Here is a 60,948-nt window from a genome sequence, read left to right as displayed (position 1 = left end):
TCAGTGTAAAAAAAGTGAAAGCCATGCCATGTGCAAGAGAAGTGGAAGTTCACTGATGTACAGCAGTTGGACCTAGTGTACCATGAGCCGTTTCCTGTTGCTTTCCTGTCTTGTGTTTCCTTTGTTTCAACACGTTTGTGCAGTAGCAGTGCAAGAATGACTGCCAAGCCTCCTCCCTCCTATAAAACTCACAATTACTTGTTCTTGCCTTCGCTTGGTGAGTACCGTTCATTATAGTAAACTGCCTTATTTTAAATTGTGGTCAGCATTTTTTAACATAAAATTTATTACTGAATGTTACTCTACCGGATATAAGGAAAATACAATTAGTTTTGAAAACATACTGCCAAGAAAAATACCTATTACTGACAAAGTGTTTTATAATGAAATGTATTGTGCTAAAATTATGGGTTGAGTGTAACCACTGGAGGATGCTAGCATTCTGGGATAACACAACATTGTGCAATCTGCAGTTGTAGTTTCCCAAACTTTGAATAATCGCATACTCCTTTTTGGGCAAATGTAGTCTGGGGTAGTGACGGTACTTGTTTATCTATACTACAGTAAATGCAGTATTTATTTCTTAATATATTGTTATACATGGGTACCATATTAGAAATTTACACAAGTTGCTCAGAAATATTGCATTTGTTTATCATTTTTTAATTACTTGCAATCTCTAACCGGAATGTAAAGGACTGAACATGAAGAAAGCATCAAGGTTCTCTAAACAGGTGTCGGGTCTCTACCAAACAGTATCAGATGCTCGGAGGCTGATCATGCACTCGTGATGGGGTTCAGGGTTTGCCGGGGGGTCCATTGGGCCGGTTGCCATTTGGGTTCCTTCCATTGTGGCCTGGGCTTGGAGTGGAACCATTACGCACATGACCATGTCTACCGCCTTGCTGGACCAAGTTCTGGACTTGCCTAAGGGTGAAGAGGGGAAACATCAGAGCTGTTTCAGTACAGACCTTCACCATGTACACCTTGAAGGGATCCAGTCAAATGAGCAATGGCTGGTGCCCCAGGTAACTTGCTTAAGAAAACTGACCTTCCTGATGGTGGATTGCTGTTATGCCAGTTATGGATACACTAACACATAATAAAATTCCTAAACATGTTTTATGAATAAAATATTTCACCATTTTCAGTTTTTTTGGTTTGATAGGAACATGTGGATAGATGGATGTATAGATTCAATGGTACAGCTCCTGGTCTTTATCAGGTACAGTCTGCCTGTGCTAAATCGCTTAGTTAAAACTGGGGGTGGCTTATAGCATTATGGTTGAAGCATCTGCCTTTGGACCCAGAGGTTGCAGGTTTAGATCCCACCTCCAACTGTAGTAGGCTTTGAGCAAGGTACTCACCTTAACTTGCTCTAGCAAAGTTACTCAGTGGCATAAATGGCTAAATAGTGACAAGTTGCTTTGGGAAAAAATGTCATCTAAATGAATAAATGTAAAATTCCAAATTGCTCTTTTGAAATGAGCCTGATGGACACTTGAAATGGATTCAAAAGAGGCAGGGCAGCACTGTTACCATGGAGATGCAGTAAGAGCTGACTTACCTTACAACCCTAGGGTTCCCTCCACCTCCATGGCCCCTGTGGACAGCACCTTGGGCGGACCCGTCTACATTTTTCCCATGGTCCTCTCCATCTGATGAGGCACGCCACATGTGAAAAGCACATAAATTAATGACACGGGGTTTGGATAACCATCACACCTCATAGATTGCCGCAAGAGCCACATTATTATCTTCACTTCAGGGCTAAATCACATATTTGGCTCTTTGCTCTCATTTGTTTGCTGAGCAAACAGGGCTGATCTAATTATAGATTAAATAGTCATTTTCAGTCAAGAAACTGTATTAGAAATGCAGTCTCAAATTACATTAAGTAGGATGCCATTAGATGAGGTGCATTAAACTACATTTAGCTGATGCTTTTCTTTAAACGACTTATAATGTCAGTGAACCTACAATTGTTTACCTGTTTATACAGCTGGGTTATTTTACTGGAGCAATTTTAGGTTAAGTACCTTGCTCAAGGGTATTACAGCTAAAGGTAGGATTCAAACCTGCAACCTTTTGGTCCAAAGGTTCTAGCAGCTCTAACCACTACGCTACCTACCAGCTGTCACGGTAATAAAGCAAAGTGGAAATAAATATGATTCTCACGCTGATGGTCATTTCTAGGTGGATGAGCCTGGATTCCCAGAACCAGAACCAGAAGCAGTCCAGCCAGCAGCAGCTTCATGTCTTCGAGCTTCGAGAGTGACGGGGGGAGACTAGCAGAGGGGTTAAAAAAAAAATCATGAGCTCTTTATCAACTTAGCAATATTGACCCCCAAGAGTCAGGAAACCCGGATCTAATCAATGTGCCAGGCCTTATTCCCCTTGGCTTTAGATATTAGGTATTTCAAACACCCCCTTCAGTACATATGTTCCCTTCCCAGTATCAGTACTCACCAGATGGATGCAGGGTTTTTCTCCCAGATCACTGCAGTGGATGTGTCTGGAGTGAAAGCTGCACTTCTCTCTTATACCTGTGGTTTCGCCACATCGGGGAGTGGCCAGCTGAGGTTGACAATGGCCAGAACCTGGCCAACTGGAGCGCGCCAGGGTACGAACCTGTCCGGGTTTAGGTTGGACAGTCCTGCACGGCGCAACACCGGAGAGCCAGTCTCAGCGCTATCGATTACAAGGTGGAAACCTGGACATGGACAGCATACCCAGCCACCCAGATCATGTGCAGATCACACACACACCCAGATTGCACGCTTCATTTGCCATTAGGTATGTGGGCTTGTGCAGATGGTGAGGTGGGCAAAAGGAGGGAAGTGAAAATCCTATACAAAATAGGCAAAACGTTAGAGTTTGTTGTGCTATGTGTTTCATAATTCAAACGAGGAAATGGACGACTGGTAAGATCATAAGAATATGTATATTCGGCATTTTACTCTTTAATGGGGGTGGCACAGCGAGTAGCGCTGCTGTCTCACTGCACCTGGGTGGTGCGAGAGGATATAAGTTCGATCCCTGCTCAGTCTATGTGGAGTTTGCATGTTCTCTCTGTGCCTGAGTGGATTTTCTCTGGGTGCTCTGGTTTCCTCCCACAGTCCAAAGACATGCTGTTCAGGTTCCCTCACAGTGTGTGAGTGACAGAGAGAGAGAGAGTGTGTGTGTTCCACTGATGTATGGATGAGTGACCCAGTGTAAGTAGTGTATCTAGCAGTGTAAGTCACCACAGTGAATAAGATGTGTGAGCTGATAACCCTACATAGAGTTCATTGGAAGTCGCTTTGGACAAAAGTGTCTGACAGACATCATCTGAAACCGCTTGTCCAATATGGGGTCACGGGGAGCCAGAGCCTAATGCGGCAACACAACACGTAAGGCTGGAGGGGGAGGGGACACACCTAGGACGGGACACCAGTCCATCGCAAGGGACCCCAAGCGGGACATGAACCTCAGACCTACCGGAGAACAAGACCTGGTTGAACCCACTGTGTCTGATAAATAAATAAATGTAATATTGTGCATACAGTAAATTCCACAGTTTTATTTCTAACCTGAAACTTGAACTCGAGCTGCTCTTGAACCTCTTGCACACAATCACAATATCGCAGCAATAATTTGAAAGACGTCGTTAACATGAACAAAACGCAACGAAAACGCTCGACTGCGAAACCGAATCGCCAACGGGTTCCGCTTTCTGAAAAACTTTCCCGGACGCCATCCCATCTTAGCGATCGAAACAGGAATTCCACGTCATGGTTGTCGCCTCTCGAAGAAACACGTTCCGAGGTGCGTTTTGTTGTAAATAAAATGAACGCAGGGACGTTGTTAAACTACCCACGAAAGAACCTGGATCAGTAATTCAGACAGTTAATCTGATTTAGGACTGAACGGTGCAATAATTAGAATATATTATCTTTTAATGGTATTATTATGCAGTCAAACACCAGGCGCTGCAAATATGCTGATCATCGTGCCCCTCGTAACCAGAGCCTGTATATTAACTTCAATTAACACATTATTTGTAACACAATGGGGCCATTTAACGCGGTACAGCAGCGGTGGGCAACCGGCTCTTAAAAATGAGAGGCCAATTCCATTTAGCTGAACTGACTTATTCTTACAAATATTTCATAAGGTGTTTACATTTCTTCAAAGCAGCATATATGACAAGACCTTTGTTATTTTTATTTATCTATCTCAAAAATGTTCTTGTAGTTTTACTGCTGGGTCTGGGGTTCGAGTCCCGCTTGGGGTGCCTTGCGACGGACAAGCGGTTCAGACAATATGTGTGTGTGTGTTTTACTGCATCAGATCTTGTTCCGGTGCGTTTCCAGCAAAGACCGTGCGCTCAGAGTTCAACACTGGATGCGACTTCACCTGGGACAGGGACCATGAGCCTCGGTGTTGGAGTCGATCTTTTGCTTGCTCCGGGGGCATCGGTCGGGCCACGGTGATGGAAGACAAGAAAGATGACATTTACACATTCTAACGCATTACACACATTGGCTGAAACCGCTTGTCCCAAGCGGGGTTGCGGCGAATCGGAGCCTAACCCGGCAACACGGGGCGTGGTGGGATACCAGCATGGTGTGTAGCAGCTCTGGCCTCCTTGCATTACCTTCCACGAGCGCTAAGAGGCCCAGAGGGCTGGAAGGTAGAGGTGACCCCCGCTGGAGCCCCAAAACCCTGTACCAGGAGGCATGCAAGATCCACAGGGCCATCCGCTGTTACCATCACCATCACCTCCTCTCTCTCCACCTCTGGTCTTTTACAACAATTGTTACACTGTTTGTTTTGCGCAATGATTCTCACTATCTCAAGGAATTCGTCTTCTCCTTTATATTTCCTTGATCTCTCGTTTTGACTGCTGATTATTCACAGGAGCACACACACGCACACTGGCCGAAGCCGCTTGTCCCGAACGAGGTCGCAGGGAGCCGGAGCCTTAAGGCCGGAGGGGGAGGGGACACACCCAGGACGGGACGCCGGTCCATCACAAGGTACCCCAAGCGGGACTCGAACCCCAGACCCACCACATAGCAGAACCCGGCCAAACCCGCTGTGCCACCCTACCCCTCTCTAACACATTAATCAGGTGTAAATGAGCGTGCCTGTCTCTGTGTCTCCGGGGGATCGTGTCTCTCTCTCTCTCTCTCTGTCTGTCTCACTTCCTGTATCTCGATGAGCCACAATGTTCCCGCGTCTCAGTGTCTGCTGCCTGTCCCATTCCCTCCATTTGCAGCATCTAGCGTGCTTCTCGCTCTCCATCCTATTTTCCGTGCCTCAATGGGCCATTGTGCTCTCCCGATGACCTCCGGTCACCTTCCGGCACAGTTCAAGCAGACGGGGCCCCAGAATGGGCCGATGTTCCGGCTGGACACCACCGTTGAACTGATCTGGGACGTCAAGTTATTAGCGCTCAGCTACAACGTCATCAATAGCGGTAAATTGACTTAAAGTTCTTTTTCAATCTAGAATCCCCAGGAGGGGAGGTGTTGGGCAGCCATTGACACTTGGACCCCCAGAGGTTTTTCTTTTTATCCCTTGATTTTCGGTTGGGAGGTTTTTGCTCCTTTCCTCTGTGGCCAGTAGGCACACTTATACCTTTAATAATTAATGTAGTTATTGTAATAATCTAATATATAGCCAACTATCTATTTGTCTTATGCCTTTGTTCAGCACTCTGTGTCACTGTCTCTATTAAAAAAAAAAAAATTTTGAATTGAACTGAATTTCTGAGATGGTCCACAGAGATACACAACGGATGAGTCCAGCTTCACCAGTACTGGGATCGAGATAAAGAGTCAAACCTGGTGATTCCCTATGAGTTTGTGCTCTTTCTACCTTTTACCTATTTGTTGTTGTTAATGGCTGTCGAACCCATTTCGCCACATGTACGGTATCTCCAGAATGTTCTGTCCCCCGCTTGTGTCCTGAAGCCTGAAAGGGTTCCTTCGTTGCAGCTGTAACTGAGTCCATCCATGTGGTTTCTGGACATGCTGTTCTTATTGCGTTTACCTTCTTACCGCTACAGGATTACACGCCTTTACCTGTGCGGTTAATTACTGGATTGAAGTGAGAGCAGATCCCTTTGTCCACCTGCTTTGTCACCTGTGTGCTTACTTTCTGCACACCTGTACTCCAGGTAAACTAATACTTTCTTTAGGATGTCTAGTGAACTCGTGAGAATATAGATTATGCTTCGTTCGAAAAGGAGGTCCATTGTACTGGGGCTAATTGACGTAATATTAGAGAACACAAGAAGAAGGAAGAGGGATGTTGTGCTGCTTAGCTGATGCTTTTATGCTTTTATCCAAAACAAGTTTTTACTTATTGGCTCAGGTTTGTATCCTTAACCACCACACTGCCTGCAGCCCCACGACTGAACTAACTCTGCTGAGTACGTCCCATAATGGGACATGAACCCCAATGTCCGGTACGCAGAGTAATCAGCTAGAACTGTGCAACTATGTACTGAGCCCAGACCCTAGAGCACAGTAACTGTGTAACGGCCATAGATCACAAAAAACGTTACTATGTTAACAGCCCTAAAGGAGGAACTGTGCAAATACTGAACGGAGAGAACAGGGAGACTTTATCATTCGCTCTCCTTCGTGTCTTAAATCCTACCCGGTGATCCCTGGGGTGCCATCCAGAGATGCCGGAAACTTTTCTGCTCCACCTCCAGCTGCCCAACCATGGCCCTCTGTTACTGTGATCACATGAATGAAATGACTCACTGAAATCATGGATACCAGCATGGTGTGTAGCAGCTCTGGCCACCTTGCATTACCTTCCACGAGCGCTAAGAGGCCCAGAGGGCTGGAAGGTAGAGGTGACCCCCGCTGGAGTCCCAAAACCCTGTACCAGGAGGCATGCAAGATCCACGGGGCCATCCACTGTTACCATCACCATCACCTCCTCTCTCTCCACCTCTGGTCTTTTACAACAATTGTTACACTGTTTGTTTTGCGCAATGATTCTCACTATCTCAAGGAATTCGTCTTCTCCTTTATATTTCCTTGATCTCTCGTTTTGACTGCTGATTATTCACAGGAGCACACACACGCACACTGGCCGAAGCCGCTTGTCCCCGAGCGAGGTCGCGGAGAGCCGGAGCATGACCCGGCAAGACAGGGCGCAAGGTTGGAGGGGGAGGGGACACACCCAGGATGGGACACCAGTCCATTGCAAGGCACCCCAAGCAGGGCTTGAACCCCAGACCGACCAGAGAGTAGACCCTGGCCAAATATGCTACGTTACCATGCCCCCTACTTTACAGGAAATGGTGCACAGAAATTACAAGGTGAAGCGTTTGCCTGAAAAAAAAAAAATTTTGCAGAAGCTGAGAAAGAGGTGTGTTCTTCATGTCAACACGGGACCACTAGCTGCCACGGATTCTCGGAGCTATACCCTACCGCCAACTCCTCCCACTGCAGTTTACTGAGGAAGTTTCAGGGTAATTTCATCTTCATGAAAATTTAGTACGAAATATTGTAATTTGGCAGCAGAGTTTTTCTGCCACCTTGTGGACAAAATTAAACACTGCAGTTATTTTTCTAATTTACAAACTGCAGTAACTGATATTGTCCACGAGGTGGCAGAAAACACTGCTGTCTTCTTAATCACACACACACATTTTCGGAACCGCTTGTCCCAACAAACAGAAAATTCAGATCTCCATTAATTACATAATGCATCAGTTGATCTTAACCTCAGCATGTGAACAATGGTTTTGACTAATGACTAATGCACTAAATATTGCCTACTGTTTTAATTCACAAACAACCTGAAGGTGCTTCATTGGCACAAATGTCATGTATAGAAACGCTGGAGGTTTTCCAGCCAGTGCACAGGTTTAAAGTGAGCACAGTACAGTGCATAGCATCAAAATTCCAGTGAAGGCCCAGTGATAGGAATAAACCCCCCCCCCCCCCCCAGTGTGCAGGCTTTAATGAGTTTAATTGATTAGCTCGCTTGGGTGCATGGGCAGAAAGGAAGTCTGTACCAGGGATTAGGGACCCCTACTCCACTAAACCGGCTGCCGCGGCTCTAAGCCCACTTACCAGGAGCGGCCGACTCTGATCCTTCGCTACAGCAGGATATGCGGGCTTTTTGTTTTCTATTGAGCTAATTATGCGAATTCCAAATCACCCTGCTTGGTGTTTCAGTGTCAACAAGGTCTTATTTAAAATGAATTTTCTACTACCCGCTGGATTTGTGAGCCGGACTTTCTTTGAATAAACTCTACACCCTGCTGATTAAAAGTGTGGTAACCCCTTGTGTCCCTTAGTTTTACCATGAAATGGTTATTTAATGAGAATCAGTTTCTCATGTGACATAATAGGTGTGTGATGATCAATTCCATGTTGCATTAGAGGAGAAACGTATCAGTTAAATGAATTAAATGAAGAAAATGAATGACTTTATGACTATAGAATAGAATAGAATATAGAGAAATGAGTAGCCAGTTAAATGAATAAATGTGAGAGTAAATAAACATAATAAAGCAGAGTAAACAGAGGAACTCCTGTGGAGTAGAAAAAAACACATAAGTAGCGCTGGTGCAAAAATAAGTGAAGCCCAGGTTACACTAGGTAAAGCAAGTAGGTAAGCAGAGTCAGGTGTGTAAATCATAGTCCTTTACTCATCTTCTAGATTTATTTTAAAATTTATTTAGATTTTTTCTTCATTTTAATATTTTATATAAAGACCATCTCCATGGGCTTCACATACTTTCAAGCCCCGCCGTATATTGTTTACACCTGGAGTTGTGTTAAAATTAATTTCGACCTCTAAACGAATTCAGGGAATTTCATCAATAAACACGAAGCATCCTGCGAGCTCCTCAGCGTGTGGTTCGCGCTCCCAAAATTCGGGTTCATAAAGGCACAACAAGAGCAGCTGAAGTTACTAAGTCACAGCGGATGCCTGGTAGTGCAGTGATTTCATCTGCTTCCTTTACGCTCAAAGGTCGCAGGTTTGAATCCCCCAACTGTGTAAATGGGTTAATAACTATAGGTACCTTAACATTGTAATTTGTGTTGGAAAAAAGCATTAAATACGTTTTTTTTTTTTTTTTTTTGAAAAAAAAATTGACTCCCATAATTCTGAGTCCTATATCAGCTTGAGGTGATCAGTTCATTTCCAATCAGTCGCCGTTATGGATGGGGAAGCTGTGCGCTGGGTTGCAACGTGAGCCAATCGGAACTTTCTAGAACGCAGCGGACGCTGCTGAAAACACCAGGTGCGTCGGCCTGTTGGAAGGTGTACCGCGTTTTTAACATGAGGATAGAAACAGCTCGGTCCTCACCATTGCTACTGCCCCCACTTACATGTATTTTTACATTAAGGAGACTGTGATTTATCCTGCACAGACTCCGGGGATCATGGAAAGGTACTTGACAGTGCAGAAATTTCCATCTACGTGTTCACGCTCACTTTTCATCAGTATGTTTGACTGGATATCAGTATTATGATGGAACACAATGTATGCAATTGTAACATATAGTGCGATCCAAAAGTGCTTATAAACTGCCCTGTGGCCTGAGATGACCTGTGGCTCACTGGACACTGGAGGTGAAGCCTTGAGAGAGCTGATAATGTTTCACCCCCCCATCGCAGTAAAGTAGCCATGGACTGGTTCACGCGCAGCTGGGTAATATTTACGAGGAGATGGGGAGCAACCAAAGAGATGAAACTAACTTCCGATTTCTGATCGTTTACCATTTATTCTTACTACATATCCTTCGAAATTCTAGTAGCTTCCACTTAATTTTTTTTTTATTGTATAAAAACATTTTTTTTTTAATAATTTTGTTGTGAACATGCATGTTCTTCACCACCCAGCTGAACATCCTACTGCATTTCCATTTGTACTCTTGGCTGATGATTTTCCTCAAAAGAAACTTCCAAGTATCACAAGCTTACAATTATTCACCCATTTATATAGCTGGGTAATTTCACGGTAAGTACCTTGCTCAAGGGTACTAGAGGCAGAGATCGAACCTATGACCCCGAGATCCAAAGGCAGCAGCTCGAACCACAACGTTACCAGCTGTCCCCATATCCTGATTTATTTCCTATTGGCAACTGGCCTGGAAATACAGATGTGGTCTATTTAAAAAAACAGGAAAAAACAAAAAGCCCACGTTACCGTGATGATCATGAAGGAACAATAATTATTATTTTCAGCTGAGGCTCAATAATCGATGTAATTGAATAAGGCTAAATTCCCATAACTAAGTTACCTTGTTTACCCAGGGGGAAAAGAGGAATTCCAGGAAAAAAGAAAAAAAAAAAAACCACTCAGTAATAAGTAATGTTCTGGAAGGAGGTGTTTACGTTTCACTGACTCGGCTATTAAAAGTTAACGGAACTCAAACCTTTACGTTTGGAAATGATCGCCAGGCCCCTGCAGGGGGTCACTAACCGTCTTGCCACCGTGCGTCACGTCGATCAACGTGCCAAAAGCCCCCGACATGGGCAGCCAGCCAAGCACGCAGCATGGACAGGTTCGAACCCAAAGGTCACAGGTTCAAATCCCACCTCAGCTGGAGTACTTTTGAGCAAAGTACTTACTCCAAATTGCTCCAGTAAAATTAGCCAGCTGTATAAATGGGTAAATAACTAAGTATTATAATATTATAAGTCGCTTTGGAGAGAAGTGTCAGAGAAATGTAAATGCGGTACCAGGCTACATGAACACACACCCACCCGACACACAGCTGGAGGACACCAGTCTGCAAAGTGTCAGACACTCGCACGTTTCCTGCTCATCTGTATGTCTCTGCACACTGGCACCCGGGTACGGTACACCTTCAGGTGTCCTCGTCTCCGCGTCTCTCGCATCCAGGATGGTCCGAGGCGTCACACGTCACGATGCGGCCGGTTGCTACGGTGACCACATTGCGACGGCCTCGCTCACACGGTCACGATACAGTCACGCGCTACAGAAGGTAGGCAGCGATTGGCTGGAAATAACCAATTATTTGTCTCAATTGACTGTTATATATATGTGCTGCACACATCTGGAGCTTGAACATCAGTACATCTGTGGTCTCGTCCATCGCCGACTGCCCACAATGTTACCGATCTTCAGTTTCCAGCTCTACAAAGGGTTCTCCGGGTCTTTAAAGAATATGTTGGAAACGGAACGGTGAAAAACCATGACCGGTGCCATGTGGTCCAACAAATCCTCCTTCCCTCCCGTTGCCAGTTCCAGTCCCAGATCCCTAGAATCACGTCTTACATTGACATTAATTTCCCCGACACTCTTCTCCCAAGTGACTTAGTGTTAAGCTACTTAAAATTATTTACCCGTTTATACAACTGGGTCATTTTACTGGAGAAATTTTAGGGTAAAGTACCTTACTCAAGGGGAGCGCGCTGGTGCGGCAGGTCTGGGGTTCGAGTCCTGCTGGGGGTGCCTTGCGATGGACTGGCGTCCCATCCTCCTCCAGCCTTGCACCCTGCGTTTCCGGGTTGGGCTCCGCAACCCCACCTTAGACCAAGGGCTTCAGACGATGTGTGCGTATGTGTATGTACCTAGTTCAAGGGTACTACAGCTGGTGGTAAGACTTGAACCTGTGACCTTTGGCTCCAACCAAAACACCTGCAGCTCTTTATTGTATAAGACTTGCCATTTTTTGGCTGGAACTTCATACATGCAGTGCATTAGAGCATCAACGTGACCACCCGGGGGGGCAGGGTCATGTCCCCTCACTGTTAGCGATGCCCTTTAATACACACACGGTCTGAAACCACTTGTCCCAAGCAGGGTTGCCGTGAACCAGAGCCTGGTCCAGAAACACTGGACTGGGCTGGAAGGGGAGAGCAGGACCCAGCCAGGCCTGCTGCACCACCATCCTTTAGTACAATGAAGACATTTACTCATTTTACTATTATTTATCCATTTTTACAGCTGGGTAATTTCACTGGAGCAACTTAGGGTAAGTACCTTGTGCAAGGATACTGCAGCTGGGATTCAAACCAACAACCTTTGGGTCCAATGGCAGCAGCTCTAACCACTACGCTACCGCTTTGCTTCTCGGCTCCTCGTACCCGGTAGACGCCAGTCCGCTCCAGTCCGACTCGCTCGCGAGCAAAACGCTCAACTTCAACGTGTTCGACGCATTCCTCTTACCTACATAGAGCTTCCTGTGCTTCATACTTGACGTAGTTGATGTTTCAGTCACTTTCCAGGATTTTTCCCCCCAACTTGGCAACATCAGCAGCTGGACGTCCGAGGGCCCCGAACCAACAACCACGCGTGTATTTGCTGTGATTTGCAGAGGCACCGACGGCTATCGCCGTAAGGACCCACTCTTTTAGTGAGAACTATAGCAACTGGGGGGGGGGGGGGTGCGGTGGCACAGTGGGCTGCTCTCCGGTGGGTCTGGGGTTCGAGTCCTGCTTGGGGTGCCTTGCGACGGACTGGCGTCCCGTCCTGGGTGTGTCCCCTCCCCCTCCGGCCTTACGCCCTGTGTTACCGGGTTGGCTCCAGTTCCCCGCGACCCCGTATGGGACAAGCGGTTCTGGAAGTGTGTGTGTGTGTGTGTGTGTGTGTGGCAACTGGTCACCGAGCAGGCATTAAATACAGACACTAGTCCCGCAGAACTATTTTCTTTGACATTCTGACACTTGTTGGTGTTATTCCTGGTGCAGGAATCTCACCCCTCATTTACCGCACCAGTCCTTTCCATTTACCATTAATGTACCGTTGCCATACAAACCCTTATTGTGTTCAGTTACATCATTTCCTGATTAATGTCACTAATCAATCACCATTCAGGTCCTCACTTGCTCTATATATATAAGGTATATATATCCACACATATATATTTACATACATACACATATATACTGTACGTAAATGTGTGTATATAGGTATACTATATTAACTGAGCAACAGGGGGTGCAGGGGTGTGGCGGTGCAGTGGGTTGGACCGGGTCCTGCTCTCCGGTGGGTTTGGGGTTCAAATCCCACTTGGGGTGCCTTGTAATGAACTGGTGTCCCGTCCTGGGTGTGTCCCCTCCACCCTTACGCCCTGTGCTTCCAGGTTGGGCTCCATGACCCCTGTATAGGACAAACAGTTCTCTCTGTGTGTGTGTGTGTGTGTATATATATATATAAACATATTTACATATGTACTCTATGTAAATGTGCATCTATGTATTTGTCTCAAATCACAACTCAAAACTGCAGTTCTAGCAAAAGTGCTTCGCTTTCCATCCGTTTTTAATTCCTTTGTTTACACATCGCACTCCTTTCCTTTATGGAATTATTATTTCCCCAAAGAAATTCCAGACGCTCCGGAGAACTTCGACGCTGCGGGTCGCGCGATGGTTTCGGCGTAAATCACCCACCCGCCGCTGAGGTATTGTTCTCGTTCCTCTACCCACCTGTTTATATTTCAGAGAGAACAAAGCGTCATGTCATATGAATACCGCGGTATTTTGCATGGCAGCGCGTGCGGCTTAAACGCGAGCGCTACGCTCTGGCGACGGGCAACGAGATGCTGTAGCAGAGTCGATATTGCGTACCTCGCCCCTAAGGTACTTTGGCCAGTTTCTACTCAAGAACTTAAAAAAAAAAAAAAAAATCCTCGTACAGCAAAGATCAGCGGGAAAAAAATAATCGCGGCGCACAAGTTCAAACGTCACATTCGAACCTTCGTAACTGCTGCTGCTCGGCAACAGGAGTCATAGGATATATAGAGAAACGAAAGGAACTTTCTAGCAACAGCTTCGGAACATAACCTAAAAAAAACTAACTAAAAATATATATAGATGGTTAATGGCAATCGCGTTTGGAGTGTGGCATTTAGGCCATTTTCAGAAGAGTGTGTCTGAGCGTGCACAAACACACACACACACACACACTGGATCTATGGGCTTCGAACACACTGACGAAGGGCTCCCAGCAGAGACCCCCCCCCCCCCCCCCCCCATTACCCCCGTGTCCCTGTACTGAGGTCCCTCCCCTTCACAGGTGTGGAGCAATTCCTACACCTGTCATACAAAACCCTTCTATCGTGTCGTAAGTGAGGTCTTTTGGAGTGCGGCAAAGCCCCCCCCCCCGCCGTTTACCCCGTTTTCCCAACCGACGTACGGTGCGCGACGACCAGCCAAGTCTTTACCCAACCTGTCGAACGCCGAACGCACGAGCGAATCGGTCGACTCCCATCTTCCCGACATTGGTCCGTGCTCTCCGGCCCTTTTCAACCGCCGGCGCGCCCCCGCCCCCCCGTGTCCCGCAGCACGACCGCCGTCCTCTAGTCCTCGTCGGCGGGGTAGAAGCCCAGCCTGGCCACGGCCATCTCTCTCCGCAGGCGCATCAGCTCCCAGAAGGTCTGCTCGGCTGGGGGGAGGAAAGAGCCGATCAGGGATCGGGGTGCTTGCCGGCAGGCGACCCCGCCCGGCCGACGCCGAGAGCACGTGCCGGAGACCGAAAGGGCGCTCCGCCGCCCACGACGAGCCTCACCTTCTTGCCTGATGAGTCCCTGCTGGATGTAGCGAACGTAGGTGAAGAAGTTACACGCGGCCGCGATCTACGGAGGACGACAAGCACGAGAGGAGAGTGGGATTTGACCCAAGCGCGTTCAACGCAGGAGGAGGAAAAGGTGGGCGAGGCACAGAGACGGGGGTCGGGGGGGGGGCGGTTACCCGCGTGCGGCTCGAGGGGGAGACGTAGTAGTAGTTTCCTTTGTCGCCCAGTTTGATTCGATGCCGACAGGGGAGGGAGATGCCGCTCAGCGCGCACTTCCTGGGGCGGGGAGACAAAAGCCGACTTAGAGCCCGAACGCGGCGCCGGCGAAGCGACGGGAAGGTGTCAGCGTGCAGGAAGGCGTCAGCGTGCAGGAAGGCGTCAGCGTGCAGGAAGCAGCACGAGTCAAAAGATAATCCAAGGGACTGTCGTGAGAGTCGAGTCGGGGGAGGGGCACCCACACACCCTCGTCCTCGAGGCTCCGACACATTGGAGGGCGAAGCTTTTCTCCAAAGCGACTTACGATGTTAATATACTTACTGTTATTTACCACCTGTTTACACAGCTGGGTAACGTACCTGGAGTAACGTAGGGTAGGTACCTTACTCAAGGGTACGACAGCTGGGGGTGGGATCTGAACCTGCAACCTTTGGGTGCAAAGGCAGCAGCTCTAATCATTATGCTACCAGCTGCCCAGGCAGCGCGACTAAAGTCCTCCGAGTCGTACCGCGGTATTGAGCCACAGTCACAGCATGCGGACTGCGTACGGAGGGGTGTCGGGGGGGGGGGTTAAATAAGGACAGGTCTGATTTGTTTGCAATTAAGAGACTGATCGCCAAGATCACTTACGTGTCGACCGTCGCCCTCCAGCCGCTGCCGCAGTTCAAATTAAGATATCGAGAGAAATCAGAAATTAAATCACTCGAAAAGTAAAAGGATGGAGCAGTGAAATTGCGTCGTTCAAACGTTAAAGAGAATCAATAAAATGACACACATTGACACACATGGCCTCCAAATTATTGGCACCCTTGATAAAGTGGAACAATAAATAAATGAATAAATAAATAAACAAAATGAACAATGCAAATAAATAAAAAATTTGGATCTACTGTATTGCTGGAAAATAAGATGAAAAACATGAAATTGAATTCGGACTGTACTTCTGACTCCTAAAGATCCCTTTTGAACTTCCTGTTTCCAGATGTGGGTAAAAAATAATTTTTTAAAAATTTCAGGTATTATCTAAAAAAAAGCTGTCAGCCACAATCCTGGGGAAAAGTAAAGAAGAGACCATTCAAGAGCCAAACACCTACCGATGTCCAAATGCCGGAATTTTCCAAACGCCACCGAACCTTTGAGCAGAACCAGGTGTTTCGTGTGCGCAAAGGGGTCCACGCACAGAAAATGTACGACAGCGAAACGTAAATGTCAATGTTTGATGACCCCTTCTTATATCTCTTTAAAAAAGGCAAAAGTACCGGACTCCTAGCAAACACACACACACACACACACACACAGTGGCTGAAAGCGCTTGTCCCACGTGGGGTTGCGGCAAACCGGAGTCTAACCCGGCAACACAGGGCGCAAGGCCGGAGGGGGAGGGGACGCACCCAGGACGGGACGCCAGTCCGTCACGAGGCACCCCAAGCGGGACTCGAACCCCAAACCCACCGGAGAGCAGGACCCAGCCAAACCCGCTGCGCCACCGCACCCCCCTCCTAGCAAACACCCGTGTGGTTTTCTCCGAAAGGGAGCTACACCCAGCTGTACCTCTTACCTTCGCACGTCTCTTGTACATGTGTTACAGGTGATGCTCCGTTATTTGCTTTATTGGTAACTGTGTGAACCGGCTCTGGAACGGTCTTCAGATGGGGGTTATAAAACAAACGATAAATCGTATTGTATGTTGCGGAGCTGCTCTACTGTTCTAGGGCCCTTGTGACACTCAGTAACAACACATTTACATTTATTTATTTATCTATCAGACACTTTTCTCCAAAGCGAGTTTCAATGAACTCTATGTAGTGTTATCAGCCCACACACCTTATTCACCGCGATGACTTACACTGCTAGATACACTACTTACATTGGGTCACTCATCCGTACATCAGTGGAATACACACACACTGTCTCTATCACTCACACAGTATGGGGGAACCTGAAGAGCATGTCTTTGGAGTGTGGGAGGAAACCAGAGCACCCAGCAGAAACCCACACAGACACGGCAAGAACATACAAACTTCACACAGACTGAGCGGGGACCGAACTTATATCCTCTCGCACCACCCAGGTGCTGTGAGACAGTCCACGAGGTATCATCATAAAGGCCCGACTGAAAATGTGTGAACCCTATAGGGACGGTCGTTATCCTTGTACAAAATATTTACAATAAATAAATAATAAAATCTACTAAAATGGGTAAATGACCGATTTACATCCCTGATCCTACTTGGTTTAATCAATGGAACTAGAGCTTCACTTATTTTTACACCTGCACTACTACACACACGATTTCCTCGAACCCACCATATGAACAGTGCGGTCCTAAGGTATGCGTGGACCTCCAGACATCCAGCATCTCAAGAGGTTCCGGCCAAGAACCCACCCGAATTATTCTCCGACCTTCTTAAAAATGAGAGGAAAAGCCTTTGCGCTGTTATGGGTGAGAGAGGAGGTCACACCACATGGAGGGAAATACCGTGGTAAAGTTGCGGTAACGCCAATTTGGATATAATGCGACCGGCTCCTGTGCTCCGGCCGTCCGGAGAGGATACCGACCTACGTGGAAAGGAAGTAAAGTGTAACAACGGAGGCTCACGTTCAGCTCTTGACCACTGGTTTGTTCAAACGATGTGTTAGTATTATATTTACCGTGGTGTTTTATTATGTTTGCCATGTGCAAGTTTTCTTTACGACAATCTGTGTATTTCACACACACACACACACACACACACAATGTCGTTGTAGACGGATTAGTACAAGGCCGAAAGGGGAGGGGACACACCCCGGACGGGACGCCAGTCCATCGCAAGGCACCCCGAGCAGGACTCGAACCTCAAACCCGACCTCCCCATCTAACGAATAAAATTAATTTTTTTCCCCTTTTTTACACAGCAACTACAAGGCTGACTGAAAAAAAAGAGACTTTTTCAATAATTTTACTCTATTGAATTTTTTTGGATCCCACTTACCACGGTCATGGCAGGGTATTACTCTACTAGGACCGCTTCTTGAAAAAAGTCTATCTGGATGAAGGCCTGAGGTTTCCTGGATTTTTTTTTCCCTTCTTGATGCCACAGAGCTGCACCGTTTCGTTTATAATGTTATTTTTTTATGGGTGCCAATAATTTGAGGCCACTCTATGTATTGTCCCCCCTTGAACGGGACACGTTTTGTCACCTATTGGCGCGTCTGCATGGTGCAGCACCGCGGTACGGAAGGGTCGCGCGACTCACTTGGGTCCGCTTCGCTCCGCGGCCGAACTTCTTGCCGCGGCAAACGCGGTCGAGGCCACCGGCTCGATAGTCAGGGTGTTGTTCTCCACAGCCAGCTGGACTGACTGGGACAACTGGAAGCGGGGGGGGGGGGTAAAAAGAGAAATTTAGAAAAATCAGCTTAACTTAAATGTGGGAAAGCTATAAGGACCTAAATAAATTTTAAAAGTAAATAAATAATAATAAAAAAATAAATTGATTAATTAATTAAATAAATAGATAAATGAACGGACGAACAAACAAACATTTTTTTAAAGCAACTACATGGACCAAAAATATTTTTTAAAGAAATCAATATAAAAAGTAAGTAAATAAATTAAATTAAATAAAGAAATAAATAAATTTTTGTTATTTCTTATTAAATTTTCTGGCTTGCAATGTTTCTCCCTTCTGGTTGGAACTGATTTTTGTTCAAATCAATAAAACTGATTTTTATCAGAAAGTTCTTTATTCCAAGAGAGGAAAAAAGAAAAAAAAAAAAAAACCTCTAAAAACAGGGCGGGAACATGGACTTGTAACCTGAAGCTTAAAAAGTACAAGTTGAATGTACAAACAATAAATCTAAAACAGTAACTAAATCAAAACAGTTCACTGGACACTTCCGCGCAATCGGGTGCTGCGATGAAGAGACCCAGGTCCTACAAATAACAGGGATAGAGCATATAATTTAAACATTCGACACGTCTCTCACACACACACACACACACACACACACACGGAGCGCAGACCTCGGAGCAGGTGAAGGAAAGGCAGGGCTCGACGTCCTCCCTGTAGACGCGGCTCAGGAAGGCCGACGTGCGGTCCAGGCTCGGCTCCTCCCTCCAAGCCAAGAACTCCGCGTAGAGAAGCGAGTCCAGCTAAAGGGACACGGGAACGGCGTTAACGAAACGCCCCGACGCTGCCAACCGCACGCGTTTAAAAGCGCGTTCGGACGCCACCGCCGAGAGCTTCCCGTCTTCGGGATTCGGAAGCTTCCTGTCCTTCGGGAAGGAAGGGACCCCCGGTCACCGTCACGGGGACGGGACGGAGAGAAGAGGCCACGAGGAAGCGTCTCGTGGGAATTTCAAACACTGACTCTAAACAAGGTCTTCGTTGTGAGATGGGATGGCCTGAGTTAGCGGCGCACACACGCACCCACACACACAACGCGTTTCTCTCGGATCATTTTAACGGAATTAGGCAAAAGGCACAGACTTCCAAAAAAACGCTGAGGCTCATCAGGATTCATGAATCATTTCATTCTTCCGGATTTAATTCCTGGCGAATTTATCGCACTTTTTTTTTCCCCCCCTCCAAAATATAATCTGAAGGCACTTGACCAAACGAACCAAGGAAAACTTCTCCTTCCTCTCAAATCGAACGTAAAACTTCAGCAGTCATGTACAAAATCCCAAACTAATTAATCATTAAATAATTATTCGGTAACGTTACGCAAAAAAAAGAACGCAATTCTCCTCGCACCTCGACAATAAGGGCGCAGATCCGTAGCGAGTGACAAATTATTTCGCCGTAATTAAACAGTACCCTGAAACAGAATGCTGTGTACTTCATCATCAGCTCAACCAAACCAGGTAAATCACAGCATCTCACTCACTATAATGACAGCAATGTGGGAACTCGGAGATACAAGATGAGCTCACCCCCCCCCCCGCCCCTCCCAGTACCGCATCACGAACGTGTTTACCTGGCGACAGCGAGCCTCCTGCTGACACACTGTTCCCAGATTTGAGTGACAGAGCAGCTCCACGGCGACAGGCGGAAAGGTAGCGGAGAACGAGCTGCTGGCGGAGGAACGGAGAGAGACGAAGAGGAACGGAAGGGGAACGAAGCCCAGAAAGAGAACCGGTGAGTCTGAAGGAGGGAAAGCGAAAGAAATTGGAGCGAAATTTTCGGGAGGAGTTAGTTAAGCCAGAGGACCGGAGGCCGAGCTCCTTCTTTCAAGAGTAACATTGTGCGGATTTGACGGCAAGCGTCGCTGCAAGTCAGCAGGGGGCGAAGCGGTCGGCGCTGCCGCCGTTGGACCCGACGGAGCGGATCCCTCGATCAAGGTTCGAACCCCACATCAAGGTTCTTACTTGAAATTTACATTTATTCAGGTAGCTGACGCTTTTCTCCAAAGCGTTACGATTAGTTCAAGTTTACTCGTTCTTCTAAAGCGTCAGCTGTAGCCACAGCATCTTGCAGCCGTTGGAAGATTCCAGAACATTCTAGAAAGTAGAAAAACATTCTACAAAGCATCAGATCCTAAAAGGTACTGGAATATTCGTTGCTCGGAACCCAGTGCCAGAATGGACCAAAATTTGCTAATTTCAGCAATGTGGAACACCGTTCTAAAAAGTAACACCTAGTATGAATTAACGCTAAATGTATGATTAATCTAACAAAACTGAATGGAAAATTTAAATAAAAAAAAAAAACATAAAACTTTTGTTACATAACTTACATTTTTTCCCCCCAGTTTGTGCTGTCATTGCGGAATTTCACTGAGCTTCTCTACGAAGCGACTTACAATTATTTACCCATTTATAGAGCCGGGTCATTTTACTGCAACAAATTAGGGTAAGCACCTTGCTCAAAGGTACCACGGCCGGGGGTGGGATTCGAACCGCCGACCATCGGGCGCAAAGGCAGCAACTCTAACCACTATGCTACCAGCTGTCCCCGGGAGGGACGGAGGGGCCGCCTCACCTCCCGGCCCTCCTTGTCCGCAGGCCGGGCGGGAACGGGACAGGGGTCCGAGTCGCCGACGCCGACGACCGAGGCGCCGCTGGCACTTTTGTTGCGGATGTGACCCAGGCCCGTGCGCGCACTCCCTCCCCGGGAGCCTGGGGACTGGAGCTGGGGGTGCAGCTGGCGGTTGGGGGAGGAGGGCGTCGAGGTCAGAACGAGCGTCTTCAGAGCCTCCACCTCGGCCTGGAGCACATCGATCTGGGGGGGGGGGAGGGGGCAGAGCGAAAGAGTAAGGAGCGAGACCGTGGACCGCAGAGTCGAGACCAACCGAGGAACGATACAAAAGTCTTCCCCCGACTTACGGAGGCGATTCGCTCCCAAAAAACCCTTCGTAAAATTAAATCTCAAATGGAAGATTAAATCGCCACGAAGTTTCGACGGGGAAAATTTTAACGCATTCCTGACCCCAAAACCGACATTATACTATAACATCACAGGTGGTCCCCGATTTACGACGGTTCGACTTCCGATTTTTTCGACTTTACGATGGCGAGCTGGCGATAGATATTCAGTAGAAACTGTGCTTCGAATTTTGAATTTTGATTCTTTTCCTGGGCAAGCGATACTGAGCAGCGACAACGATCCGCATTTCCCAGCGTGTCACGCAGAGGTGCGTATTAGGTGTATTAAATGCGTTTTCGACTTCCGATACTTTCGACTTCCGACGGATTTCGCGGAACGTAACCCCTTCGTCGGTCGGAGACCACCTGCAGTTATAACACGACATAAGACTGCTCCCCTTCGTTAATTACTCCATAAAACCATCACGGTAACTGCGCTCTTCCTGGGCTTTGGAACCGTCCGCTTGCAAACGAAACGCACGTCCATACGATACTCAGCCTTTAATACGAAAACACGGACCGGCAAAGCGGGGCAAAAAAAACGAAAGCGACGTAAATGGAGCAACCTTCACGGAACACGCCGGCACCGCCCGGACGAGCCCGAACGGGACCGCGCTTGCCGAGATCGCGAGAGGCGGAACTTGCCGACGAGGGCGAACGGACGTTGAGAACGGAACGCGACGCGAGCCAAACTAACCGCGGAGACCCCCGTTGGAGGCTCGACCGAAGCGGGCGGAATCCAAATTCGGGGCTCGGAAGCCAAAGCCGGGATAACGAACGAAACGCCAGGTAAAGCTGAACTCACGTGACCCGAAGGTGCGAACCTCGGGCTTTGACTCTAGCGCGCGAGACTCGGCCGGAAGATCCGATCGAGTTCACAGGAGATCAGCTACAGAATCGGATTCCTTGAACGTCCCACGCCGGATAACTGCATTCGTACAAACTCGGTACTGCTCATCCTCGCGAGCCCCACTACTTGTGCGATAAATGTCAATTTGTCCCTGCTGGACTGACAGAGGAAGGGAAAAGAGTGGAGGAGAATTTTAAATTAAATTTAAAAAAAATAAATCAATAAAAAATACGGACCTTGCCCTGAGCCTCCTTCAGCTGCTTCTCGGCTGCCGCCTGCTTGACGTTGGCCTCGTGCACCATCTTATGGGCCTCCTGGAGGAAGCACACACGCACACACCTTCAGCCCCTTCCGCGACCCATCCGCGCCTCGGTCAACGGCATCGGGACGAAGGCGACGGAACGAGCCGGTGCGGTTAAAGTGCAACCGGAGCGCGGCCGCAGCATCGCGAGAGCGTAGCGCGTGACGACTTCTCCAACCTCGAAGAGGCTGGCGGTTAGCTCCTCCAGCTCCTGCTCCAGCTGATCCCGAATCCGAGCCAGACGTTCGCACTCCTTGTCCTTCAGCTGCAGCTCCTACGGAGAGAAGCGGCGCCCGGCGTGAGGGCCCCTCGAAAACCGAGCGACCGAAACGAAGCCGACGCCGACGGAGCGTTTGTCGGCAGAATGTACCGGGAGCGCGGCCCGAAATGTGACACCGAGCGACCGCCGTCCGGTCACCGTGTAGCAGAAGGAGGCGAATACCCTCTGGGCGGAATCCAGCTGTTCCCTCAAGATCTCGGAGCCCTTCTCCTTGATCTCCAGCGAGGAGCTGCGCAGGCGAGAGAAACTGTAATGCTCTCTGGCATCCGCACCTCTCTCGTCGAGCGCCATCGGTCCGGCCCGGCCGGGACCCGCGCCGCTCGGCCCCGGCTCAGCATCCGTATCCGGCTCCAGGTCGATCAGCCTGGGAGGGCAGGTGGCGGGGGACACATTTTTGCTACTCGATGACACGCAACAGCTACCGAAGGCACATCTCATCTAGACAACCTTAACCTTGGTCTAATTTTCAGTGCAGTCAAGTTGCGGATCCTGTATGGATTCCAGACTGACATCAAACAGGAAAATCGCACCCATTACATTTATTTATTTGACACTTTTCTCCAAAGTGACTTCCAATGAACTCTGTGTAGCATTATCAGCCCACACACCTTATTCACTGTGGTGACTTACACTGGTAGATACACTACTTACACTGGGTCACTCATCCATACATCAGTGGAACACACACTCTCTCTGTCACTCACACAGTATGGGGGGGACCTGAACAGCATGTCTTTGGAGTGTGGGAGGAAACCAGAGCACCCAGAGGGGACCCACGCAGACAAGGGGAGAACATGCGAACTCCATACGGACTGAGCAGGGTCGAACCCACGTCTTCTTGCACCACCCAGGTGCTGTGAGACAGCAGCGCTACTCATGTGATGTACATTGGTTCGAACGGTTGAAAGTAGCAAATTAAGTGTATTCTAGAATCACGCATCTGCACCCAAAATCTCTCCTCCCGTTGATGTAATGAACTCATATTTTCTATGACATGTACACTGCTTTGGAGAAAAGGATCTGCTAACCGAATAAACGTAAATGTAAGTGTATAACCCTAACCTTTAACCTCTGATCATAAAGGTCCAAGGTTCAAATCCCTACTCCTGCTGTAGAACCCTTGATCGAGCCAAAGTATTTAACCTGAATTCCTCCAGAAAATAAGTAGCTTAATATATAACACTAACATTGTAAGACACCTTGGACAAAGCTACATAATGTTAAGTTAATTAAAAAGTTACCAACAAGTACAGTACGTTTTCAGGGGGAAATGCCAGACTGCCCACTTCACACTGGACTGGTACACACACGTCGTGCGGTGGGCTGTACAGTGTACACTGTGTGTTAGTGCGTGTGAAGTGTGTGGACCATCTCTGCCGTGGGGACGGATCCCTGCAAGCATAGCCCCCCACCACTACCACGATACCCAAATTCACCCTGAAAACCCAGCGTAACCTGTAAAATTCCACACAATTTCAATATATAATAGGGTGAGTGGGGGGGGGGTCAACACACACACACACACACACACACACACACACGTCTGAACCGCTTGCCCCACGGGGTCGTGGGGAGCCGGAGCCTAACCCGGCAACACAGGGCGTAAGGCTGGAGCCCGGGGGAGGGGACATGCCCAGGACGGGACGGGATGCCGGTCCGTCGCAGGGCACCCCAAGCGGGATTCGAACCCCAGACCTACCGGAGAGCAGGACCCGGTCCAACGGACCAACCCACTGCGCCCCGGGGGTCAAGACAATAATTAAAATCCAAGACTGACTGACCTGACAATAAACTAAACTCTTTCGGCAGCGTCTTGCGTTTTTTTGAAATTATTTGCCGTACAGGACTCAGGAGGAGACTCTTCCTCCAGCGAGGAGGAGCCGAGGCTGAAAATCCGGTCGAGCGGCTCCCGACAGCGGCGCGTCCCGCCCTTCCCGCGTCGGCGCCCCTCGGAGCGGCAGCGCGCTGCGCATCGGCGGCACCGCGCGCTCCACCGCGCGCTTCCAGCAGCTGCGACGTAACACGGGGTCCAAAACCCTCCGACAGGGTTCGATGGTTCCAATCAACGTACGGCTAAAAGCGGCGGTCCGCTACGCGCACATGATGTCGGAAAGGCGCGTCGCTCCGCGGGATCCGTCCAACACGCGACACACTCCCAAAAGACATCCGTCAAAGCGGTCCGCCGGTCACGTGACAGAACATCCCAAACATTCCGCCGTCCCGTTTGGGAAACACGTGACCGCACGTCCACGCCTTGTTCCCGCGGGCGTCGAAGGGCGTGGCCTGGGGCGTGGTCGGGGGCGTGGCTTCGCCGCGCTCGCGAAAACAGCTCTTTTTCCCGCCTCCTCAGCTGCAGCGCAGCGAACTTCTTTAGATTTTCCAGAGCGGACCCGTTGATGCGGCCTTGACTGCGGCTATACCTGTTTTTTTTTTTCGTCCTTTTTGCTTTTGTTTTTCCCTCCCCATGAGCCCATTGTGGTGAACGAGTGACTAAAGTGTGACTAGGTGTGACTAGGTGTGACTGAGCGCGCGCTGACGTGGGACACAGCGAGTCGAGTCTGTCACACACAGCAGGGAGTGTCGCTGCTGTCACTGTGTCCAAATCTCAAAAAATCATCATATTCTGTAACCTCAGAAATCTCTACGGTTTTGTCTTTGTTTTTTTTTTGTTTAAATAATTCGCATTTTGGAAGAAATGCTGTAACGCACTTCATTTCTGGCGGGAAAAATAAATCCAAAAACCTTCCAAAGTCCCTTTTAAAACGAATAAGTTACTTATTCTCTAATTCACAGCTAAAGACTACATTCCCTGAACGGAGCAGCACTTGAACCGGACAAAAACGTTGAAACGTTTTAAAGCAAAACCGACTTTTGATTTGTTTAAACGGAGCTATTATTTTCTCTTCTTTTCTGTGCTTAAAACATGACATGTTGACCAGTACTTGTCGTAACAGGTCGGTGAAAACCAGGTAAAGGGGTGGTAAATACATTCTGCTGCTAATACATTGGTTAGAGCAGCTCTCTTAGGACCTGAAGGTTGTAGGTTCAAGTCTCGCATCTAGCTGTAGCACCCTTGAGCAAGGTACTTACCCTAGACTGCTTATGTAAAAATTACCCAGCTGCATAAATGGATAAATAGCGATGTCACTTTGGAGAAAAGCATTGGCTAAATTAATAAATATTAATATATACACAGAGCGGGGCACCAATATGCCGGGTGCCCCAATCTGTGTATATATTACTAAGTGTATATATGACTAAGTCTCCATTGATGGTATTTCTAGGCTCTTCCAAGCAAACAGGTTGTTTTTTTGCGGAAGACAAAAACCTCCGGAAAACACAACAGATGTTCCAACTCTGCGAAGAATATCTGCTCGGATAAAGCAGGGTGGAGCTCTTGAGTATTTAGAAGACATTCAGAACTGGTTTTGGACGTGGATGCCATTGTGTTACTAAGTATAAGAGACTTTGCACAAGTGTATCAGTGACCGGTTACTCTTTGGACCTTTCGGACGTTCCTCCGTACCCTGACGTCATCTTCTAACGTTGATGGTGTATCCTCTAGGGCTCGCAGCGGTTGCTCGCCAACCCTAACCCTAGGGCTCTCCACTAACCCTAACCCTAATCGCATACTACATAACTCAGAGATGCATTGCTGATGGAGAACAACGTGACCTTCGCTGATTTCGCTCACAGAGAACCAGGTTATGGGACCACGATGTTCTCAGTCAACAGTTCCACAGCGCCCGTCGCTCCTGTCCTTACCTTCCCACCACACAGCCCTCTTCTTCAGCTTTCGCCGCTTGATGCTCGGAAGCATCCAGCTGGCCGAAGAAGGTAGGGGAGGAGTACACCGCTATGCCTGAGCTTCCGGTCATCACAACCTCGTACCCAGGGCCAGATGAAAGAGGGGGCTTGAGGGAGGGGGAGAGCTGCACGCAGTGGATCCCCTCAAAGGCATCCATCTCAGGCACAGAGTTTCCAACTTGACAGCGAGCTTCAGCCAAGGCCTTGGTGCAAAGTCACCCCCCCCCCACAGTATCTCTCCAGCGCACCCACACACACCCCCCAGGGCTCCACACCAGGCACACGCTGCCACTGCTATCCTTGCCAATGACCTACAAATGAAAAAAAAAATTCCGATATAGCGATCGCAACGTGTATATCTGTGCATTTATTAGTGTTTGTGACTATAATAAAGGACCACAATGGGTTTTTAACATAAGTGCTGTTATTTTCTCTCCTTCCCCATCGTCTGTACAGCTGCAGGAATAAACAGGGTAGACATCACCGTGCAGAGGCCTGAAACAGGGTGACTAGTAACCAAGAGCTTGTGCGAAATTCTTCATGAATTTGTCCAGTTTCAAAACGTTACAGCAGAGTACCATTGGAGGATTAATAAATGCTTATTGAAATACTTTTTTACTGCAATGATATTTCAGTGCTGCCTTGTTCTAATTCCTGTCATTTTCTCAAGGATTGATAACATTAATAAGCTGTTCTATCTAAAAGGGTGAACAAAAATCAAACATCACATAAATTTGTCTCTGCGGTGGTGTGTGTGTGTGTGTGTGTGTGTGTGTGTGTGTGTGTGTGTGTGTGTGTGTGTGTGTGTGTGTGTGGGGGGGGGGGAAGACGTGTGTAAACCCGACATTTATATTTGACTATATTGAAATGCAGGTGTTTTAACAATTCGGTATGAAACAACCAGGATTTTTTATTTTTTTAACGAGTAAATAAGTACAGAAACAACATTAAACTGCCCTCCTTCACCGAACGCACACGTTGTTGGAAATGTAACACCGACAATCGCTCTTGCATTCGGCCGAGCGAGAAACGAAAGCGCGACGAACATAAAAGCCTCGCGCAGCCCGACGCATAAAACGTGTCTCGCGCTCGCCACGGTTACATCACATGTATTAAAACCCCTCCTCTCCATTAACGTTGGACTTAAAAACATTAAACTTTCATACGTAGAAACACTAACGTAAAAGGTGACCGCGCCTGTGATTTAAATATATATAATATATACAGAGAGAGAGAGACCCCCCGCGGTGTAGTAGTCGCGCGCGGGACGGGCCGGAACTCACCGCACTCGGGTCCGCTTCGCAAAACTGTGCTCCTGAAGATTAATAATAATAATAATAATAATAATAATAATAATAATGAAAAAATTAAATGTGAGCGCTAACTCGTGTGCTGCTCCCGTCGTCCTTCCATTCCTTAAGACACGCGGCGCGGACACGCGCTCCTGTCCGGGGTTAATGATCACACGGCTCACCTTGGACCCGGCGCGGCGCGTGCCTGCCGCTTGAACCCGTGTCCGAGCAACAACACGGCGGGTCCCGAGCGGCCGAGCACGCGCACAGTGTAGAGCGCTCCCTCAAGCCGAGGACACACCCGCTGCGGGGAGGCACGTGCAACCCGCACTTTGTATTTGCACCGGGTTTTGCATCGCGAGGAATTCCTGCGATGGAGGGGCGTCCCGTCCCGGGTGTCCCCGAGTGTGCGCGCGCGGCTCAGTGACAGCGCGCGGCACCGCGGTGGAGGGTTGGGTCAGGTTTTCATGCGGAGGAGCCTTCAGAGTAAAAATATACAGTACTTTTGCAGGCCATGTTTTTGTAAGAAATGGAAACGTGTGTGTGTGTGTGTGTGTGTGTGATTTGTTCAGATTTGCTCAGATTAACAGGGACCCTCGCCTTACAATGCCGCTTTGTTGCTTAAACAGATTAACACATCAAGTGACTGGCACTGTGGGCGTCCGTCACTCTCCTGGCCCCCCTTTCCCCCACTCCTTCCAGAACTCTCCAGCTCCACTCGTTCCCCGTGTCTCTGCACCTCCACAAGGAACACACACCGAGCACACACTCCACAAGGCGCAGTGAGTACCATTTCACTTCAGCTATTCCGTTTCGCACGAGCCAGAGCCCAGAGAGATGTCCCACACATGGCTTCCCTCCCCCGTCGTGCGTCTCTCCCCTTCTATATTATTGTCTCCATCGATACACCAGAAAGTGTGTCATTCAATATGTGTGTCACTCAGAAAGCTCTGCGGCGAGCCGGCCTGCCAGTCAATGTGTGTGCGCAGGGCGTCCCGCCGCCGAGCGTGTGTCTCCCGGGGGGGTGTAGCGGCGAGGCCCGGCGTGGACCAGCGCGTGTCATCTCTTGTGTCTCTCCCCTGGACTTTTGCATCAGCCAGTGTCCACCTTCCGTCCTCCGTACCGAGTCCACCTGGCCACCAGGGGGCAGAGATGACAGTGACCTACTCGCGCAGGGTGGCGGACGCCCGCCTGGGCACCTTCTTCCAGCTGCTGCTCCGCTGGAGGGGCAGCATCTACAAGCTCCTGTACAGGGAGCTGCTCATCTTCACCGGGCTCTACGTGTCACTGAGCATCATCTACAGGTGAGCGTCCGCGCGCGCGCACACACACACACACACACACACACACACACACACACACACAGTGCGGGGGGTGCAGGGTCAGGCCCTCGGAGAGCGCAGCTGGGGCCCGGAACCTTTCAGTATTGCATGGGGTAAAAAACATGGTAATGTAAAGAATACTTGTAACAATGTTTTTCTACTTTCTATAGTGCATGACAGTACAGTTTTATTTACCTTTTGCTTTATTCACTCTGGCTCAGCTAGATTGTACATTGTACCGTAATATTACCATAGTAGGCCTTTGGATGAGGTGAAGCCAGGGCCGAATGTCCCCGTTGGCCCCACGTCTCGTAGCCTCTGTTGGGGGAGGGGGGTGCAGCAATTAGTTATATTTCTTTCGACTGAATTTATAAATTATGACAGTGATAAATGGAATCTAAGATAAGGTTAAAAAAAATTAAGATAAGGTAAAAAAAAAAGTTTAGTACTTCTTTTCCAGGGTTTGTCTTTGTAGCTTTTCTATTATTTTCTTAAAACACTTTTAAATTCATAAGGTTTTAAAGTCCCAAGTGTTTTTTTTCTTAACGTGGTTCTTCCCAGTTTCTGTTTTTAACCTGTGAAGCACTTTCTGTATTTAGAAAGTGAGTTGCTGTGATTGTTGTACAGATGAGGGATTCATCTGTCGGATGTGAGACCCGAGAAACGTTTTTAACGGTGGTATGAGGCGGATGTGTGTCGTCAGTCAAAGTGTTTTTTTATTTCCGCTGTCTTTTAACTTTATTGAATTTAACCTTCCGCCGAAGCGCCAGACTATCGATCCAAACTCTCTATCTAAAGAACTCACTGGTGTCTCATAGTGACTGGAGGCTGCCGCTGGATGTGGATTTGAGTCCCGCTCTGCCCGTGTGGTGTTTGCATGTTCTCCCTGTGTTTTGTGGGGGTTTCCCCCGGGTGCTCTGGTTTCCTCCCACAGTCCAAAGACATATTTTTCAGGTGAACTGGTGACTCTACATTTCCTGTAGTGTGTGTGTGTGTATGAGAGTGTGTAACACTGCTCTGCAACTGACTGTAGGGAGCTGAGTGCCATGTATCTAACACCTTAGATAAATACTAGTTAAAAACACTGACTGGCACTTTTAGCTAAAGTGTCTCTTCAGTGAATAACTGTAAACGGTTACATAACTGTGCAGTATTGTATTGCTGGGAAAATACTTTTTAAAAAATCATCTACCTTAAGCAGAGCGTTAAGGTGATGGGGGCAGCTGGTAGAATAATGGCTAGAGCTGCTGCCTTTGCACTCAAAGGTTACAGGTTTGAATCCCACCTCCCATGATAGGACTATTGAACAAGGCACTTACGTTTATTTCTTTAGCAGACACTTTCCTCCGAAACAACTTCCAATGAACTCTGTGTACTGTTATGAGCCCACACACCTTATTCACCGCGGTGACTTACTCTGCTAGATACACTACTTGCACTGGGTCACTCATCCATGCATCAGTGGATCACACACACTCTCTCTGTCACTCACACACTATGGGGAAACCTGGACAGCATGTCTTTGGACTGTGGGAGGAAACCAGAGCACCCAGAGGAAACTCACACAGACATGGGGAGAGCATGCAAACTCCACACAGACTGAGTGGGGAATCGAAGCCATGTCCTCTCACACTACCCAGGCACTGTGAGACAGCAGCGCTACTCACTGTGCCACCATATTGACCCTAAATTGCTCCCGTAAAAATCACCTGGATAATTATTTACCCTGGATAAATGGGTAAATAACTGTAAGCTCCTTTGGAGGAAAGCATCAGTTAAATGAATAAATGTAAATGGAAGATCTCGGGGGGGAGGGCCTTGCTCTCTGTGCCCGGGGGGGTCGATGTTCTGTGGCAGTTAGGGCTCTGCTGAGGACACGGTTGACCGGGTCGTTCATTCCAGGTTCCTGCTGAGCGACACACAGAAGAGGCTCTTTGAGAAACTCGCCATCTACTGCAACCGCTACGCAGAGCTCATCCCCGTCTCCTTCGTGCTCGGTGAGCTCTGTCTGCTTCCCACACACACTCACACACACACTCGTCAAAGTGTTGTATGAGGAAATAAGTCAGTGAGTCACTCTCTTGCATCCATTCCCTTGATTTTCCATTTGTGCTTCCACTTTTACATTATTATTATTATTATTATTATTATTATTATTATTATTATTCATTTAGCATCTGATTCTCTGCAAAGTGACCCACATCTCAGAGAGCGAAACCAAGTGTATTACATCAACAGGAGGAGAGATTCGGATGCAGACATGTGATTCTAGAAGTACAGTTAATTTGTCACATACCATGGTATAAACCAGTAGGTGTTATAAGATTGTTATCTGTTTTTTATTATTAAATAGATAAAATAGTACAATATTACAGTCATATATTGGCCATGTAGGAGATGAGGAGAGAAGTGAGTCCAAGATGTGAGTTTTGAGACCTTTCTTAAACGTAGAAAGGGATTCAGCAGTTCCGAGTGAGAAACTTGCAGAGCTGCTTGAAAGTATGGTAACCCCTCGTGTCCCTTAGTTTTACCATGAAATCGTTATTTAATGAGAATCAGTGTTTCTCATGTGACATAATACATGTGTAATGACCAATATGGTCCATATGTTGCTTTAGAAACACACAAATAGTGCAGGTGTAAAAATAAGTGAAGCCCAAGTTACACTGGTTAAAGCAAGTAGGTAAGTAGGATCAGGGGTGTAAATCACAGCCATTTACTCGTATTCTAAGTTTATTTTAGAATTTAGATTGTATTAGTTTATTTTTATTTTTTATGCAGAGGTAATGGAGGGCACCATAACGCAGTGGGTTGGACCGGGTCCTGCTCTCCAGTGGGTCTGGGGTTCGAGTCCCGCTTAGGGTGCCTTGCGACAGAGTGGTGTCCCCTCCTGGGTGTGTCCCATCCCCCTGCAGCCTTACATCCTGTGTTGCCAGGTCAGGCTCTGGCTCCCCGCGACCCTGTATGGGACAAGCAGTTTCAGATGGTGTGTGTGTGCAAAGGTGATGACCATCCCTTCAGGGTTCGCATACTTTCAAGCACCACTGTATATGACATTATATGCAGGGAAACCTTTCTGAATATTATTATTGCTGAAATTCTGCTTTCAGCCACATGGGGAAACTGTAACACTTTTTCTCGCTCTGCTGATGGTGAACTGTTGTACGTAATACAGGAGTTTCACTTCTGCTTTCATTGGACTCTCCCCATTCAACTGTAGCAGCGGAAGATCCTGGTGTTTGGGAGTCTCAGGCTCACCCCCCCCCAGAGCCCCCCATGAGTTGAGGCGCAGGCGGCAACATATGTGGTTGTCCCTGTAGTCGGTGTGGTCGGTGGTCTGGTCATGCGTGGCTTCAGGCGTTCGGATCGTCCCTGCAGTGTGTCCAGTGGCGCTGCGCTCCGGTGTCCCAACGTCTTTCCCGCTTCCGCCCTCTCTGCCCCAGGATTCTACGTGACGCTCGTGGTGTCCCGCTGGTGGGGGCAGTTTGAGAGCGTGCCCTGGCCGGATCGCCTGGGGGCGCTGGTGGGGGGTCACGTGCGGGGAGCAGATGAGACGTCCCGGCTCATCCGACGATCGCTGATGCGCTACGCCAACCTCTCGGGGGTGCTCATCTACCGCTCCGTCAGCACTGCCGTCTACAAGCGCTTTCCCACCATGGAGCACCTGGTGCAGGCAGGTAGGGCTCTGCTGCTGCGACACTGTGTCTCAACGGGGGGGGTTCAGCAGGGGGGAGGTCTATGGTAGCTGAGTGCAGCAGGAACCAAGGTAAGGTACGCACCACTAAGCACTCATCAGTGTAACACCAGTCAGTGTTGCTTATGACAGCGCTTACTACATGTTATAACACCACCCAGTGTAGTTTACCACAGCACTCGCACACACACACACACACACATCCACAACCCCTTCTCCCGAGCAGGGTCACGGCAAACCGGAGCATAACACAGGACGCAAGGCAGGAGGGGGAGGGGACGCACCCAGGATGGGACGCCAGTCCATCACAAGGCAGCCCAAACAGGGCTTGAACCCCAGACCCACCCGAGAACAGGACTCGGCCAAGCCCGCCGCGCCCCCCTTAATATAGCCCTGACCGCATATAATAACACCATCTAGTTTAATTTAGTACAATACTGACCTCTACTGTGTATAACACCAGCCAGTGTCGTATAGTACAACACTGGACTCCCACGGGTCAGTGCGACGTTGACCAGTTTTCCAGTGTAACTCTCACCAGCGCAGTGCAGCGCAGCTCTGTCCACTTGTGCTCGGTGTCGATTGACACGTCACGCACCGATGCGGCCGCACGAGAGCCCAACACGTACGGTCCGCTGCGGCACAATTGGTCCTCGCCGCTCACAGCGGGTTTGTCACGTAGCTGCACAGATTGTCCACCGCCGGGGGGAGGGAGGGGGGCTTTGCGCACAACACGACCGTGAATATTTTGCATTGAATCACGGCTCAGCGTGTTCCGGAGGAAGTGTGACGGCGGGTGTTTTCGCGATGCCTGTGTCTGTGGAGCAGCTCGGTGCCGAAGCCCTATTGATCCTAGAGGCTGACAGTGGGGCATCGACTGTCGTCTGTGACCTCTGTGCCCCCCGGGTCCAAGATGCAGCACGTCAGTGAACTGTGCATCCAGTTTTATTGTTAAAAGTAATAAAATTTCATTACACACAGACAATAAAGACAAAAAACCATTTAACAGAGTAATACAGTGTATAGCAGATACGGAGCTGCTTGAGAGCATGGCAACCCCTTGTGTCCCTTAGTTTTACCACGAAATGGGTATTTAATGAAAATCAGTGTTTCTCATGTGACATAATAGGTGTGTGATGATCAATTCCATATGTTGCTTTAGAAACACACAAGTAGTGCAGGTGTAAAAATAAGTGAAGCCAAATTTGCATTGATTAAATGTAGCAGGTAAGTAGAATCAGGGGTGTAAATCATGGTCATTTATTCATTTTAAACGTTTATTTTGAGATGATTTTAATATTTCATACAAGAATTATGACCATCCTTATAGGGTTCACATACTTTCAAGCAGCACCGTAGGTACAGCAGCGGTTAAACTATTTAGCGGTCACCTTGAATACAATCCGGTCCTGGTGACCTGGACCACTGGTACAGTCACTTTAATGACCACTCATTTTGATACACTAACCAATTTACATTTATTCACTTAGTTGACACTTTTCTTCAAAGCGCACGCGCACACACACACACCGGCTGAAGCCGCTTGTCCCAAGCCGGAGCCGAACCCAGCTGAAGGCTGGAGGGGGAGGGGACGCCAAGCCATCAAAGGCTACCCCAAGTGGGACTCGAACCCCAGACCCACCAGAGAGCAGGACCCACCCAAACCCGTCGCGCTCCCTCCTCTTCAAAGCAACTTATAATAATTTACCCATTTATACAGCTGGATAATTTTACTGCAACAACAACATGGTAAGTACCTTGCTCAAGGTTAGTACAGCTGGGATCTGAACCTGCAACCTTTCTGTCCAAAGGCAGCAGCTCTAACCGTGACACTTCCAGCTGCTCCTTTAATAAATACTATAAGCAGTGGTTCTTATTCTCATATAACTTGCACCACACTGGTCAGCACATGCATTTCTCACTCTTCTTCAGGCCCTATAATTACCCACAATGCCATGCACTGCAGCACCGGAGATCCAGCGTGTCGGCCACTTCGCACCCTGTCTCTTTTCCGCAGGCTTGATGACGGCAGAGGAACTGAGGCAGCTGGAGGCCCTGCCTTCCCCCCACAGCAAGTTCTGGGTGCCCTGCATGTGGTTCGTCAACCTGGCTCTGAGGGCTCGAACCGAGGGCCGAATCAACAACGACGTGTCGCTCACCGCAATACTCAACGTGGGTTCCTCCGTTCGCGTGCGAGAGAGCGAACGCATAAGGCGGATTACAGTCGTTGTGTGCGCGAGGCAGCGTGTGAGACACCGAGAGACAGACGGCGTGTGTGAGGGTGTGTAATTTTCTCCAGTCGGACACAGTAAACATCTCATCTGTGTCTCCCGCCCTCCAGGAGCTCAACACCCTACGTTCGCAATGTATGAAGCTCTACAGTTATGACTGGATCAGCCTGCCTTTGGTGTACACCCAGGTATTACCCTTCCCTGATCCGTGTAATCCCAGCTCCGTTGAGGCCATTCCTTCACGACCCCGTTTCCCCTCCCCCATTTCGAACCCGCTACCGCTCAGCATCGCCGGCCCTTTAAAATCATTCACGATCAGAAAAATCATTTCAGCTCCTTCACGAAGTAGAACTTGCGTAGATCGTGTGCCACTTTATATGTGCGTCTCACTCGGCATCTCGAGATGTTTTGCTCTAGACTAAGAACGGGTTTCCCGTGACGGCTGTTTCCGAGCTCAGCGATGATTATGGGTCTCTTGCAGGTGGTGACCGTGGCCGTCTACAGCTTCTTCCTCGCCTGCTTAATTGGCCGCCAGTTCCTGGATCCGGCGCAGGGCTACCCCGGGCACGACCTGGACCTCTACCTGCCCATCTTCACTCTGCTGCAGTTCTTCTTCTATGCTGGCTGGCTCAAGGTTAGCACGACCCGGCCCAGGGAAGACCTAAAGTAGCCAGCAGATGTTCACAGGTGCTTCACCGCGAGCGTCAGCAGGTGCTGTTGAACCGAGCAAGGAGAAAGAGCAGCGATCAGGTTGACGGCGCGGACATCGTGCTTTCAAAAGCGATCCGGTCCCGTGCTTTCGGGTATCTCCGTCGATGGAGGCCCTCGCGGTTTAGAGGGGACGTGCCGACACGCAGGAAGCGGGCGCACCTGGGACGAGTTTCGGACCCTTTTCTCCGTCGCTTCGGTTCTCCGTTCCCGTGCACCTGCTTTCATCTCTTCTTTTTTAAAATGTTTTCCTCTGTTTCCCTGAACGTTGGCTTCTCTGTGGTGGTTTCACTCCCGCGCTGTTCTTTCAGGTGGCGGAACAGCTGATTAACCCCTTCGGTGAGGACGATGATGACTTTGAGACCAACTGGCTGGTTGATCGCAATCTACAGGTTTACTCTTTTTTTTTTTTCCCGGTATCTTTTCCTTCCCTGAAAGTGCGGTTCCTCATCACGCTCTCTATCAGCTGTGTCATACCCATATAGTCCTTTTTCTCTGCCTTTATCTCATTTCCTGGCTCTTATCTGGCATTGAACCTATGGAGCCTCAGCTACGTTTGAGCAAACTTCATCTGAACAGAGTTCAAGCCCAATTAGCCAAGTTTTTTTCTCTCCCTTGACTTTGGGTTGGGAGTTTTCTCTTTTTTTTTGCATCCTTTTCTCTGTATCCACTAGGTGTACTTACAGCTTTAATAACTGCACGGATAGAATAATACGGTACGTAGTCAACTATCTCACATTTATTCATTTAGCAGATGCTTTTCTCCAAAGCGACGTACATCTCATAGAAAATACAACGTGTTCATTACATTAGCAGAAAGAGACGCTTAGATGCAGGGTTAGAACCTTGCTCAAGGCTTCTACAGCTAGAGGTGAGATTTGAACCTGTGTCTATTGGCAGTGGTTCTAACCATTATGCAACCAGCTGCCCTCTCGTGTTCCTTTATTTGTCTTATCCATTTGTTCAGCACTCAGTGTCACCATGTGAGAAGAGCGCTGTATAAAAATAAACTGAATTCAACCGAATATTAATACACATCTGGATGGTTAGTAAAAGTGAAAGCCAGACTTCTGCTCCTCAGGTGTCCTTGCTGTCAGTAGATGAGATGTATGACAGCGTGCCCCTCATGGAGAAGGACAAGTACTGGAATGAGTCGGAGCCTCAGCCGCCCTACACCGCAGCCAGTGCCGAACACCGCAAACCGTCTTTCATGGGCTCCGCGCTGGATATCAGGTACAGACAAACGCGTGGACGCGCCGGAACACACTAATACTGGAGCGCTGATTCGGATGAGCACCCGCTAATACGGCGCTGATCACCTGACCCCTGCAGCGTGCCAAAGGAGGAGATGGAGTTCCAGTCCAACCTGGAGCAGATCAAGGAGCACGAGGAGGCCAATCACTCGACCCCTCTGCTGGGGGGCCTCGGTCGGCTCCTGGGTGTTCACTCCCCGAGCTTTTCCCGCTCTTCCACCTCCTCGCGGGTGTCGCTCCTGCGCCGCCGTCCCGGGGCTCCGCTCGGCCGTTTCGCCCTCTACCTGCACCCCGAGGGACCGTCAACCCCCAGCCAGACCCGCCAGGCACCACCCCACGAGCGGGACCTCGACTTCAGCTTCTCCTCCTTGCCGACCCACGAGCGACCCGGCTTTTACAGCTGCCCCCAGACGCCCATACACTGCGTGCCCCCCGCCGTGCCCCGGCCACGCCCCGCCCGCCGGCCCCAGGGCGATTGGGAACGCAGTTCGGGTTCGCTCACGCCCCACGTGCTGGGCTCCCAGCAGCTGCCTCCAGACACGCCCAGCCGCATTCCTCCACCGTCCTCGGCATTCTCCTGGTTCAGTGAGCAGGGGGAGACCCCCGTGGGCCCCGCTTTCTCCTTCCCGGACCCTGCTACTGAACCGAGCCCCCTTCCCCTCCTCCTCCCCAAGATCAGGCCCACGCATGGCCTGCTCTCCCGCCGCCCTCCACCCCCTCGCCTCTCCCTGGACCCGATTCCATCCTCTGACTGCCAGCCAGGAGCCCCTGCTGCTCAGGGGGAGCAGTTACTCTCACTAACTCCCCCATCGCACACGCCTGCCCCCAACGCCAGCACCAGCTCCAGCAGCATCAATACCACCAGCAATAATGTCAATAGCTCCTCCTCCAATGTCTGCGCCCACGGCAACTTCAGCGGTAGCGGCTGCGCCGGCGTCAGCGGCGTCGCCAACGGCAGCCTTGGCAGCGGCGTAAATCCGGTCTCCGCCTCCCCTCCCTGCGTTCAGCCGGCGAGCGGTCAGCAGGTGTCGCCCAACGATTCAGGGATCTCGTTGTCGGACGGAGACCTCCTGGGCGTGCTGGTGGCGAGCGGCGAAAGGGGGCGCGTCGCCGCAGCCCGAGAGCAGGACCAAAAAACAAGAGATGGACGGACCAACGCATGCGTCCCGAGTGATGTCCAGCACACCACTTAAGACGCAGGAAGACACCGGTTTGAAACCATACCGTAGTACTAAGTAAAGAAGAGTATCTAGCCCTTAGAGAGTAAGTAGAAGATCCTAATGCACCGTTGGTCGATCCCAGTGCCTTACAGGAGTGTGGAAATTAGGGACGGTGGTGTTCCTGTCCACAGTGACCAAGAGATTCTCCAGCCTCTGTCCGAACAAAGGAGGTCCACGCTGACCCGGCTGCAGTAAGCATCCACTGTAGAGCCACCCCACGTGTCCCACCCCATGGAGGCGATTTGAATGAGCCAGATTTATGGATTTGAGTAGTTGTTAAAAGGGTTTGTACCAGGAGTGGAGCGCATTGCGCGTTTCCTTTGTTGGCTGCGGTGCGAGAGCCGAGACCCATCCCCCCGAAGCGGAAACGGATCTTTGAGCAAATTTACACGCCGCGTTCGCTCATCGTTGGTTTTATTAATAGAAGAAGGTGCTTCTGCTCGCCAGCAGAATGAACAGGTGCTGAAAGGAGAGGAAGGGGAACCGTTGCACCAAGCTCGCCGAAATTCACCCACACGAGTGTTCAAACACTTAAGCACCAGTTAAATACGTCTAAATAGAAGTGACCTTTTACTTACAGCAATGTCTTGTTTTAACCGCATTAATTTCCTTCATAACTTATACAGTGGTACTTGAAAGTATGTGAACCCTATAGAGGTGGTCATTATTCTTGTATAAAATGTTAACTTAATTGTGTAAATGTAAAATTTTAAAATAAACTTATAACATGGATAAATGACTATGATTTACACCCCTGATTCTACTTACCTTCTTGGTTTACCCAATGCAACTTGGGCTTCGCTTATTTTTACACCTGTACTACTTGTGTGTTTCTGCTACACACATGATTTCTTCTAGAGCAACATATGGAATTGATCATTACACACCTGTTATGTCACCTGAGAAACACTGATTCTCATTAAATAACCATTTTGTGGTAAAACTAAGGACACAAGGAGTTACCACACTTTCAAGCAGTACAGTACCTAGGCTGGTGTTTCTTAAAGGGCCGGTACAAAAAAAAATCACAAAAAAAACACTTTTGATGGACCCAAATACAAAGTTGTAAATCCTGAGGTCTTTCTCTAGAGTAGGCGGTAAATATCTCAAGTCTTTTTACACAGAGCTGTTGCTAATAAAAGATAGAAAGTGATGAGTTTGCAGTCGATGTGGTTTAACTGATAACGGGGTCAAGGGAATTCAGCGGAACTTTCCATCAACTTCAGCAACATGCAGTGGAGATCACTTTCACGTTCTTGTTCATGACAATATTTTAGTTGGATTGTCTGCTGTTACTATTGGGGACAGTTGGTAGTGTAGTGTAGTGTTTAGAGCTGGTGCCTTTGGCCCTAAAAGTTGCAGGTTTGATCCCCACCTCCAGCTGTAGTACTTCTGAGCAAGGTACCTATCCTAAAATTGCTTGAATAACATTACCCAGCTGTATAAATGAGTAACCTCAACATTATAAGTTCCTTTGGAGAAAAGTGTCAGTAAATAAATAAATCTGTTAGGGTTTTGCTTAATCATGCTTCAATCCAAACAGATTTTCTAACCAAGTTTATACAGCTCTGTGTTTTCAGAACTCAAGCTAAGTGTTCACATTTATTTATTTACCAGATACTTTTCTCCAAAGCAACTTCCAATGAACCCTACATAGTGTTATCAGCCCGCACACCTTGTTCACCAAGGTAACTTACACTGGGTCACTCATCCATACATCAGCAGAACACACTCCCTCTGTCACTCACACACCAATCTACATGGACAGCATGTCTTTGGACTGTGGGAGGAAACCAGAGCACCTAGAGAAAATCCATGCAGATACAGGGAGAACAAGCAAATCCCACCCACGCTGAGTGGGGCTCAAACCCATGTCCTCTCATGCCATGGAGGTGCTATGAAACAGTAGCACTACTTGTTGTGCCACTGTACCCAACTGTTCTTATTTGCAGGTATGTCAGCAGTAGCAGAGAATGGGACTTGAACCTTGAGCAGCCTTCAGCATACACACAGCCATGCCCTGAAACACAGCACACCTGGCACACACACACAAGTGCTGGCTGTCTGTTTTGATGACAAACACACTCCACAACTGGAGAGGCAAAACCTTCTTTTTGTACTAATAACCATAAATTGATGGCACAAAGTATACTTTACAAGCACCTGCAGCACCGAGGGCTAGTAGTGTAGTAGTTAGAGCTGCTCTCTTTAGACCCATAGGTTTGAATCCCTCCTTGAGCAATGTACTTACCCTAGATCACTGTGGTAAAACTACCCTACTGTAGGTTGCTTCTAAGAATAGTATCAGCTAAATATAATGTATTATTCATAATGAAGTTTTGTTTTTATCAGGCTCAAATTCTGAAGAAAAATAGATCTTTAATGGCAACCAGTTTCACTCTCTTCTTTGTCAACTGAAGTCTCATCATGGCTCTTCTTCCTTTGTGTCTTTGGGGAACAGAAAATAGACAATAAATATTCAAATCTTTTTATGGCTTCCTGAGAAGTAGGACAAAGCTTTTCTGCAACACAGATCAGATCATCCTGGAACCCAGATCACTGGGCTGTTTCTCTGTCTTTGTCAGTTTAATTCCAGTCGCTTCGTTCCGCCGGTTCTACTCAACCTCCCGAACTGAACGGAAAATGTTGACCATACAGAGCAAAGCAGGTAAACACCTTAAAGAACAGCAGAATTCAAGATAATACTGAGTGTACTAAGACCCTCACTCACTTGCATGCCCTGTGGGTCCCCACAACGGTTGAACAACTAATTCACATTTTACCCACAATTCTCAAGTATTTACAATATATGCATTTTCCCCCTTTAACATGAAACTCCCCAGTAATGTGGTCATTACAGTATCTCCTGGATATCAAGGACATCACTGGACCCTTGCTGGACCCCCTGCAGTTTGCTTATCGAGCAAACAGGTCTGTGGATGATGCAGTCAACATGGGACTGCACTACATTCTACAACATCTGGACAAACCAGGGACTTATGCGAGAATCCTGTTCGTGGACTTCAGCTCAGCCTTCAACACAGTCATCCCACACCTCCTCCTGTCCAAATTAACCCAACTCTCTGTGCCCGCCTCCATCTGTCGGTGGATCACCAACTTTCTGACAGACAGGCAGCAGATAGTGAGGCTGGGAAAATTCTCATCCAATACTCGCACGATCAGTACTGGCGCCCCCCAGGGATGTGTGCTCTCCCCACTGCTCTTCTCCCTGTACACCAACGACTGCACCACAAAAGACCCCTCTGTCAAACTCCTGAAGTTTGCAGACGACACCACACTCATCGGCCTCATCCGAAATGGCGACGAGTCTGCTTACAGACAGGAGGTCCAAGAGCTGGCTGTCTGGTGCAGTCATCACAACCTGGAGCTGAACACGCTCAAAACAGTGGAGATGATCGTAGACTTCAGGAGAAACACCTCAGCATTATCCCCACTCACCATCATGAACAGCACTGTGGCAACAGTGGAGTCATTCAGGTTCCTGGGCACCACCATCTCACAGGACCTGAAGTGGGAGCCCCACATAGACTCCATTGTGAAGAAGGCCCAGCAGAGGTTGTACTTCCTTTGCCAGCTGAGGAAGTTCAACCTGCCACAGGAGCTACTGATGCAATTCTACTCGGCAGTCATCGAGTCTGTCCTCTGCACCTCTATAACTGTCTGGTTCAGCTCAGCTACGAAATCAGACATCAGAAGATTACAGCAGATAGTTCGGACTGCTGGAAGAATCATCGGCACATCCCCCCCAGCTCTCCAAGAACTGCACTCGTCCAGAGTCAGTAAAAGGGCGAGCAAAATCATTCTAGACCCCTCACATCCAGACCACTTCCTCTTCGAACCCTTGCCATCTGGCCGGCGCTACAGAGCACTGAGTACCAGGACAGCCAGGCATAAGAAAAGTTTCTTTCCTCAGGCCATCTACCTCATGAACACCTAAATCTCTCCCCTAGAGAGTAAACCGTGCAATACATAATGCTGTTTATATTTATAACTATCACATATCTCTTACTCACACTCCCTTGCATTTGTATCTAGTGACTATTTTTGTATATTGGGTACTTTATATTTTTAAATATTTTTTATCCCTTGCTCACATACTCTATCTTCTCACCTGTCTTGTCACTGTCATTCTGTCTGTGCTGTGGTAGTTCCTGTCACCAAGACAAATTCCTTGTATGTGCGAACATACTTGGCAATAAAGCTCATTCTGATTCTGATCTCCAAAAAGTCAGCTTAGAGGTCTGGGGAAGATTGTTTTACTCCATGTTCATGCCTTTTTTGGGAATCTTCTGCTGCATATTTTTTGTATTTTACACATTTTGTAAAATATGGCTCTCTTTGTTCTACTCTAATTGAAGATGAAGCACTGTCTCTTTGAAGGTGTGGTTAGCTGACACCAACCTTCTTCCAGAGAAATGGTCTTAAGGCAAAGTACCCACCCCTTTTGCTTGTCTAACAGCTGAAACAGTTTTTGTATGGTAGTTTTTTTTTCATATCAGTGTGGCATTTAATAGTAAATGCCAATCTGAGACTGGCCTTCCTACATGACAAAGTTTTGTAATACCTTTGTATTAAACAAATCATTGGCAGCCTGAGATGAAATATTAAATGCTTGAACAGTTAAGCAGAATAATGACAAACCTCATATAAACATGAGGTCTGTCTAGTCAGATCTGTGAGGACCATGTGGTGCTACAGGGTAATGTGTACAGATTTAAAAAAGGCTTTAAGAACTTAGGGGGGGGGAACAAGTATATTGTGTGAAGGTTATAGGAAATGGGATAAACTTATAGTGCTCATCTCCCTTTATTTCACACAAACAACCTTTTTAGTGAGAGAAAGGTTTTCCAAGATCCCCTCTAACACAGGACATATCGCTAAGAAGTTAAGGTTTGGCAGGGGACAGAGACACTTGAACAAAATTACTTAAACCAGAGTGTTTATTTAGTACTTGTAATCAGACATGCAGCAGCATATGCAAGTGAAACAGTGAAGAGAAGCAAGCAAACCGCACTGCTGACAACTATGGCTTGGATCAACTTTGGACGCATAGCAAGGAAACAATCAACTGCTGCTGCACAGACACCGAATCGGGGGTCAAGCAGATACACAAAGGCCGATATGCGCAGAGGAAGTGGCCTAGTCACTCTCCTTCCCCAGCGTGTGCTTGTCGAACAGGTACTCTGCCATGCCGTTCTGGGGGGCACCCATGCGGCGCAGGTTGGTAACCCAGTCGGCCAACTCTTTGATGGACTTCACCTGCTCGTCCAGGTAGTGCGTCTCAATGAAGTCACACATCTATAGAGACAGGGCACCAAAGAGCAAATCTCTAACAATACACCTTTGCTTTAGTCAAGTGTTGACAGTTGGATAAAACTTCACTAAATCGCCTATACTGCAGCAGCCACTTAAATCAAGGAAGGCCTCCCTAGTAGGAAGCCAGCTTTACAAGCCATCAGAATTTGCATGTGACAAATTTAGAAAAGGCACAATTGCCAACACTTACGTGGGGATCGTTGCGCTCGGAAGCCACCTTGTGCAGATCCAGCAAGGACTGGTTCACACTCTTCTCCAGCTGCAAGGCACACTCCAGTGCCTCAACACCACTGCCCCACTCATCTCTCTCTGGCTTCTGCAATGCCAAACAGATACTGATGGGTAGCCCACACAGCTTGGTGTCTACACCCACATAGCACTTCACTGTTCTGATCCTGTCATGGTGTGTTGCCCTTAAGAGATACTGCAAATGAAAGATAAGGACTCCAATTTTTCCTCTCCCTCCAAATCACCTTCTTATGCTCTCCTCCCTGTGCACTCCACCCCAGCTGGGCCCCATAAGTCAAACTCACTAACTGGGGCACTTTCACAGATATCAGGAAGTGCACATGTTGAGCCCACACAAGAGAGGTGTAGACACATGGAAAAAAAAGTGTACCCGGATGTCCTGAAGAAAGATGCGACCACCCCTCTTGTTTTGCAGGCTCATCAATTTCTCAGCATGCTCCCGTTCCTCATGGGACTGTTTGCGGAAGAACTTGGCAAAGTTGTGCAGGGCTTGGTCATCCCGATCAAAGTAGTATGACTGGGGAGAAGAAAAAAAAAAAAAAAACAGCAAAGTACAAGATTCAAGGTCACTACTTGAACATAAGACTCGGAAATACACAGCCCTCCCACCTGGTGAGCTTTTTTTTTTTAAGCTTCACAGATTGCCAATTTTACACAAACTTAAATTGGCAGCTTCATTAAGCATAACATGGTATAGAACACTCATTGCACTCAGATGAACTTTAGGTGATGGCTCTCAGGGAAGGATACCTCATCTACAGTCTCCCACCCCCCACAGTTCATCTTCTCTAAGGATCCTGGAATCATTCTTACCATGGACAGGTAGACATAGGACGCATACAACTCCAGGTTTATCTGGCGGTTGATGGCTGCCTCACAGTCCTGGTGGAAATTCTGTCTCACCTGGGAAGTCATTTCTGCATAAAGAGGGGGAGGGGTAGTACAGATCATTTTTCAGCAGCACTGAAAATAAGTTTCATACAGCCCAGACTTACTCATACCCTGGCAGAGCCATGGCTGGTTAAGTGGCCCAGCACATTGTCCTCTGACATCTATATGAGCCACAGCATGAGAAAGCATACCGTACTGGTGATCATGTTACCGCTGCATTACTGGCAGGGCTTTCAGGGTCACATGATACTCATCTGCAAAACCACTCCCTATTTAATAATGCAGAGGCTGTGTACAGTTACAGGAACACAATCTGCCATGACAAGATGACTCCAGCCATCTTATCAATAAACGGTCTTCAGCACATGTTCCAGAGCTGGCTGCACTATCGATTTGTACAGGTGCAAACAGTAGAATAAGAACAGTTTGTCCCGACATCAATTATGCTCCTGTTCCAACTACAAGGAAGGATCGATCTGCTCACAGGAACACTGATATCACTGAGGTTAGAGATGAAGCCAGATGGCCCGATGGGCCTCAACGGCTGCAGCCAAATTTAGAGAACCCGGGAGACATTGGAAAGCTTTGTAGGTAGCGTGCCAACACGGCTAGGGCGGTGAACCCAAGAGAGACGCCACAATGAAGATTAGATGGGGCCCATGTAGAGGTTGGACACCATAGGATTACAAAGAAACCTGGAGCAGTCACCTCTCTGCTTACAGCCTAAACCAGCTCACCCATACCGTTCAGAAGAACATCACCCCACCCTTTATCATGTATAAATTATTAACACCTCTACTAGTGTAGTGTATCTCTCCACATACAAAAGCTTTTTAAAAAGGAGGGGGAGAACTTGAAAGAAACATAACTAGCTCCTGTGGCCGTACAATTCCGAAAGAAATACTTTTAGAATCTCATTAAAAGAGCATTGCGGGATGGAGAAGCTGCTCCTTCGAGCCGAGCGTCTTGACGGACATCGCAGAGACTCGAGAAGGTCGTTCCTCCACCGTCTTACCGCTCGATTAGCTCGAGATCCTTCAGCACGGAGCACAAGTGCGGACGCCAGAATGCCGCCGACTGGGTCGCGCGCAGGACGGCGGGAAACACGAGAACTAAACAAAGGCGGCGCGCGCGTGGTGGAGACGATTAGGAGGCGGCTGTAATGAGCGGGAATTGGGGTCAGACGCCCTATAAGAGCCATAATTTCTAGTCACGCATAAAAAGGTGAAGCTAAAAATAAGTTTTTTGTTTTAACTTATTATAAAATACCTACCGGCGGCTGGTTGATGCCCTCGGACGATCGGAACACAATTCGCAAGATGGAGGCTCTCAGTCTCTCGAACTACGTCGTCGATGGACTCGCGGAAGATGACCGAAAGCAGTAGCTACACAACTTAATTTTAGCGGAATGTCACTTAGCGACGAAGCACGCAAAATTAAGAAAATGGAGAAAAGGTCCGAAGAGGTGAAAGACGATAGTTCGGTTGCCGTTCAAGCACTGTTGAAGCAGGTAACCTTCACTATGTCCCGCGAATGTGGAATCCTACAAGGTGAGCGATAAACCTGCAGTATAAATACAACTGCGAGTAACACACGGCAGGAGGCGGGGGTTTTTCTTCAGCCAATCGCGGCACGGAACAACCAGAAATGGGGGCGGGATATTTCTCCTCAGCCAATCATTGGACAAGACAAATAGAAATGCAGCGGAATATTGTCCTTTAGCCAATAGTCGCTCAGTGAATATGTCGTCCTTAGTTAATCTCTAAACTGACTTTCGTAACGTTAACGCAGTTGTCAGTCAGTGGGTTGTCATAGGAATTTTCTATTTTATAACAAGTTGGTATTTTTATTGTAACGATTTGGTGAATTCGAAGGATTCATCGACTGAGCCCAATAACTGAGTTAAGAAAGCGTTAACGTCTTGTTCTGCGACCGTGGTGCGACACTTGGGCTTTTGGCCTGTATTGAACGCGAATGCACGTGTGTTGATAGTGACGACAACACTGATGTGTCCAGAGGAAGTGACGTCATTATTTGACCATTGCTTAACAAAGTCGCACCCGTGTCTGCAAGTCACTGCTGAAATCATATTTCCCTGCTGTTTTTCCCCCGGGGGGCGCGATGGTATAGTGGGCTTGACCGGGTCCTGCCCTGCGTGGGTCTGGTGTTCGAGTCATGCTTGGGGTGCCTTGTGATGGACTGACGTCCTGTCCTGGGTGTGTCCCCTCCCCCTCCAGCCTTACGCTCTGTGTTGCTGGGTTAGGCTCCGGCTCCCTGTGTGGGACAAGCGGTTTCCGATGATGTGTGTGTTTTTCCCCCACAGCGACCTAATATGCTAGGGTGTTTTTTTTTCCATTTACAGCTGGATGATTTTACCAGAGCATTTATGGTAAATACTTTGCTGAAGGTGGGTTTTGAACCTGCAACCTTTAGATCAAAAGGCAGTGACCACGGCACTACCAAGTACACCGTCAGTTTTCACTCCACTGTGGGTATGTTAGGCTGGGATGTTATGGATGGCAGGTGGGATTTGAGCCCACAACCTTCAGTACCAGAGATTTTTTTTTTTTCCCCCACTACCAGATGTTGCAGCACTAACCACTACACTGCCTGTGTTAGTCCAAGTCTGAAACCAGAATGGACAAATTGGAAACTAAAAGAGGATCAGACTCGTGAAAGAGCTCCGAAACAATATAACAACCACTGTTGCACAAGCCAAGGGCTTAAAGTGAGAAATTTCCCAGAAAAATCACCCTTGGCCAAAACTGGGGTGAGTCAGATGCAGCATCCAGTGCAGTATTACAGTCATATCCTCTGTGCTTACATGCAGTCTGTCACATTAATAATAACAGTTCTAGTGAAGGACTAGAATAACAATGTCGATCAATGTGCTTTTTGTGACAGTAGCCCTGAAATCATTCAACATTTATTTCCCTTGTGTCCCCTGGTAAAAACTCTTTGGACTGAACTCAAACCTTACATTAAACATGCAAATATTGATAGAAATTATGTAAAGAAATGGATGTCATGATAAATCTTAATCCCATTAAAATAATATTTTGTAATTGACTTTATTACATTGACTCAATATTACATATATAAAACAGTCCCCCCTTTAAACACTTTAAATTAGATGTAAAGGCCTGTTTGCTAGTAATTTCAAAATGTAAAAATACCTTATCTTTTAGTCTTTCCCTCTGTTTCATATAATTTCATTATTTGTGTTGTAGTATGTACACCAGATTTTTTTTTTTTCTTTTATATTTCTGATGTTTGTGGAAAGACATGTACTCATTTGTTCTAAGTTGCTTTGGAGAAAAGGATCAACTAAATGAAAAAATGTAAATGTATCGTTCTCTGTGTTATTGCTTTTTCTTCCTTAAAGAAAAGAATAACAACCTTGTGTCCCACACATCGTGTGACTGCTGAAAGCATCCTCATACCATTTATAGTTCTTACAGTAAACACTTTGCACTGCGGTAAAAGTGGTTTGAAAAGCACTTGTTGCTGGAGTCCAGACTACTGTGATCCCAATTCAAGTCCTGGGAAAACATGGAAAAAGAGCTGTGACTTAAATGTAATAGTGAAATATGACCTTGCTTTTTGTAGGGAACACACAATCACCACTTGTCCCAATCAGGGTCGCAGCGAACCGGATCTTAACCGGGCAATACAGGGCACAAGGGTGAAAGGGGAAACACCCAGGAGGGGACACCAGTCCGTGGAGGGGCACTCCAAGCAGGACTCAAACCCCAGACCCACCAGAGAGCAGGACCCAGCCAAACCCGCTGCGCCACCACACCATCCCCCATCTGTAGGGGACATTCCATTCCAAATACTCATACTTATGTACTGTATATATACATATACACACACACACACACACCCACCCACCCACCCCCTTTTTACACTGCTGGAATGCTTTAGCAATCATGGGAAATTCCTCTCAAGTGAGGATGTTAAAGACAATAAGCTGAACTGTGCATCACCCTCTGTCATAACAGCTGGGAAGCTCATATTTTTATTATTGTGCCACTGGAATATACATTAGGAGCACAAGCATTTTAATTTTAGCATGTTTTGTATATTAACATTTTACCTACATTTGACTGTTTCAGAAAAATTGATTCTATCAGCAATTGTTCAAAATGTGGTTATACTATAGATTTTAGTTTCAGTGCAGTCCACCGACTAAAAACTGCATTAATTTTAATACCCTGCAATAGAGTGGCATCCTGTACCCTCCCCCCACCTTGTGCCCAGTGATTCCAGGATAAGCTCCAATCTAGTGACCCTGACCAAGAGAAGCAGTTAATTAAAATGGATAGAAGAATGAAATGTCAATTAAAAAAATGGTCTATAAAAACTATACCAGGAACTTTTGTCAAAACTTCTGGACATAGTGTTAATGCATATTTATCTAATACAACATACCATTACAGCCATAACTCCCAGCTCTTACCAGAGAGGTAGGGAAGGAATTCAGGCTCTGTCCTCCTCCCCTTTGCACTGGACACTGATACCAGTCCTCTCGTCCTCCCCGCACCACCTTCCACAGGAAAGTACCTCACACTCACTGCCAAGAGCATCTTTTGGAGCCCTGGGACAGAGCTCCTAGGAGACAGAAGAGTCCCATCTTCCTAATGTGGGTAGGTTTGCATCTTAGATGACATATAGAGGTATTAGCAAAAGGTAGCATAGTGGTTAGAACTGCTGTCTTGTATTTAGAGGACATGCACTCACATCCTTCTCCTGCTTTAGTACCCTTGGGCAAGTACTTACACTGAATTGATGCAGTAAAAAGTTCCTTTAACATTGCATGTTGCTTTGGAGACATGTCACCTGTGTGACTCAAGGTTATCCAGTGGCAGTAACAGCCACCTTTAACCAAAGTTTGAAATGGCAGGTAGACGCCAATACCTGTATGAGCCCTAAATGTTGCCCATAAACTGCAATCATATCCAAGAAGACTGCGCAAGTGCGTCACGCAGCCACCAGACTTGCCTCTCTACATTTACAGACTTGCAGCACATGGCATCAGAGGGTGACAGTGCAGTCATGGGTGTGTTCACTAGGAGTAACGTGGTAATTTTACACACAAAATGGCACTTACTGAAATATAGGCTGCATTCTTTTCCAGTACAGTCACCTCTCATTGAGGCATGTGAATTGCTTATACATTCATATACCAGGACAGAAAGACTGGCAAGTTAAGAATAACCAGATTCAGAAAGGGTAAGTGCTTGAATGTTTCATGTACAGTTGCTATTTGCTCATAAGCATTCCCTAAGCAACAAGTAGAATGATACAATTACTACAAGTAGTACTGTACCACAAATGGTGCAAGAATAAATCATTTTTGGAGCATCAGCATCACAATAAGCCTCCAACTGAAACCACTGGAAAAACTTAACCGGACAACTGCACTATTAGAGCTGCTAACTTTGTTCTATGTACTCTGTTCCTTGTGCATTTCTTCCTCCCTTCTTTTTTCAGTCTTTGCTGAGCAGGAAGGACCTTAGAAAATTACCCCCAAATGAAGTTTCTGCACTTTTAATTTAAAAAAGTGCAAACTGAACCAGCTGGACTGCTATTGGCAGTTGGTTTCCTTTATCTGCTTCTCACCACGTTTAACACAATGATTTGGAACTTGTCTTTTAATGTTATATTTCACCTTTCAGGGCGCATAGAACAAGCGCTGTAATGTTTGACTCTCCTTTTAACATAAAAAATGCTTTAAAACACCACATTGAAAATACAGTATGATCAAATGAGTAATTTTACATTAATTTCCAAATAAAATATAAGTCCATTCTAAAGCTATACAAAATACAAGACTTTATTCAAGTGAAACATTTAAAAAATTCAGAAAGTCTAGGACAAGACTAAGAAAAAGACAAATACGGCACGTTAGAAGGCTGCGGCCTCTGCCCGGGGAGGGGACTGCCACACTGCAGAGCTTGTGCGTTTGAAGTAACGCGGTTTGCTTTTGCGAAATATTCGCTCCAGTTTGGGAGCTTCAATCTCTCCAAAATAGGAGTCCACATCAATAGGATTGAAGTACTGCTGGAGCATGGCCTGCTGGAGTTGCCGACCTGCAGGAAGAAGGAAGGTTTTTAAGAATGAAAAGAAGGTTTTTGCTCACGTTTCAATGCCCTGATTCAGTAAATCAGTTCAAACTGTTTTTAATACAAGCTATTAGACTGGATCTACCACCACCCCTTTATTCATTCTGCATTTTTAAATCACATGCACAGTGGGGTAAACATTTTCTGCTAGGACACTGATTCATTAAACTGATGCCTTTATCCTAGGAGACTGAGGATGGCAGCTTTTATACTAAGGTACTCCCAGTTATTAACCCCTTTAAAACAGTCATGCAATTTTCACTGGAGCACTTCAAGCTGAATAACTTACTACCCCAGGAGTAGAATGTGAAATTGGGACATTGTAACAGTATGGTGAAGAACCTTAACTATAGTAGCTGCTGCCCAGTCTTAAGTGCCTGAATTAATGCTTCTTTAGAAATTGACATTTTCATAGATTTTTTTTTTTTTTTTTTTAATGTTACATAAGCTAATGGAACAAGATTCTAGTTACACCTGTGCTCCCAGTCCATAAACCAGTTCTATTAAACTAAAATCAAAACCTTTGCAAACAACTCACCCTCAGCCCAAGATGGGATGGGTTTTCGAGGAGCCGATTCATCATCAGTGGAGTCGTCACTGTTCTGGTCCATCCCATAATCATCAGGGTTTTTGACAGCAGGCTTGCTTCTGCCTTTTGGAGTGATCTCATAGGACTGTGGAGACTTCTGTAGAGAAAGCCACCTCCAGCTTAGCTGCTTACACACCACAGCAAAAACAGAGCAGATATATCCTTGGGCCAACAAACAGCATTGCTCATGACTTCCAGCGTGGTATTTCTTGAGATCTGAGCTGCACACCCCGACAAGGCTGTTATACTACAAGCCCGCAGAACGACAAGCCTCCATACCTCCACATCCACAGTCACATTGAGTCCTGTTGCTGCCGCTTTCCCTCCTGGTGTTTTCAGCACTGACTCCTATAGGACAAGGACATAAGTGTTGTGCGAACACATCACAGCTCAAGCCCTACACAGCTTAACAGGAATCATCTCACAAGACATGCAATAAAAGGGAGATGACAAGTGCAGTGTTTGTTACCCAACATCCTTCCCTAAACATTTTACAATTGCTTGTGCTTGTTTTGGTCAAATCCTAGTCCTTATACCCCTTTATAGGCCCTCACCACAAAGCACACGATGTACAAGTGACATCAAGATTGTAGCGGACCATTAAAATACACCAGCCAAATCTACTGGGGTGCATCACGGAGCTAGATGGTGGTAAAGGTAGAAGTGGTTTCTTCTCAATAAAATGGAATTGCTGCAGTTGTGATTAAAGCTTTACTACAGTGTACCATGACACAAAGTACTGTTGAATGCAGGGTTTGTATGCAGACAGATGGTACCAATAAAAAAAAAAAGGGGGGGGGGGGGGGGGGCAAGTCAAGTTATACAAATAATTGGAAGTGCAGCTGTGAATTACAACAAGTGAAATCTGTATGTTAAAATACATGTGTACATCTTTGTGGGTATGCAAGTACTGTCCTTATTTCTGGATTACACAAACATGTATACACAATGCTTTACTATATGAAAAGCAATGTGTACATATGTATTTATATTCCAAAACAAAAAAGTTATATAATTTTTTGGACACTGCTGTCCCTGCAATCTGCTCTGTGCATAAACTATATTCTACTGGTTTCATGTGATATAAAATTTTATCGGTTCAGCAAAAGCCCACTGACATTTTAATACCAGTCAGGACAATCTAGAAGCAAGAAGCAGAAGGTCCAGTATCAACAATTAATGGATTGGTCAGTTCTTGCTGCTTACATTAGATCAGTGGTTCTTGGTATTTGAAAACAGTGGCAGCTCAGATTTAACCTTGGTCAGTTTACAGTATATTTCTCTGGCTGATAAAAACCAGTATTTAATGGTTTATTAATAGGTCATACTGTCAAACACTGAAAGCAAACTGCGTATAAGACATACCCAAGGGGAGTTAAGAGTAATCCATTCCATTTGTGTGAGCAAAAAAACTGGAGCAGTTTTATAGGCTATGAAGTCCAGCCAGATACATGTTAGCATGTGAATAGGCCTGTAAAGTGTGCATATTATATACCTCTGCAGCACATGCCAACCAACCTGCAACTCTGCAGCATTCTTGGCAGCTGAAAGAGCCTCAGCAGCCCGTTTCTGAAGAGCAGCCTTTTCCTGCTCCGCTTTTTGCCTCTCCAGCCTCTCCTGTTCCACCTTCTGCCTCTCCAGCTCCGCCTTTTGCCTCTCCAGCCTCTCCTGCTCTGCCTTTTGCCTCTCCAGCTCCGCCTAGCAAAGAGAAAAGTGTCATATCCAGTGCTGTGGAACGAAAGTCGGAGTCAGAAGCAACTGGGTTACTGGAGTCGGAAAAGCGTACCAACTGACTAAATATACTGTATATGCCGGTGTATAAGTAGACCCCCCAAAAATTAGACACGTAATATAAGTTTAGGCCTATATTAGCCAGATAAGTCAACCAAACACCAAAAAAAAAAAAAAAAAAAAAAAAACTTTTGGGCAGTGCTGGGGAGTTGAAAGCAATTATTGCGTTACTAGAGTCGGAGATTTTGTGTACCGACTCCACAGTCCTGGTCACATCCATACCAAGGGCAGGCGACCCCATACTAGAAATGTAAATTATGGTGAAAATTAGGTGCAGCAGAGATTTATACCTTCAGTCTCCTCTCTTCTGCCTCCCTGCGCTCCTTCTCTCGGGCAGCCTTCTCCAACTCCCTCTGGAGTGCCGCAGCTTTCTCCCGCTCCAGTCGCTCCCTGCAGGAAACAAAAGGGGTCTGAGTGGCACTTGATGCATGAATGCAAAGGAAAAAGTCAAGTAAGGCTGAGGGTGTCAACCATTTTTGAGAACATCCACAGGGCTGCAGAAAATGTCGTTTTATTTATGGGAAGACCACTAACGCAGAGGGCACGAAATCCAAGTGCTGGAAGACAAGCCACCCAACATAACTACACCATCATTATACAAACCTTTCTGCAGCAGCCTGCTGCTGCCGCAGCCTTTCCTTTTCTCGCTCTTTCTCCAGCTCTCGCTCACGCTCTTGGGCCCGTCGTGCCTCTGCCAGTTTGCGAGCTCTCTCCTGCTCCTCTTCTGCCCGCCGCTTGGCCTGCAGCTCCTGTTGCCTCTTCTCTTCTTCCTGGACAAAGCCAGCACACAAACATTTAGACACCACTGAAGACAACCCTCCACCCAACCAATGCACCCCACTCAAATTTTGCACTTAGAGAAATGGAAACAAATATAATGAAGGGAATTAAAAGGTACATGATCTAAAAGCGTAGAAGGAAAAGCATAACACTCTGCAAACATCTCACCGCTTGCTGAATCTTCTTCCGCCTGGCTTCCTCCTCTTGCTTCCGTCTCAGCTCCAGCTCCTCTTGTCGTTTGGACGCCACCTTTTTCTTCACCTTCTCCTCCGCCAGCCGTTCAACCCGCATCTGAAGCGCAGCGTATGAAATCACACCATTTTTGGGGCTGTGCTCAACTTAACTTCAAAAGAAGCACTTTTACATGTTTTTTTCACCCCGCCTCCTCATGTTCTTACACCACATTATAAAGTGAACGTGGTATTAATTGTAGGAATTTCACCCCCTTTTCAAACTTGTGAAGACGTGTTGGGCCCCGCAAAGTTCAGAGTGCATAAGGGCAGCCCTGCCACCTCATGGACCCTGAGTGAATAAGACCCAGATCATCTCTGACAACCTAAAATCCCACATGCCATCACTTGGGGCAGCAGGAGGAACAGTTGTCAGGAAACTTACCATTTACTGCAACATCCCACCACCTACAGCTCCTCTGCTACACAAAAGCCACATTGGGTGGGGGTAAATAAAGATCATGACTGCTTCCCCTTCTTTTGAAGAGGACTGCTCACACACCTTATCATTCTTCTCCTCCATCTGGGCAAACTTCATCTCAATCTTTCTCTTTTTCTCCTCCTCCTTCTGTTCCTCCTTGACTCGAGCCTCAACCACCTTCCGCAAGCGCTCGTCTCTCTTTCTGAAAGAGAACCATAAACAGCCCCCAACCATGCATATTTAAACATCTCTATTTGAGTTATGGGGGGGTCCTACAGAGTACTTTCTCACTAAAACCAAAACACCAGTATGCATCTGGAATATCAAATCTTACATTCTAGGCAACACTTATTTACCATTACTGTCACTGTTAGGCAACGCTGACACACAACCAGAATTATGGTGGCACTATGAAAAGTACTTAAATCTCAGAACAGTGAAAAGTTACTCAAGTTTGCAAGTTGGAGACCCAGTGTATATTTTCCTCAGTCCACTTTCCACTTCTTGTGAACATACTCGGGTCCTCAGAACAAGTGTTGGGCCCCGCAAAGTTCAGAGTGCACAAGGGCAGCCCTGCCACCTCATGGACCCCGAGTGAAGATGACCCAGATCATCTCCAACAACCTAAAATCCCACATGCCATCACTTGGGGCAGCAGGAGGAACAGTTGTCAGGTGGAAGTCATAAGCATGAATCCAGCTGACCTTTTCATCTCCTCCTGCTTCCTTTTCTTGTCCTCTTCCATTTTTTTCTTCCTCTCAATCTCTTGCTCTTCCTTCTTTTTCAGAGCCTCTAGGCGCAGACGTTCACGCTCCTGGTAGAGCGCATATGAATGAGATACTGCGAACATGGTAAAACTTTACCAAGACCTCTTGAAACCGGAAACATTTCTAGTGCATTTTTGTTTACTCAACCAGGTCAGCTGAGACAACCTTCCAACACATCTTTGAGTCTAATATAAGGTGCAGCAAGGATCAGGGCACTAATCATTTGCACAGCAAATGAGTGAAGTCCTTTACCAGTCAAAAATCAAGTTCAATGACAATTCCAACCCTGATAATTTACAGCTTAATTCATTTAGTTGCAAAAATCCTTCAGAGGGAGTTTTTTGCAGTGGTAGTGGGGGGTTGTAGGGTATGTGCTGTGAAGTCGTATTCATGACGACCACACATGGTCAGAAAGAGTACAGAAGTGGTTCATATTGTCACCTTTTATGCATTTTTTTTTGACTGTGGGAAGAAACCCAAACACAAAGAAGATGGAGATGACCAGCATTACCTTCTGAACCTCTTTTCATGGAAGCTTTCCTTTAAACTTCACACTCAACCCACCACTCTCCTTTCCCAGTGAGTGGAAACTATGGTTTTCCTAATAAATCCAGTAACCCATTAGTGCTCCACGATCACCTCTACAAAGCCAGTGGAAGAACCTGATTTGTGGTACCTCATTTTGTAAAATCCCACTCAGACACTTCAATTTGTAAAATTCATCACAAGAGTTAACCATTTAACTGGGATGGGCAAATTGACAGGGGAAAATGGTATGAAGATCGATGGTATTAAAAGGCAAATTTATTCTTTCACATGTGGGCTTCAACACTTAACCAGCTATGTCAATCCCTCAGATGGTTTATTTCTTTTTTCAAAAATAAAGCTCCAATGAATTAAGGAACTATTAATTCAACATTTTTACAATTTGTCAATTTAGGAAGTGATACAGCAACACATGACAATGGGTGACAAAACTTCAGACAAAGCAAAAATGTTGTGAAACTTGACACCATATTGCAACAACATTTTCCTAATGCCCTTCTTTCTAATATTACACAAAGCTATATACCACCTCTATAGCTAACCCTCCTACTGTACTTGTTATAGAAATTTGGCTCAAAACTGGATGTTTGAGGTCCCACTCCATTTCTCAAATCTCACATGAAATGAGAACTGATAAATATGATGCTTTGACACAAAAAAAGTCTGAGGTCTGAATAGATGTAAATTCATTCAGTAATTTAAAATAAACACGATTCATCTAATACCTGGCAATGCAAACAAACACCTGAAAAATAGCCCAGATGTGAAAGTTTCCCCTTTAATGAACAAAGTCCAAAATCCTCTAGTAATATGACACCAATGTTCTGCTACATCCAGCTCAGTGACATTAGTGGGACACAGAATGAGGGGTAAAGGTCAGTGTTGGAGGTAAGAGCAGTTATAAACTCAACACACACACACACACACACACACACTCTGAGAAAGTCAGTGTGCGTTAGGGTGAACAGGAAGCAGCACCCAGCAGGTCAGTGTACTTACGACCAAACCAATGGACGGCTGAGGGGGGGAAGCCACATGAGAGGAGATTTACTGGATTGGGCCAGATAGCAATGCTTTTGTACATTATACCCTTGAATGAACTGCTACACATGGAACCACTGACCTTTGTGTCCACTCTGAGCGGAGTTGTGTGTTTAATGAAGGATTTCATGATGGCATTTCGGCCCAGCGACCCAGGAGTTGACATGAGAACCTGATTTTTCTGTACAGTGTGGAGGAAGGACCTCATGTTGGGCTTGATTGTCTGAGGAGAGATTTGGTAGATTAGCCATTTTTGTCCACAGTGACGTTAGAGATTGTCAAATGCGCCACTTCAACAACCACATCTGTGGAAGGCAGAACCCATTAATGACCAGTGCAGAAACCAAGGCATGTAATCAAACACTAAGAAATGCACTACAGTAAAAGTGTGTGTAAGGGGGGTTTTGGGGTTCAAAATTTGATGGCACAGGTAAAATGTCACTGCCCTATGGACAACCAGACAAACACTTTGAGCCCTGGATTTGAAAGCTGAGGTCAGCAGTACAATGGCCTTACACTTGACATCTTCTTGGGAGGAGAGGGCTTCTTTTTAGGGGTACCAATGTCCTCAGAGCTAGAGGCCAAACGCTTGTTGCTGGGGTTCACCCTGTGTTAGACAAGCAGATGCTCATTGTCATCACTGGTCACCCATGATTCAAGGGTTATCTATAAATAAGATGTGATAATTCAGTTTTCATTGAAAGTGGATCCCCAAATGCTGCCAAACAGGGAAAACCATTTAAAATACTGGACTCACCTGAGACTAGAGACTGTTGCTGCTGGCTTCTCCCCACTGCCATCTGTAAGAGAACAATCAAACTGATGAAATATCAATCCAAGGTATTAATACCATGGCTGGGCTATAAGCCTGAACCGCTGAAGGATCAGACTGACTCCACAAGGTACAGCAGTTATAGAACTCCCATACCTCAAATAAGGATCAACAGCACTACTGTGTGACTCAGCAATAGTTTTCAGTAGTACAATAGTAAAATGTGGATGCAGTGATACCTGTGGTTGGTGTGTGGGGTCTTCCTGCATTTGAGGCAGCAGGCTGGGTGACAGTGGTCTGAGCCATGGAACGTGTGAAACGACGTATATTGTCATCCTCCGCCGTCACAATTTCCTCTTCCACCATTACCACCACCTGGGTACAAACATCAGCATGAGAAGCGCAAGCAAGTAGTGATCATCTCTTGCTCCCTCTCCCCCCCACAAAACATACACACCTCTGGTTGTGGTGCCTCTGGTCCTGCCATCACCTGGACACCATCTTCAGGCAGTGCACTGCATGTAGGGATGATACAAAGATATGGAAACAAAAGGCAATGGCAAAAAAAGTGGACTAAGAAAACCAAGTCCAGCATTTAAAAAGCAACCATCTTGCATCATGATTAGATCTACGGAAACACCGCTCCTTTTCAAGGCAACCGAGGTAACCCACACAGGTGGTCACACTCACCACTCCACTTGTTCTCCCGCCTCTTCTTCTGCCTCCACTATCACCTCCTCTGAAGCAGGAGGGAAAGAATAAACCACAAGTGTTCATCTTACCCACCAGGTAAAACAAGCTGTGAGGGATCAGACTTTCAAAACGTTTTCCTTCAATCAACCTGAAAGAACACTGCACCACAGCTCAACTCACCGCTGGTACTGCTACCAGCAGAGCTGCTCCGCCTGGCTTTCTTCTTGAGGAAAGAGCGCCGGGAAGCACGTCGCATGGACTCCTGGGTCATGCTGTGTCGCAAGCCACTCAGCGAACGTCGCCGAGAGAGGGAGCAGCGCACGGAAGAGCGGCGCATAGAGGAGCGGCGGGATGCCGTCGCCTGAGTTCCAGCAATGGCCACCTTGGTAGCCAGGCGCCCAACAGCATTCATCTGCTCCAGCTGCAGCTCTGCAGAGCGGCGGTCCGCAGCCGAGACCAGCACGATTGGCTCCAGCCTCTGAGGGGAGAGGCGAGAGGCATCCTGGGACGGAACGGCGGAGGTACACGGCTCCGCCTCCACTGCCACCCTCCCCTCCACCACCTCTTTTTCTTCTGTCTTCTGAGACTCCTCAGCAGGCTTTTTGTCAGGTGGAGCGGCGGGCTGTGTGTCTGGCCAAGTCCCCATTTCAGGTTCCCCAACATCTACGCGGGCCCCTTTGCGGGTCACACGCTTGGCAGCCTCAGCCTCCGCAATGGCCTCCTGCTGCTTGTTGCGGCGAGTGTTGCGCTTCGGTTGCTCTGGGTCCGTGCTGGACTGCGCATCCAGGTCCGGGACTCCGGCCTCCTCAGCAATGAGCACAAGCGTTTGCACTGATGACCGACGCAGATTACTCCGCGTGCCCCTGGAGAAGCTGAGGAAGGACCACAAGACAGGACTTTTGAACAATACACTCCTTAAAACAACATCTGGGAGATGGTGAAATAACTTCCATGGACAACAATCAGTGATGATTCCAGGAACACCGAAAAACATCTCATAACATCTTGCCATCTCCATGAAGACCATGTTGGCAGAACTGGCACCTGTTTATGCTGAAATTCCATTAACTCACTACTTCAGATTAGTAACATAACAAGGTTGCTTACATACATTAATCACACCACAATACTGTATGGCTGTCTACCTCTGCTTTAGCCATTTTGTAGCCTCTATATACATAGATTTATAGGCTCAGAAGCAGGGAGGAGAGGGAGAAAAAAGTGCTCAGCAAGTTTACTAGACATGGTAACAGAAGTTCTCAAATTCCTGCATGAGCTTTGCGCTGTGATCTCTTCTGCGAAGCCATCATATGGGGCAAGTACAATGCTTGTGCCCAAAAGCAAGTATCTGCACAAGTGGTTAATTACTAAGACAGATCTGAGCGAGTGTGTGGGTGGTGGTTGTGTGTGATTTTTTTTTTGGAAAACTATTTAGACACAAAAACCACAATTTCTGTACTATGTTGAAAACTGACAATTCTGGGAAAATAGGAAAGATTGAAGTCATACATAGACATAGCTGCCAATCTTTAACCTAAAAGGTTGAACGGGGGGGGAAAAAAAAAAAAAAAAAAAAAGGGATCAGCAGCTTCATTGGAAAAACTACACATTGTCATACAACAACAAACCTGATCAGTAACACAGGAAGCTGTCTGATGCAAACAGCAAAGTAAAGAAGGTGGGAAATTCTGTGCAAAAGGACTAATTCACTCACTGCAAAAAAAAGTTTTCCTATCAAACAAAATACTCTTGAACATTTAATCAGATTTACAGCAGTATCATGGTAAACAAGTAGCGTATGTAAAACGGGGGAATTATTCCAGTAACACCAATGTACTCATTTTTAAGCTTTAAACATTTGTGTCACAATATAAATGCAAGTTACCAACAGGTCCATAAAATTGTGATTTAATTTTAAAAGGATGTTTTGGGTGATATGCAAGTTTCTTATTTCAGTCATCTTGCAGTCTGGATTTTACCAGATGACCGTGACACAAGTGTTGCTTTTCTTACCACAAACTCACCGTCTCTTACTACGGGTATCCCCACGGCTAAGGGAGACTCTCTTCCTGCGGTTGCTCTTCTTTTGAGAGGGGGTTTTCGGCATCAACTCTGGCTCCGCGCTAAAGTCACTAAACCAAAGAAAAGAAGCACAAGCAGGTAGCATTAGCAAGACAAAGGAAATTCAAGGACCAATGTACGTCTTGCAGTTGTACCTAGCCCTGTGTTTAAAGGCTAAACGGTTTATTTTTATCTTTTGATATGTGTGCGCAGATTAGAAAAAATTATACTTTCCGTTGTAATTTTCATTAAAAACCGCATCCGCAGGGATTTATAAGATTAACTCTATATTCGACGAATGCGGATTTGGATTTCCGTCACATTCCTAAAATAAACGCAACAAGAAATAAAGGTCGCAGCTCTCGAATGGCCCGTGGGACCAACCGGAGATCTTCGCCCACCTGGAGAACATGCGGACCGCTTCCTGCTGAATCTCCTGCAGCCACACCATGTGCACGTTCTCCACTTCGTCCTGGAACTCCTGGAGTTTCTCAGTGAACATCTCCCTGAGGGAGCGCATGGTTGCTAAAAAGAGGCTCATGATTGCACCCTGCATTGAGAGGTGGAGGGGGGCACAAGAACAGGAGGTTCAACACAAATGGTTCCCAGGGTAACATTTA

The 60,948-nt window shown here is 47.2% G+C and overlaps 4 protein-coding genes and 2 non-coding genes across 13 annotated transcripts in view; 1 reads left to right on the top strand and 5 right to left on the bottom strand.

Annotated features, from left to right (window-relative positions):
* Positions 1–501: 501 nt before the first annotated feature.
* On the bottom strand, positions 502–27,633 carry rab3il1 (RAB3A interacting protein (rabin3)-like 1). Of its 5 annotated transcripts, XR_003798000.1 has the most exons (16): positions 27,596–27,633; positions 26,271–26,623; positions 22,668–22,869; positions 22,404–22,499; positions 22,161–22,238; positions 20,692–20,931; positions 18,732–18,860; positions 17,965–18,077; positions 15,359–15,382; positions 14,689–14,788; positions 14,507–14,573; positions 14,188–14,383; positions 2,470–2,656; positions 2,179–2,288; positions 1,568–1,658; positions 502–927 (listed from the first exon to the last, which is right to left on the bottom strand). XR_003798000.1 is itself a non-coding variant. In XM_029256174.1 (12 exons), the coding sequence occupies exons 2-12, from the start codon at positions 26,468–26,470 to the stop codon at positions 14,298–14,300; spliced, it is 1,359 nt and encodes a 452-aa protein (XP_029112007.1). In that variant the 5' UTR covers positions 26,471–26,623; positions 27,596–27,633; the 3' UTR covers positions 13,970–14,297. The 5 variants fall into 5 exon arrangements, 1 of the variants encoding a protein (XP_029112007.1); XR_003797998.1 differs by lacking the exons at positions 502–927; positions 1,568–1,658; positions 2,179–2,288; positions 2,470–2,656 and adding an exon at positions 13,244–13,425 and having other exon boundaries at positions 14,163–14,383; positions 22,644–22,869; XR_003797997.1 differs by lacking the exons at positions 502–927; positions 1,568–1,658; positions 2,179–2,288; positions 2,470–2,656 and adding an exon at positions 13,244–13,425 and having other exon boundaries at positions 14,168–14,383; positions 22,644–22,869.
* A 1,123-nt stretch (positions 27,634–28,756) lies between these two features.
* On the top strand, positions 28,757–38,707 carry best1 (bestrophin 1). Its single transcript, XM_029255956.1, has 9 exons — positions 28,757–28,908; positions 30,829–30,923; positions 32,370–32,603; positions 34,638–34,792; positions 34,962–35,039; positions 35,333–35,485; positions 35,871–35,951; positions 36,641–36,792; positions 36,892–38,707. Exons 1-9 carry the CDS (start codon positions 28,757–28,759, stop codon positions 38,003–38,005), a joined length of 2,214 nt encoding a protein of 737 aa, XP_029111789.1. The 3' UTR covers positions 38,006–38,707.
* Positions 38,708–42,975: 4,268 nt separating this feature from the next.
* On the bottom strand, positions 42,976–46,070 carry fth1a (ferritin, heavy polypeptide 1a). The gene is made up of 5 exons (XM_018763899.1): positions 45,783–46,070; positions 44,432–44,535; positions 43,989–44,135; positions 43,560–43,685; positions 42,976–43,351 (listed from the first exon to the last, which is right to left on the bottom strand). The coding sequence occupies exons 2-5, from the start codon at positions 44,531–44,533 to the stop codon at positions 43,193–43,195; spliced, it is 534 nt and encodes a 177-aa protein (XP_018619415.1). The 5' UTR covers positions 44,534–44,535; positions 45,783–46,070; the 3' UTR covers positions 42,976–43,192.
* Positions 46,071–49,935: 3,865 nt separating this feature from the next.
* incenp (inner centromere protein) overlaps positions 49,936–60,948 on the bottom strand; it is a 12,436-nt gene continuing 1,423 nt past the window's right edge. The window contains exons 2-20 of one of the 4 annotated variants that reach the window (XM_018763185.2): positions 60,730–60,878; positions 60,292–60,399; positions 58,448–59,139; positions 58,265–58,313; positions 58,032–58,089; positions 57,814–57,949; positions 57,560–57,602; positions 57,319–57,409; positions 56,885–57,025; positions 56,761–56,778; positions 55,153–55,262; positions 54,530–54,650; positions 53,966–54,088; positions 53,621–53,787; positions 53,308–53,407; positions 52,745–52,924; positions 51,506–51,574; positions 51,176–51,323; positions 49,936–50,604 (exon numbers count right to left, since the gene is read on the bottom strand). In XM_018763185.2, the coding sequence (XP_018618701.1) occupies positions 50,420–50,604; positions 51,176–51,323; positions 51,506–51,574; positions 52,745–52,924; positions 53,308–53,407; positions 53,621–53,787; positions 53,966–54,088; positions 54,530–54,650; positions 55,153–55,262; positions 56,761–56,778; positions 56,885–57,025; positions 57,319–57,409; positions 57,560–57,602; positions 57,814–57,949; positions 58,032–58,089; positions 58,265–58,313; positions 58,448–59,139; positions 60,292–60,399; positions 60,730–60,869 (2,679 nt within the window). In that variant the 5' untranslated portion in view covers positions 60,870–60,878 and the 3' untranslated portion in view covers positions 49,936–50,419. The remainder of the gene's footprint in view (positions 50,605–51,175; positions 51,324–51,505; positions 51,575–52,744; positions 52,925–53,307; positions 53,408–53,620; positions 53,788–53,965; positions 54,089–54,529; positions 54,651–55,152; positions 55,263–56,760; positions 56,779–56,884; positions 57,026–57,318; positions 57,410–57,559; positions 57,603–57,813; positions 57,950–58,031; positions 58,090–58,264; positions 58,314–58,447; positions 59,140–60,291; positions 60,400–60,729; positions 60,879–60,948) is intronic. The other 3 variants (XM_018763187.2, XM_018763186.2, XM_018763188.2) reach the window with 3 other exon arrangements.
* Positions 54,261–54,402, bottom strand: LOC114911958 (small nucleolar RNA SNORA79). Its single transcript, XR_003798021.1, has one exon. It is a non-coding gene; the product is annotated as a small nucleolar RNA SNORA79 (small nucleolar RNA).
* LOC114911960 (small nucleolar RNA SNORA79) lies at positions 54,980–55,121 on the bottom strand. Its single transcript, XR_003798022.1, has one exon. It is a non-coding gene; the product is annotated as a small nucleolar RNA SNORA79 (small nucleolar RNA).

Source organism: Scleropages formosus, chromosome 11 (genome assembly GCF_900964775.1).
Source record: "Scleropages formosus chromosome 11, fSclFor1.1, whole genome shotgun sequence".
NCBI classification, from domain to species: Eukaryota; Metazoa; Chordata; class Actinopteri; order Osteoglossiformes; family Osteoglossidae; genus Scleropages; species Scleropages formosus.
Note: the sequence above shows the minus strand (reverse complement) of the source record. Positions and strands in the feature narration are given on the sequence as shown.

What these genes read in the sequence shown, in the direction of transcription:
- rab3il1 (XM_029256174.1), bottom strand. Translation starts at nt 26,470, where the DNA reads ATGGATGCCTTTGAGGGGATCCACTGCGTGCAGCTCTCCCCCTCCCTC. An exon ending in GAGGGCTGTGTGGTGGGAAG is followed by an intron (nt 22,870 to 26,270) that starts GTAAGGACAGGA and finishes CTGCCCTCCCAG; the next exon opens with GCTGATCGACCTGGAGCCGG. An exon ending in TGGAGGGCGACGGTCGACAC is followed by an intron (nt 14,789 to 15,358) that starts GTAAGTGATCTT and finishes TCCCCGCCCCAG; the next exon opens with GAAGTGCGCGCTGAGCGGCA.
- fth1a (XM_018763899.1), bottom strand. Translation starts at nt 44,533, where the DNA reads ATGACTTCCCAGGTGAGACAGAATTTCCACCAGGACTGTGAGGCAGCC. An exon ending in CCTATGTCTACCTGTCCATG is followed by an intron (nt 44,136 to 44,431) that starts GTAAGAATGATT and finishes TCTTCTCCCCAG; the next exon opens with TCATACTACTTTGATCGGGA. An exon ending in CCGAGCGCAACGATCCCCAC is followed by an intron (nt 43,352 to 43,559) that starts GTAAGTGTTGGC and finishes CTGTCTCTATAG; the next exon opens with ATGTGTGACTTCATTGAGAC.
- best1 (XM_029255956.1), top strand. Translation starts at nt 28,757, where the DNA reads ATGACAGTGACCTACTCGCGCAGGGTGGCGGACGCCCGCCTGGGCACC. An exon ending in CCCCGTCTCCTTCGTGCTCG is followed by an intron (nt 30,924 to 32,369) that starts GTGAGCTCTGTC and finishes TCTCTGCCCCAG; the next exon opens with GATTCTACGTGACGCTCGTG. An exon ending in GGAGCACCTGGTGCAGGCAG is followed by an intron (nt 32,604 to 34,637) that starts GTAGGGCTCTGC and finishes TCTTTTCCGCAG; the next exon opens with GCTTGATGACGGCAGAGGAA.